Source organism: Triticum urartu, chromosome 5A (assembly GCF_056163025.1).
Source record: "Triticum urartu cultivar PI428250 chromosome 5A, HENAU_Tu73, whole genome shotgun sequence".
Taxonomy (NCBI): Eukaryota; Viridiplantae; Streptophyta; class Magnoliopsida; order Poales; family Poaceae; genus Triticum; species Triticum urartu.
The window spans coordinates 170,172,895-170,244,983 of record NC_141877.1 but is presented as its reverse complement, the minus strand read 5'-3'; the positions used below and the strand labels follow the sequence as shown (position 1 = coordinate 170,244,983).

Here is a 72,089-nt window from a genome sequence, read left to right as displayed (position 1 = left end):
CTAGGGTTTCCACCCTACATCACGGTTGCTCCTGAGGGCGCAATTGGCGACTATGGGAGGCAGCGACATTTTCTCCTAAGGGCAGGCCTTGTCGTCCTCGACAAGCCGCTATTCCTAAGGGAGCGTCGACAATTTCTCCTAGTGTCGATGGCCATGTACGTGAGGCGGAGGCGCGAGGGAGGCGATGGCAATAGGGGAGGTTGCGGCTCCGTCATCCTTCACAAGAGGCGGGGCTTGGTGGCACGGGATGCGGTGGCACATGCACCGCTAATGACCCACAAGTATAGGGGATCGCAACAGTTTTCGAGGGTAGAGTATTCAACCCAAATTTGTAGATTCGACACAAGGGGAGCCAAAGATTATTTGTAACTATTAGCAACCGAGTTGTCAATTCAGTCACACCTGGAGATTACTTATCTGCAGCAAAGTGATCAGTAGCATAGTAATATGGTAGTTTTGATAGTAGTGGCAATAGCAATAGCAACGGTAACAGTGATAGCAGTAATTTTGTAGCAAGTGCAACAGTAACGATAACAGTAGTAACTTAGCAGAAACAATATGATAGAAATTCGTAGGCATTGGATCGGTGATTCGTTGGATGATATTCATCATGCGACAGTCATAACCTAGGGCAATACGGCACTAGCTCCAGTTCATAAATATAATGTAGGCATGTATTCCATAAATAGTCATACGTGCTCATGGAAAGAACTTGCATGACATCTTTTGTCCTACCCTCCCGTGGTAGCGGGGTCCTATTGGATACTAAGGGATATTAAGGCCTCCTTTTAATACAGAACCGGAACAAAGCATTAACACACGGTGGATACATGAACTCCTCAAACTACGGTCATTACCAGGAGTGGTCCCGACTATTGTCACTCCGGGGTTGTCGGATCATGATACGTCTCCAACGTATCTATAATTTTGATCGCTCCATGCTATATTATCTACTGTTTTGGACATTATTGGGCTTTATTATCCACTTTCATATTATTTTTGGAACTAACCTATTAACCGGAGGCCCAGCCCAGAATTGCTGTTTTTGCCTGTTTTAGGGTTTCAAAGAAAAGGAATATCAAACGAAGTCCAAACGGAATGAAACCTTCAGGAACGTGGTTTTCTCAACGAACAAGACCCAGGAGACTTGGACCCTACGTCAAGAAAGAAAAGAGGAGGCCACGAGGTAGGGGGCGCGCCCACCCCCACCAGGCGCGCCCTCCACCCTCGTGGGCCCCCTGTTGCTCCACCGACGTACTCCTTCCTCCTATATATATATATATCCACGTACCCCCAAATGATCAAAAACGGAGCCAAAACCCTAATTCCACCGCCATAACTTTCTGTATCCACGAGATCCCATCTTGGGGCCTGTTTCGGAGCTCCATCGAAGGGGGCATCGATCACGGAGGGCTTCTACATCAAGACCATAGCCCCTCTGATGAAGTGGGAGTAGTTCACCTCAGACCTACGGGTCCATAGTTAGTAGCTAGATGGCTTCTTCTCTCTTTTTGGATCTCAATACAATGTTCTCCCCCTCTCTTGTGGAAAACTATTCGATGTAATCTTCTTTTAGCGGTGTGTTTGTTGAGACTAATGAATTGTGGGTTTATGATCAAGTCTATCTATGAAAAATATTTGAATCTTCTTTGAATTCTTTTATGTATGATTGGTTCTCTTTGCAAGTATCTTTGAATTATCAGTTTGGTTTGGCCTACTAGATTGATCTTTCTTGCAATGGGAGAAGTGCTTACCTTTGGGTTCAATCTTGTAGTGTTCTTTCCCAGTGACAGTAGGGGTAGCAAGGCACGTATTGTATTGTTGCCATCGAGGATAACAAGATGGGGTTTGCTTCATATTGCATGAGTTTATCCCTCTAAATCATGTCATCTTGCTTAAGGCGTTACTCTATTTCTAACTTAATACTCTAGATGCATGCTGGATAGTGGTCGATGAGTGGAGTAATAGTAGTAGATGCAGGTAGGAGTCGGTCTACTTGTCTCGGACGTGATGCCTGTATACATGATCATACCTAGATATTCTCATAAAAATACCAAAAATATTATCTTATCATATCTATCAGATCTCACTCTCGTAAGTGGCCTTATAGGGATAGACAACCCCTATTTGCGTTGGTTGCGATGATTTATTTGTTTTGTGCAGGTACGAGGGACTCGCGCATAGCCTCCTACTGGATTGATACCTTGGTTCTCAAAAACTGAGGAAAATACTTACACTACTTTAATGCATCATCCCTTCCTCTTCGGGGAAAACCAACGCAGTGCTCAAGAGGTAGCAAGAAGGATTTCTGGTGCCGTTGTCGAGGAGGTCTACGCAAAAGTCAACATACCAAGTACCCATCACATACCCTTATCTCCCGCATTACGTTATTTGCCATTTGCCTCTCGTTTTCCTCTCCCCCACTTCACCCTTGTCGTTTTATTCGCCCTCTCTCTCTATCCTCCCTCTCTTTCTCTATTTGCCTCTTTTTGCCCGCTTGCTTTTTGTTTGCTTGTGTGTTAGTTTGCTTGCTCGTCACGATGACTCAAGATAATACTAAATTGTGTGACTTCACCAATACCAATAAAAATGATTTTATTAGCACTCCGATTGCTCCTCTTACCGATGCTGAATCTTGTGAAATTAATACTGCTTTGCTGAATCTTGTCATGAAAGATCCGTTTTCCGGCCTTCCTAGTGAAGATGCCGCTACCCATCTAAATAGATTCGTTGATTTGTGTGACATGCAAATGAAGAAAGATGTGGATAATGATATTGTTAAATTGAAGCTATTTCCTTTTTCGCTTAGAGATCATGCTAAAGCTTGGTTTTCGTCTTTGCCTAAAAATAGTATTGATTCATGGAACAAGTGCAGAGATGCTTTTATCTCTAAGTATTTTCCTCCCACTAAGATCATCTCTCTTAGAAACGATACTATGAATTTTAAAAAACTTAATCATGAACATGTTGCACAAGCTTGGGAGAGAATGAAATTAATGATACGTAATTGCCCTACTCATGGTTTAAATTTGTGGATGATTATACAAAAATTTTATGCCGGATTGAATTTTGCTTCTAGAAATCTTTTAGATTCGGCCGCGAGAGGCACTTTTATGGAAATCACTTAAGGAGAAGCTACTAAACTCCTAGATAATATTATGGTTAATTATTCTCAACGGGACACTGAAAGATCTACTAGTAAAAAGGTGCATGCGATAGAAGAAATTAATGTTTTGAGTGGAAAGATGGATGAACTTATGAAATTATTTGCTAATAGAGTGTTTCTTCTGATCCTAATGATATTCCCTTGTCTACTTTGATTTAGAATAATAATGAATCTATGGATGTGAATTTTGTTGGTAGGAACAATTTTGGTAACAACGCATATAGAGGAAATTTTAATCCTAGGCCTTATCCTAGTAATTCCTCTAATAATTATGGTAATTCCTACAACAATTCTTATGGAAATTATAATAAGATTCCCTCTGATTTTTAATCTAATATTAAAGAATTTATTACTTCACAAAGAATTTTAATGCTATGATTGAAGAAAAATTGCTTAAGATTGATGATTTGGCTAGGAACGTTGATAGAATTTCTCTTGATGTTGATTCTTTGAAACATAGATCTATTCCACCTAAGCATGATATCAATGAGTCTCTCAAAGCCATGAGAATTTCCATTGATGAGTGCAAAGAAAGAACCGCTAGGATGCGTGCTAAGAAAGATGCCTTTATAAGAGCATGTTCTTCTAGTTCCTATGAAAATAAAAATAATGATGAAGATCTAAAAGTTATTGATGTGTCCCCTATTAAATCTTTGTTTTGCAATATGAATCTTGATAATGATGGGACTGAATATGATCCACCTTTACCTATAAGGCGTTCCAAGAATTCGGAATTTGTTGATCTTGATGCTAAATTTGATAAAAGTGGGATTGAAGAGATTAAAACCCTAGATGTTGCTAAACCCACCATTATGGATTCAGGGAATTTAACTATGAAAATTGCTCTTTGATTGACTGTATTTCCTTGTTGCAATCCGTGCTAAATTCTCCTCACGCTTATAGTCAAAATAAAGCGTTTACTAAACATATCGTTGATGCTTTGATGCAACCTTATGAAGAAAAACTTGAATTGGAAGTTTCTATCCCTAGAAAACTTTATGATGAGTGGGAACCAACTATTAAAATTAAAATTAAAGATCATGAATGCTATGTTTTATTTGATTTGGGTGCTAGTATTTCCACGATTCCAAAGACTTTGTGTGATTTGTTAGGTTTCCGTGATTTTGATGATTGCTCTCTAAACTTGCACCTTGCGGATTCCACTATTAATAAACCTATGGGAAGAATTAATTATGTTCTTATTGTTGCAAATAGAAATTATGTGCCCGTAGATTTTATTGTTCTTGACATAGATTGCAATCCTTCATGTCCTATTATTCTTGGTAGACCTTTCCTTAGAACGATTGGTGCAATTATTGATATGAAGGAAGGAAATATTAGATTCCAATTTCCATTAAGGAAAGGCATGGAACACTTCCTTAGGAAGAAAATTAAATTACATTATGAATCTATTATGAGAGCCACTTATGGATTGCCTACTAAAGATGGCAATACCTAGATCTATTCTTGCTTGTTATGCCTAGCTAGGGGCGTTAAACGATAGCGCTTGTTGGGAGGAAACCCAATTTTATTTTTATTCCTTGCTTTTTGCTCCTGTTTAGTAATAAATAATTTTTCAAGCCTCTGTTTTGGTTGTGTTTTTTGTGTTTAATTAGTGTTTGTGCCAAGTAGAACCGTTGGGAAGACTTGGGGAAAGTCTTGTTGAACTTGCTGTAAAAAAACAGAAACTTTAGCGCTCACGAGAACTACTGCCATTTTTATTTGGAAAGTGCTATTTAGTTAATTATTTTTTCAGGTGATTAACAGATAAATTCCCCACATCCAGCATTTTATTTTAGAATTTTTGGGGTTCCAGATCTTGCGCTAGCTACAGATTACTACAGACTATTCTGTTTTTGACAGATTCTATTTTTCGAGTGTTGTTTGCTTATTTTGATAAATCTATGGGTAGTAAAATAGTTTATAAACCATAGAGAAGTTGGAATACAGTAGGTATAACACTAATATAAACAAATAATGATTTTATTACAGTACCTTGAAGTGGTATTTTACTTTCTTTCGCTAACGGAGCTCACGAGATTTTCTACTTTAAGTTTTGTGTTGTGAAGTTTTCAAGTTTTGGGTAAAGATTTGATGGATTATGGAACAAGGAGTGGCAAGATCCTAAGCTTGGGGATGCCCATGGAACCCCCAAGATAATCTAAGGACACCTAAAAGCCAAAGCTTGTGGATGCCCCAGAAGGCATCCCCTCTTTCGTCTACTTCTATCGGTAACTTTACTTGGAGCTATATTTTTATTCGCCACATGATATGTGTTTTGCTTGGAGCGTCATGTATTATTTGAGTCTTTATTTGTTAGTTTACCACAATAATCCTTTCTGTACAAACCTTTTGAGAGAGCCATACATTATTTGGAATTTGTTAGAATACTCTATGTGCTTCCTTATATCTTTTGAATTATATAGTTTTGCTCTAGTACTTCACTTATATCTTTTAGAGCACGGTGGTGGATTTGTTTTATAGAAACTATTGATCTCTCATGCTTCACTTAGATTATTTTGAGAGTCTTAAATAGCATGGTAATTTGCTTAAAATCCTAATATGCTAGGTTTTCAAGATTAGTAAAAATTTCTTAAGAGTGTTTTGAATACTAAGAGAAGTTTGATGCTTGATGATTGTTTTGAGATATGGAGGAAATAATATCAAAGTCGTGCTAGTTGAGTAGTTGTGAACTTGAGAAATACTTGTGTTGAAGTTTGAAAGTCCCATAGCATGCACGTATGGTAAACGTTATGCAACAAATTTGAAACATGAGGTGTTATTTAATTGTCCTCATGAGTGGCGGTCGAGGACGAGCGATGGTCTTTTCCTACCAATCTACCCCCCTAGGAGCATGCACGTAGTACCGAGGTTTTTGATGACTTGTAGATTTTTGCAATAAGTATGCGAGTTCTTTATGACTAATTTTGAGTCCATGGATTATACGCACTCTCACCCTTCCACCCTTGCTAGCCTCTTCGGTACCATGCATTGCCCTTTCTCACATTGAGAGTTGGCGCAAACTTCGCCGATGCATCCAAACCCCGTGATATGATACGCTCTTTCACACATAAACCTCCTTATATCTTCCTCAAAACAGCCACCATACCTACCTATTATGGCATTTCCATAGCCATTCCGAGATATATTGCCATGCAACTTTCCATCATTCCGTTCATCATGACACATTCATTATTGACATGTTGCTTAGCATGATCATGTAGTTGACATAGTATTTGTGGCAAAGCCACCGTTCATAATTCTTTCATACATGTCACTCTTGGTCCATTGCATATCCCGGTACACCGCCGGAGGCATTCATATAGAGTCATCTTTTGTTCTAGTATTGAGTTGTAATCATTGAGTTGTAAATAAATAGAAGTGTGATGATCATCATTTTCTAGAGCATTGTCCCAAGTGAGGAATAAATAAAAAAAGAGAAAGGGCATAAAAAAGGAGAAGGCCAAAAAAATGAGAGAAAAAGAGAGAAGGGACAATGTTACTATCCTTTGCCACACTTGTGCTTCAAAAGTAGCACCTTAATCTTCATGTTAGAGAGTCTCTTGTTTTGTCACTTTCATATACTAGTGGGAATTTTTCATTATAGAACTTGGCTTGTATATTCCAACAATGGGCCTCCTCAAGTGCCCTAGGTCTTCGTGAGCAAGCAAGTTGGATGCACACCCACTAGTTTCTTTTGTTGAGCTTTCATACATGTATAGCTCTAGTGCATCCGTTGCATGGCAATCCCTACTCCATGCATTAACATCAATAGGTGGGCATCTCCATAGCCCATTGATTAGCCTCGTTGATGTGAGACTTTCTCATTTTTGTCTTCTCCACATAACCCCCTCATTATATTCTATTCCACCTATAGTGCTATGTCCATGGCTCGCGCTCATATATTGCGTGAAAGTTTATAGGTTTGAGATTACTAAAGTATGAAACAATTTCTTGGCTTGTCCTCGGGGTTGTGCGTGATGAGAGCATTCTTGTGTGACGAAAATGAAACATGACTAAACTATATGATTTTGTAGGGATGAACTTTCTTTGGCCATGTTATTTTGAGAAGACATAATTGCTTAGTTAGTATGCTTGAAGTATTATTATTTTTATGTCAATATGAACTTTTGTCTTGAATCTTTTGGATCTGAATATTCATACCACAATTAAGAAGAATTACATTAAAATTATGCCAAGTAGCACTCCGCATCAAAAATTCTGTTTTTATCATTTACCTACTCGAGGATGAGCAGGAATTAAGCTTGGGGATGCTTGATACGTCTCCAACGTATCTCTAATTTTTGATTGCTCCATGCTACATTATCTACTGTTTTGGACATTATTGGGCTTTATTATCCACTTTTATATTATTTTTGGGACTAACCTATTAACCGGAGGCCCAGCCCAGAATTGCTGTTTTTTGCCTATTTTAGGGTTTTGAAGAAAAGGAATATCAAACGGAGTCCAAACGGAATGAAACCTTCGGGAACGTGATTTTCTCAATGAACAAGACCCGGGAGACTTGGACCCTACGTCAAGAAAGAAAAGAGGAGGCCACGAGGTACGGGGGCACGCCCACCCCCACCAAGTGCGCCCTCCACCCTCGTGGGCCCCCTGTTGCTCCATCGACGTACTCCTTCCTCCTATATATATCCACGTACCCCCAAACGATCAGAAACGGAGACAAAACCCTAATTACACCGCCGTAACTTTCTGTATCCACGAGATCCCATCTTGGGGCCTGTTCCGGAGCTCCGCCGGAGGGGGCATCGATCATGGAGGGCTTCTACATCAACACCATAACCCCTCCGATGAAGTGTGAGTAGTTCACCTCAGACCTACGGGTCCATAGTTAGTAGCTAGATGGCTTCTTCTCTCTTTTTGGATCTCAATACAATGTTCTCCCCTCTCTTGTGGAGAACTATTCGATGTAATCTTCTTTTTGTGGTGTGTTTGTTGAGACTGATGAATTGTGGGTTTACGATCAAGTCTATCTATGAAGAATATTTGAATCTTCTCTGAATTCTTTTATGTATGATTGGTTATCTTTGCAAGTCTCTTAAAATTATCAGTTTGGTTTGGCCTACTAGATTGATCTTTCTTGCAATGGGAGAAGTGCTTAGCTTTGGGTTCAATCTTGCGGTGTCCTTTCCCAGTGACAGTAGGGGCAGCAAGGCACGTATTGTATTGTTGCCATCGAGGATAACAAGATGGGGTTTTCTTCATATTGCATGAGTTTATCCCTCTACATCATGTCATCTTGCTTAAGGCGTTACTCTGTTTCTAACTTAATACTCTAGATGTATGCTGGATAGCGGTCGATGAGTGGAGTAATAGTAGTAGATGTAGGCAGGAGTCGGTCTACTTGTCTCGGACGTGATGCCTATATACATGATCATACCTAGATATTCTCATAACTATTCTCAATTCTGTCAATTTGCTCAATAGTAATTTTGCAGCTCTTGAGAGAAGCCACTAGTGAAACCTATGGCCCCGGGTCTATCTTTATCATACTGATCTCCTACTACTTAGTTATTTCCTTTGTTATTTACTTTGCCTTTATTTTACTTTGCATCTTTATCATAAAAATACCAAAAATATTATCTTATCATATCTATCAGATCTCACTCTCGTAAGTGGCCTTATAGGGATTGACAACCCCTATTTGCGTTGGTTGCGAGGATTTTTTTTTGTTTTGTGCAGGTACGAGGGACTCGCGCGTAGCCTCCTACTGGATTGATACCTTGGTTCTCAAAAACTGAGGGAAATACTTATGCTACTTTGCTGCATCATCCCTTCCTCTTCGGGGAAAACCAACGCAGTGCTCAAGAGGTAGCAGATCATAACACGTAGTGGGTGACTATAACTTGCAAGATCAGATCTAGAACATGTACATAATGGTGATAACATAAACGGTTCAGATCTGAAATCATGGCACCTAGGCCCAAAGTGACAAGCATTAAGCATGGCAAAGTCATAGCAACATCAATCTCAGAACATAGTGGATACTATGGATCAAGCCCTAACAAAACTAACTAGATTACATGATGAATCTCATCCAACTCCTCACCGACCAACGAGCGTATGAAGGAATTACTCACTCCCAGTGGAGAGCATCATGGAATTGGCGATGGAGAAGGGTTGGTGATGATGAAGATCGAAGATCCCCCTCTCCGGAGCCCCAAACGAACTCCAAATCTGGCCTCCCAATGAGGAACATGAGGTGACGGTGGCTCCATCTTGTGGAACGCAATAATTCTTTCTCCCTCAATTTTTTATAGAAAAATAGGATTTTATAGAATCGGTTTCAAGGTCTGCGGGGCCACTAGGTGGGGACAACCCACCTGGGCGCGCCTGGGGGGGCGGGGGGGGGGGGGGGGCAGACGTGCCCTGGTGGGTTGTGCCCACCCAGGTGCCCCCCTTCGGTGGTTATTGACTCGAGAAATTCTTTTTTATTGTATAAAAATTCCTCGCAAAGTTTGGTTCCATTCCCAGAACTTATATTTCTGCACAAAAACAACACCATGGTAGTTCTACTGAAAATAACGTCAGTCTGGGATTAGTTTGATTCAAATCATGCAAATTAGAGTCCAAAACAAGAGGAAAAGCGTTAGGAAAAGTAGATACGTTGGAGACGTATCAACTCCCCCAAGATTAAACCTTTGCTTGTCCTCAAGCAATTCAGTTGAGAAACTGAAAGTGAAAAAGAAAAAATTACGAACTCTTTTGCTCTTGTTTGCATAAATAAGCTTAATCAGCACCCAGGTTTTCATCCAACATTACAACCAACCATGCCGACAATAACTCTTAAGAATTATATTAACTCATATCAATGACATAATCAGCTAGCGAACAATAATAAGATATCTCAAACAACAACACGTTGTCAAAATAACCATGATATAATATGACAATAGTGGTATCTCGCTAGCCCTTTCTAAGACTGCAAAACATAAATGCAGAGCACCTCCAAAGTTCAAGCAACGACTAAACATTGTAATTCATGGTAGAAAAGATCCAGTCATGATGCACCCAACATTAGCTACACACAATGCATCAGCGTGACAGCAGTGCTCTCAGGGTCTGGCACTTATTTTAGAAGGTGATGATACAACATAAAAGTAAATAGATAGTCCCTTCGCAGAGGGAAGCAGTGATTTGCAGAGGTGCCAGAGCTCAAGTTTTTAAAACAAAGGTAAATGATATTTTGAGACATGCACCCTTCTTGTTTACTTCACGACCATCAGTTATCAATATCTTCCATGCTAAGCACGCTAGTGGCGGTTCCCAAGCGATAAAAGTAAAGGTTTACTCCCCCTCCACCAACAATCACACTCCACGACTTCTCCGAAACAACGGGTGTCGTCCATACCAACAATAGTCCCGGGGGAGTTTTGTTTAATTATTTGCAATTTGAGTTCGGGACTGGGAATCCCTATTATATACCGCCTTTTTTCTCGTGCAGTGGCAAGTGAATAAACACTCGGTCCTAAGAATAACCCGCTTAGCATGGAAGATACCGACCACCTCCTGTCGTTCCATGAACAATCCAGGCACACAAAAAGGATATTTATTTGAAGTTCGTAGAGGTGGCACATGCAAATTTACTTAGGACGGCAGGGTAATACCGCATATAGGTAGGTATGGTGGACTCATCTGGAATTTTGCCATGAATGTGAAATAATACAAAAAATTTATCAAAATTTTGCTGATGAAGAACAGGAGGTGACGGAGGCTCTGTCTCGTGGAACGAGATAATTCTTTCTTCCTGATTTTTTCTGGAAATATGTGATTTTATAGCATCAGTTTCAGGGTCTGCGGGGCCACCAGGTGGGGACAACTCACCTGGGAGCGCCTGGGGGGCAGGCGCGCCCTAGTGGGTTGTGCCCAGCCAGGTGCCCCCTTCTGATGGTTTTTGGCTCCAGAAATTCTCTTTTATTGTAATAAAAATCCTCGCAAAGTTTCCTTCCATTCCGAGAACTCTTATTTCTGCACAAAAACAACACCATGGTAGTTCTGCTGAAGACATCGTCAGTCCATGGTTAGTTTCATTTAAATCATGCAAATTAGAGTCCAAAACAAGAGGAAAAACATTAGGAAAAGTAGATACGTTGGATGCGCATCAGCCGCCGGTTGCTGGCCCCGACCGCTGCTGTTACTTGGGTTGGTCGAGAAGATCCCGAGTCGATGCGCACAAGCAGGAGCTCCAGCGCCTCTTCCTCATGCCCGTTATCCCCACCGTTACGACAAGCATCGCCTCCATCTGTGGTGTCCTCCATGCAGGTCGCCTCCTGCACCCATGCTTTTTTTGCATAGGAGGGGAAATGCTTCATTAGCAACTAGCGGTAGGAACTCGTCGGGTTCACCCATGGATGCTCCCCCTGGATTTTTTGATGCATTTTACACATCACAATAACTTTTTTCCTACTGCAAATTATGCAATGTGATGCTAGCTTGACCCAAATTTGATGTATTTGTGCACATAGTTCATGGCAAACTAGTTCAGAACTAGTCAAGTGCGTTCTGTTCATGGAAAACTAGTCTAGAACTCCTTTGTTTTGATTGGATTTTTCTAGCTAGCTGATTATGCTTTGGTGTACTAATTAACTTTATAGACATGGCCATTTGATTTCACAGCCCATGGTAAATTTAATTTGTACTCCATGACAAATTAACTCTACAGCCCCACGATATTTTTTACCTTACATCCATGATATGTATAATATAAAAATCATGGCAATTTTTATTAATTAACCATGACAAATTGAACATGCATTTGCCATGGCAATTTTCATTCAATTTTTTGTATTATCTCACATTCATGGCAACATTCTTTTATAAAGCATGGCAATTTTGATAAAACATCCACGGAAAATTTGAATATGCATTTTTGCACGACAATTTTTGAGTATTTATTTGTGTTTTTCACATACATGGCAATTTTATTATGCAAAAGATGGCAACTTTGGTAAATATACCATTACAATTTTGAATGCATATTGCCATGGAAATTTTTGATAATTTTTTCGTATTATTTCACATTAATGGCAAAATTCTTTTATAAAGCATGGCACATTTGATAAAAATACCATGGAAAATTTGAATATTATTTTGCATGGCAATTTTGATCATTCGTTTGTGTTTTTCACATACATGGCAATTTTATTACGCAAAAGATGGCAACTTTGGTAAATATACCATGGCAAATTTGAATGCATTTTTCCATGGCAATTTTGATCATTTGTTTGTGTTTTTCCCATACACGACAATTTTTATTACAAAAAGATGGCAACTTTGGTAAATATACCATGGAAAATTTGAATGCATTTTGCCATGGCAATTTCTGATCAATGTTTTGTATTTCATTACATTCATGGCAAATTTCTTTTAAAAAGCATGGCAATTTTTCTTATACAAAGCATGACAATTATGACTAAAACACCATGGCAATTTCAAATATGCATATGCCATGGCATTTTGTTTTCATAAATTGTAATTTTTACACAACAAATTTATCATAAAGAACATGGAAATTTTAATTTATATATGATGGTAAATTTTACATTTTTAGAACATGGTAAATTTTACTATGTAGTATGGTATTTTGTACTTCTATAACCATGGAAAATTTTAAGCTAGTATTACATGACAAAAAAACTATTTCTCACATGGTAAATTTTATGTTTTTTTGCCATGGCAAATTTTACTCTTTCTTGCCATGGCAAATTTTCCACGCCGTGTCATTTTCATAGAGCATGGCAACTTAATTGTATGGAGTATACATCCATGTATGAATAGATTCATGTCAACTTAATTCTATATGGCAACTCTAGTTTATAGGTCATGGCATTGATAACCCACAAGTATAGGGGATCGCAATAGTTTTCGAGGGTAGAGTATTCAACCCAAATTTATTGATTCGACACAAGGGGAGCCAAAGAATATTCTCAAGTATTAGCAGCTGAGTTGTCAATTCAACCACACATGGAAACTTAATATCTGCAGCAAAGTGTTTAGTAGCGAAGTAATATGATATTAGTTGTAACGGTAGCAAAAGTAATATTTTTGGTATTTTGTAGTGATGATAACAATAGCAACGGAAAAGTAAATAAGCGAAGAACAATATATGGAAAGCTCGTAGGCATTGGATCGGTGATAGATAATTATGCCGGATGTGGTTCATCATGTAACAATCATAACATAGGGTGACACAGAACTAGCTCCAATTCATCAATGTAATGTAGGCATGTATTCCGAATATAGTCATACATGCTTATGGAAAAGAACTTGCATGACATCTTTTGTCCTACCCCCCCCCCCCCCCGCGTGGCAGCGGGGTCCTAATGGAAACTAATGGATATTAAGGCCTCCTTTTAATAGAGTACCGGACCAAAGCATTCACACATAGTGAATACATGAACTCCTCAAACTACGGTCATCACCGGGAGTGGTCCCGATTATTGTCACTTCGGGGTTGCCGGATCATAACACACAGTAGGTGACTATAGACTTGCAAGATAGGATCAAGAACTCACATATATTCATGAAAACATAATAGGTTCGGATCTGAAATCATGGCACTCGGGCCCTAGTGACAAGCATTAAGCATAGCAAAGTCATAGCAACATCAATCTCAGAACATAGTGGATACTAGGGATCAAACCCTAACAAAACTAACTTGATTACATGATAAACGTCATCCAACCCATCACCGTCCAGCAAGCCTACGATGGAATTACTCACGCACGGCGGTGAGCATCATGAAATTGGTGATGGAGGATGGTTGATGATGACGACGGCGACGGATTCCCCTCTTCGGAGTTCCGAATGAACTCCAGATCAGCCCTGCCGAGAGAGTTTAGGGCTTGGCGGCGGCCCCGTATCGTAAAACACGATGAATCGTTCTCCTCTATTTTTTCTCCCCTAACACGAATATATGGAGTTGGAGTTGAGGTCGGTGGAGCTCCAGGGGGGCCACGAGGCAGGGGGGCGCGCCCAGGGGGGTAGGCGCGCCCCCACCCTTGTGGCTAGGGTGTGGGCCCCCTGGCCTTGATTCTCTGACAGTATTTTTTATTATTTCCAAAAATAATCTCCGTGGAGTTTCAGGTCATTCCGAGAACTTTTGTTTCTGCACATAAATAACACCATGGCAATTCTGCTGAAAACAGCGTTAGTCCGGGGTAGTTCCATTCAAATCATGCAAGTTAGAGTCCAAAATGAGGGCAAAAGTGTTTGGAAAAGTAGATACGACGGAGACGTATACATTCCCCCAAGCTTAAACCTTTGCTTGTCCTCAAGCAATTCAGTTGACAAACTGAAAGTGATAAAGAAAAACTTTTACAAACTCTGTTTGCTCTTGTTGTTGTAAATATGTAAAGCCAGCATTCAAGTTTTCAGCAAAGGTTATGAACTAACCATATTCACAATAACTCTTAGGTCTCATGTTTACTCATATCAATGGCATAATTAACTAGCGAGCAATAATAATAAATCTCGGATGACAACACTTTCTCAAAACAATCATAATATGATATAACAAGATGGTATCTCGCTAGCCCTTTCTGAGACCGCAAAACATAAATGCAGAGCACCTTTAAAGATCAAGGACTGACTAGACATTGTAATTCATGGTAAAAGAGATCTAGTCAAGTCATACTCAATGTAAACTAACAATAATGAATGCAAATGACAGCGGTGCTCTCCAACTGGTGCTTTTTAATAAGAGGATGATGACTCAACATAAAAGTAAATAGATAGGCCCTTCGCAGAGGGAAGCAGGGATTTGTAGAGGTGCCAGAGCTCGATTTTGAAATAGAGGTGAATAATATTTTGAGCGGTATACTTTCATTATCAACATAACAACCAAGAGATGGCGATATCTTCCATGCTACACACATTATAGGCGGTTCCCAAATAGAATGGTAAAGTTTATACTCCCCCTCCACCAACAAGCATCAATCCATGGCTTGCTTGAAACAACGAGTGCCTCCAACTAACAATAGTCCCTGGGGAGTTTTGTTTGCAATTATTTTGATTTGATTTGCATAAAGCATGGGACTGGGCATCCCGGTGACCAGCCATTTTCTCGTGAGTGAGGAGCGGATTCCACTCCTCTTGAGAATAACCCGCCTAACATGGAAGATACGGACAGCCCTAGTTGATACATGAGCTATTCGAGCATACAAAATAGAATGTTTATTTGAAGGTTTAGAGTTTGGCACATACAAATTTACTTGGAACGGCAGCTAGATACCGTATATAGGTAGGTATGGTGGACTCATATGGAACAACTTTGGGGTTTATGGGATTGGATGCACAAGCAGTACTCCCGCTTAATACAGGTGAAGGCTACAAATAGACTGTCAAGCGACAACATTCATGAACATGCATTAAAATTAATCAGCACCGAATGCAAGCATGAGTAGGATATAATGCACCATGAACATAAATATCGTAGAGGCTATATTGATTTTATTTCAACTACATGCGTGAACATGTGCCAACTCAAGCCACTCGAATCGTTCAAAAGAGGATACCACCCTATCATACCACATCACAACCATTTTAATAGCATGTTGGCATGCAAGGTAAACCATTATAAGCTCCTAGCTAATTAAGCATGGCATAAGCAACTATAATCTCTAATTGTCATTGCAAACATGTTTATTCATAATAGGCTGAATCAGGAACGATGAATTAATCATATTTACAAAAACAAGAGAGGTCGAGTTCATACCAGCTTTTCTCATCTCAATAAGTTCATCATATAATCATCATTATTGCCTTTCACTTGCACGACGGAATAGTGTGGATAATAATAATAGTGCACGTGCATTGGACTAATCTGGAATCTGCAAGCATTCAATTCAAGAGAGAAGACAAGATAATATGGGCTCTTTGTTAGATCAATAATAATGCATATAAGAGCCACTTTAACATTTTCATTATGGTCTTCTCCTCTCGACCCCCAAAGGAAAGAAAGAAATAAACCTATTTACACGGGAAATCTCCCAACAAGCAAAAGAAGAGCGAGAAATCTTTTTGGGTTTTCTTTTTAATTACTACCACAAGCATGGAAAGTAAACTAATTAAAAGCTACAACTATTTTTTTGTTTTTCATAAGGTTTATTAAACAAACAAGAAGAAAGCAGAAAAAGGAAAATAAACTAGCATGGATGATACAATGAAAAAGTATGAGCACCGACAACTAGCAATGAGTGTGTGAACATGAATGTAATGTCGGTGAGAAATATGTACTCCCCCAACCTTAGGCTTTTGTCCTAAGTTGGTCTATGGCCACAGCTGGCCTGGCGGATATCCAAAGTTGTTACTGGGGTCGTACTGTGATGGGTACTCAGATTGCCACTGGCTGGCAATCACCTCCGGATCCCACTGGTAATCAGACTGTCGTGGAGGCTCAAATTGTGGTTCCGGCTCTGGCTCTGCAGCTGATGTAGGGTTCCGGTAGGCGTGAATGGCCTCCAACGGAACAAGGTACTTGCCTACAGATAAACCAAACAAGGAAGGAGCAGGCAGGGTAATATTCTCAGGATAATGTTTATCAAAGAACAATTTGTATTTAAGCTCATTTTCCCTATTCTTAACAATAAAATCATGTGCTACCATACTCTTATAATCTAAATAAACAATAGATAGGAATTTTTCTTCCTTTTCGTAGTGCCTAATAGGTATGTTGTAGTATGCAGAAAGGCGTGAAGCATAGACACCTCCAAAGATGGGGCCCTTTGTACGGTTCAGACTTAACCGTTTGGCAATAATACCGCCCATACTTACAGAGTCGTCATGGAATAAACTATGGAACAAAATAATAATATCAGGAATACTAAGGTTTCCATAGTTTCTGCGGCCAATTAAGCAACGACTAGCAAATATTGCAAAGTAGCGTAAAACAGGAAAATGTATGCTAGTGATTGTTGCATCGGAAACTTTCCTAATTTCCCCTACAGTGATAGTGTCAATAAACCCGTCCACATCTCTACGATGTGGTTCCTCTAAGCTACCCTCGAAAGGTATTTTGCAAACCCTGCAAAATTCATATAGTGACATCTTCTTAACCACATCATATAAATGAAACTCTATTGAAGGAGGTGATTCCCTAGGATAATACTAGAAGTTTTGCACAAAAGTATTGGTGAGTAAGAGATACTGTTCGCGTTGGTCGCAGAGGAAGTCGGTGAGGCCTGCATTCTTAGCCAATTCATAAAAATCATCATAAATCCCGACTGCTCTCAAGAAATCATCGGAAGGCCATTCACACGGCCGAACCTCCTCGGTGCGAGGCAGATTATATTTGGGCCTCTCTGCTTCTTCATTTCGCTTTTTCTTCGAGCTTCGGCTTGATGAGCCCCTCAAAAATCTCTTCACTATTTCCTGAAAAATTTTGAAATTTTTAGTAACTTCAAATAAAAGTAAACCAAACTCAACAAAATTGATAGCAACTACTCCTACAAGTGCCTAGGGCCTATATCATGCATTAGAACTACTTGGAACCATATAATTTTGACATGCAAGCTCAAGAACTTGGTCATCTAGGCAGCACAAATTTGCAATGAATAAAGCACTAGAACAAAAACTAATTGGACCAATGGAGGAGTCACATACCAAGGAACAATCCCCCAAAGCAGTTTTGTGAGAGGTGCTTTGAGCAAGGAGATCGAAAATCGCAGCAAAATGAGCTAGAACTCGTACTTGAGCTGGATGGTGATTTTTTTTGGGAGGAAGAAGAAGTGTGTGGGCGCAGGAATAAGTGGAGGGGAGCCACCGTGGGCCCACGGGGCAGGGGGCGCGCCTAGGGGGGTGGGCGCGCCGTGGACCCTCGTGGCCAGGTGCTTGCTCCCCCTGCTGTGTTCTCAGTGCCAGATATTCTCAAATATTCCAGAAAAAATCATATTAAATTGGCAGGGCATTTTGAGACCTTTTATTTTCGGGGTATTTTTATATTGCACGGATAATTCAGAAAACAGACAGAAATTACTATTTTTGCTTTATTTAATATAAATAACAGTAAGTAAAAAGAGGGTACAGAGAGTTGTGTTTTCTAAATTCATCCATCTCATGCTCATCAAAAGGAATCCACTAACAAGGTTGATCAAGTCTTGTTAACAAACTCATTCCGAGTAACATGGAACCGAAGAATTTTCAAATAACACTAGGTTACCTCAACGGGGATATGCACATCCCCAACAATAAGAATATCATATTTCTTCTTGACAGTAGGAAGAGGAAATTCAAAACCTCCAAAAAATAATCGATGGAATTTTTCCAATAGAGTTTATACTATGAACTTGAGGTTGTTTCCTCGGTAAGTGTACCGTATGCTCATTACCATTAACATGAAAAGTGACATTGCCCTTGTTGCAATCAATAACAGTCCCTGCAGTATTCAAAAAAGGTCTTCCAAGAATAATAGACATACTATCGTCCTTGGGAATATCAAGAATAACAAAGTTCGTTAAAATAGTAACATTCGCAACCACAACAGGCACATCCTCACAAATACCGACAGGTATAGCAGTTGATTTATCAGCCATTTGCAAAGATATTTCAGTAGGTGTCAACTTATTCAAATCAAGTCTACGATATAAAGAGAGAGGCATAACACTAACACCGGCTCCAAGATCACATAAAGCAGTTTTAACATAGTTTCTTTTAATGGAGCATGGTATAGTTGGTACTCCTAGATCTCCTAGATTCTTAGGTATTCCACCCTTAAAAGTATAATTAGCAAGCATGGTGGAAATTTCATCTTCCGGTATCTTTCTTTTATTAGTAACAATATCTTTCATGTACTTAGCATAAGGATTCATTTTAAGCATATCGGTCAAACGCATACGCAAAAAGATAGGTCTAGTCATTTCAGAAAAGCGCTCAAAATCCTCATCATCATTTTTCTTGGATGGCTTAGGAGGAAAAGGCATGGGTTTTTGAACCCATGGTTCTATTTCTTTACCATGTTTCCTAGCAACAAAGTCTCTCTTATCATAAAGTTGATTCTTTGATTGTGGGTTATCAAGATCAACAGCAGGTTCAATTTCTATATCATTATCATTACTAGGTTGAGCATCAACATGAACATCATTATTAACATTATCACTAGGTTCATGCTCATTACCAGATTGTGTTTCAGCATCAAAAATAGAGATATCATTGGGATTCTCAGGGGTGTCAATAACAGGTTCACTAGAAGCATGCAAAGTCCTATCATTTTTCTTTTTCTTCCTCTTAGAAGGACTAGGTGCATCAATATCATTTCTCTGAGAATCTTGCTCAATTCTCTTAGGATGGCCCTCAGGATACAAAGGTTCCTGGGTCATTTTACCACCTCTAGTCATCACTCTAATAGCATTATCATTTTTCTTACTATTTAATTCATTGAGCAAATCATTCTGAGCTTTAAGTACTTGTTCTACTTGAGTGGTAACCATAGAAGCATGTTTACTAATGAGTTTAAGTTCACCTTTAACTCTAGACATATAATCACCCAAGTGTTCAATCATATAAGCATTGTGTTTCAATTGTCTACCAAAATAAGCATTGAAGTCTTCTTGTTTAACCATAAAGTTATCAAACTCATCCAAACATTGGCTAGCGAACTTAGTAGGAGGGATTTCAGCTTTATCATATCTATAGAGAGAATTTACCTTTACTACATGTGTTGGGTTATCAAGACCATGAGTTTCTTCAATAGGTGATGGATTAAAACCATATATTTCTTCAACAGGCGGTAAATTAAGACCATGTATTTCTTCAATAGGAGGTAAATTCTTAACAGCTTCAGCTTTAATACCCTTTTCTTTCATGGATTTCTTTGCCTCTTGCATATCTTCAGGGCTGAGAAATAGAACACCCCTTTTCTTTGGAGTTGGTTTAGGAATAGGCTCAGGAGTTGGCTCAGGAGCTGGCTCGGGAAGTGTCCAATTATTTTCATTTGTCAACATATTATTCAATAGAATTTCAGCTTCATCCGGTGTTCTTTCCCTGAAAATAGAACCAGCACAACTATCCAGGTGGTCTCTGGAAGCATCGGTTAGTCCATTATAAAAGATATCAAGTATTTCATTTTTCTTAAGAGGATGATCAGGCAAACCATTAAGTAATTGGAGAAGCCTCCCCCAAGCTTGTGGGAGATTCTCTTCTTCAATTTGCACAAAATTATATATATCCCTTAAAGCAGCTTGTTTCTTATGGGCAGGGAAATATTTAGCAGAGAAGTAATAAATCATATCCTGGGGACTACGCACACAACCAGGATCAAGAGAATTAACCCATATCTTAGCATCACCCTTTAATGAGAACGGAAATATTTTAAGGATATAAAAGTAGCGAGTTCTCTCATCATTAGTAAACAAGGTGGCTATATCATTTAACTTAGTAAGATGTGCCACAATAGTTTCAGATTCATAGCCATAAAAAGGATCTGATTCAACCAAAGTAATTATATCAGGATCAATAGAGAATTAATAATCCTTATCAGTAACAAAGATACGTGAAGTAGCATAAGCAGGATCATATTTCATTCTAGCATTTAGAGTTTTTGTTTAAGCTTAGCTAATAATTTCTTAAGATCACTTCTATCATTGCATGCAAGAAAGTCTCTTTTAGTTTCTTCATCCATAACATAGCCCTCAGGCACAACAGGCAATTCATATTTATTAGGAGACCCTTCATCATCACTTTCATCAACATTATCAATTTCAATAATTTCATTCTCTATAGCCCTAGCAAGTTGTTCATCAAGAAATTAACCAAGTGGCATAGTAGTATCAAGCATAGAAGTAGTTTCATCATAAGTATCATGCATAGCAGAAGTGACATCATCAATAATATGTGACATATCAGAATTAATAGCAGAAGCAGGTTTAGGTGTCGCAAGCTTACTAAAAACAGAAGGTGAATCAAGTGCGTAACTAGATGGCAGTTCCTTACCTCCCCTCGTAGTTGAGGGATAAAATTTTGTTTTCTCGTCTTTCAAGTTCTTCATAGTGACCAGCAGATATAAATCCCAAGTGACTCAAAAAATAGAGCTATGCTCCCCGGCAACGGCGCCAGAAAATAGTCTTGATAACCCACAAGTATAGGTGAATGCAACAGTTTTTGAGGGTAGAGTATTCAACCCAAATTTATTGATTCGACACAAGGGGAGCCAAAGAATATTCTCAAGTATTAGTAGCTGAGTTGTCAATTCAACCACACCTGGAAACTTAATATCTGCAGCAAAGTGTTTAGTGGCAAAGTAATATGATAGTAGTGGTAACGGTAGCAAAAGGTAACGGTAGCAAAAGTAATATTTTTGGTATTTTGTAGTGATGATAACAATAGCAACGGAAAAGTAAATAAGCGAAGAACAATATATGGAAAGCTCGTAGGCATTGGATCGGTGATAGATAATTATGTCAGATGTGGTTCATCATGTAACAGTCATAACATAGGGTGAAACAGAACTAGCTCCAATTCATCAATGTAATGTAGGCATGTATTCCGAATATAGTCATACGTGCTTATGGAAAAGAACTTGCATGACATCTTTTGTCCTACCCTCCCGTCGCATCGGGGTCCTAATGGAAACTAAGGGATATTAGGCCTCCTTTTAATAGAGTATCGGACCAAAGCATTAACACATAGTGAATACATGAACTCCTCAAACTACAGTCATCATCGGGAGTGGTCCCGGTTATTGTCACTTCAGGGTTGCCGGATCATAACACATAGTAGGTGACTATAGACTTGAAAGATAGAATCAAGAACTCACATATATTCATGAAAACATAATAGGTTCAGATCTGAAATCATGGCACTCGGGCCCTAGTGACAAGCATTAAGCATAGCAAAGTCATAGCAACATCAATCTCAGAACATAGTGGATACTAGGGATCAAACCCTAACAAAACTAACTCGATTATATGATAAATCTCATTCAACCCATCACCGTCCAGCAAGCCTATGATGGAATTACTCACGCGCGGCGGTGAGCATCATGAAATTGGTGATGGAGGATGGTTGATGATGACGACGGCGACGGATTCCCCTCTTCGGAGCCCCGAACGGACTCCAGATCAGCCCTCCCGAGAGAGTTTAGGGCTTGGCGGCGGCTCTGTATCATAAAACGCGATGAATCCTTCTCCTTTATTTTTTCTCCCCGAACACGAATATATGGAGTTGGAGTTGAGGTCGGTGGAGCTCCAGGGGGCGCACGAGGCAGGGGTGCGCCCCCACCCTCGTGGCTAGGGTGTGGGCCCCCTGGCCTTGATTCTTTGCCAGTGTTTTTAATTATTTTCAAAAATAATCTCCGTGGAGTTTCAGGTCATTCCGAGAAGTTTTGTTTCTGCACATAAATAACACCATGGCAATTCTGCTGAAAACAGCGTTAGTATGGGTTAGTTCCATTCAAATCATGCAAGTTAGAGTCCAAAAAAGGGCGAAAGTGTTTGGAAAAGTAGATAGGACGGAGATGTATCAGGAATTTTTAGTTAATATTTGAATACATTCATGGCAAATTTTTGATTTTTTTAGTACTCGAAAACAATCTTTCTGGCATGATTTTTTGGAAAATGTTCACATGACAAGTTTTGCAACACCCACATGGAAATTCATGATTTTTCTCTCTATAACACACAACAATTCTTGGAACGCCCTACTATTTGTACACTATGGCAATTTTTGTGTGTGTGTGTATGTCCTAGGCCACCTCCACTCCATGGACCCCTTGGAGGTGTACCCACTCATGGAATCACTCGAACTTGTCTTCGTTCTTGCAGCAGTTGTCGGTACACTCGTAGAGCAGCACCATGCAGTCATTCTTCTACTCCTCCGGTGATGGCATCTGCGACAGGTTGGCGCGCTTGAGGGCCTGAAACTCTACACAGACAGGTTTGTTCAGCTGGGCTAGCGGCAACCGCTACATATTTTTGGCTTTTTCACTGGAGCCTCCTCCTCCTCATTTGGCGGCGCGTGAGCACTCCTCGACGGCGATAGCCTCCACTTTTCTCTTGCTAGAGCAGACTTTCAACCCTCATTGCACAGCTTCCTCCAGCGCCATCAGTTGATCTGATGGAGGGATTTTATCCGGCAAGAGAGATTAGGGACCTCCTATCAGGGGCAAGAAGATGGCAGAATTGATCTTTATATTTTGTTGGCTACCATGCTACCGAAGGATTTTAGGAGATGTACAATGCAAAAATTCAATTCAGTGTCCAGACACACCCGGTGAATAGTAAAATTTAAAAAATAGCAAAAAGATTCAAAAAATCAGATTTTTTTTTGTGGTGCAAGATGCTCAAGTGCATGATATTCGTGCAAAATTTTAACTTGTTTGGATATTCCAGGAGCTCGTGGCAACATTGTTTTTTGAATTTATTTTCTTTTTTATTTTATTTTACTGTTCACATCTCGGTATAGATGAGTCCGGGTGTAGAATAGCCGCTTCTGTGTACAATGGTGCTATATTAGAAGTGTCGCTTAGATTAAATGATGCGGAAATGAGAGAGAACGCACAAGAAAATTACATGACGGACTTAAGATAAGACTGTCTTATTAACCTTTGTACATCATGACAAAGGTTTTGAGAAGTTAGATTTAAAGCACATTGCCTTAGAATTTTATGTCATCATCATGCCTGTCTGCCAAAAGAGAGCAGTCCAACTAAAAGTTGTTGAAATATGGGATGGGCTTTAGGACCATATAGCAATTTCAGAAAATCTCTAAGGGCCCATGTGGGTTATATGGAACTAGGTGTAGTGGGAAGTTTAGTCCCACCTCGCTAGTGGAGAAGAAGTTGGACCTCTTTATAAGGGATTTTCTTCCACATGCTATTAGAGATTGAGAATAGAAGAGGCCCTCGTGCACTCCTCCTCCGCCGCCCGCCTCGTCACGCCGCATAGTGGGTTGCGGGAATGAGCCGAGCCGAACTCACACATACGCGCTTATTTTTGCCAGTCAGTAACAGAGAGTTTTTTGACAACTGGGTCACGATCTAAGACGTAGGATCATGGGTTGTCATGGACTCGGACATGGGTCAAGCCCACGTCTCTTGACATGGATTCACCTATATAAGTGTGAGGTGTCTCCTAACCCTAGCCACCACGAACAGATCACATCTACTCCAAGCGCACGCCCACTGTCGTTCCTTTGCTGCTGCTGCCGCCGGTGACTCCATCCTGTCCGCCGCGTGCACGGTCTATGGGAGAGAAGGTCTCCGAAACCCCGCCTCTTCGGATATTGTACGGGAGAGGGGCGAATAGGTTTTTGGGCAACGACCACGTGACCGCTCGCCTCCGATCCGCTACTTCTTCTACGTCCGCGTCGTCTTCATCATCACCATGTCACAGTCTGACGCCGACCGTCTCACCGCCGAGAAGCTCAAGGCCAACAAGAAGGCTGCCGAGGACGCTGCTTCCGCCACCGCCGCCGTGGCTTCTGCCTGGCCTACTGGAGGGTATAACATATTTATCCCGCTCCTGTTTATTTTCGTATGAGCAGTACTAGCAGTATGTGTAGATGTGTCTACTGTTTGCGTAGTACGTGCTTGCTTAGATCAGTATCAGTATGTTGTTAATTCAGTCAATGCCATGCTAGTGATTTATCTATGTATTAAATTAGTTGAAAAATTGCCTATTTACTCAGCAATCCAAAAACCTATTATGTGTAGGAATTTTTCAGCAAGTGGCTTTGCCGCTGCACTGAAACCAGATAAGTTTATGGTACGTACTTTAAGCGTTGTCAGACTAAGACCACTTTATGGCTCACGGCTATGAACGTATTCTAGGTCGTCGGTGTGCCCACGGGAACAATTGCTCCTGAACGGGAGAAGGCGTTCAAGGAGGCCACCGTCGTATTTCCCGGAGCAGTTCTTAGCGTGATCGGAGATAAACTGGTCGACGTATATTTATATGTGCATGTTGCCAAGGACTTGTGGGAGGCGCACGAGTCTAAGTTTGGGGCCACCGACACTAGGAGCAAAATGTATGTTATAGAGCAGTTCCACGATTACAAGATGGTTCAAAACCGTCCTGTACTGGAGAAGGCTCATGATATAATATGCATCATTAAGGAGCTTGAGCTTCTTAAGTGCGATTTACCGGGCAAGTTTGTCGCAGGCAGCATAATCGCTAAGCTCTCTAATTCCTGGAGGAACTTTGCCACCACTCTGAAACATCAGAGGCGTGAATTCTTAGTGGAGGATGTCATTGGCCATCTGAGTGTTGAGCAGAATTCGAGGGCAAAGGACTCGCACGGAAAAGGGGTCGAAGGGACTTCTATCACCAACATGGTGAACCATAGGAACTTCAAATCCCACAAGCCCAAGGGAAAGAATGGTGTCCAACACAATACCGACTTTAAGAAGAAGGGTAAGAAGACCTTCAAGAAGAACAAGAAGGATGAGGGCTGCTTTACTTGTGGTTCGGTTGAACATTGGGCCAACAAGTGCCCAAACAAGTTTAAGAAGTCAGGACAGGACTCCAAGTCTGTCAACATGATTATGGGCAACAATGAGAATGGTGCATCTGGGTACGGTAATTTCTTTACTGTTTTTTCAGTGTTTCAGCCTACCGATTGGTGGGTGGACACATGTGCAGGTGTTCATGTGTGTGCTGACATTTCATTGTTCACTTCTTATCAGGTCATAGGCCACGGGGTCCGTATTGATGGGGAATGGCGCGAGTGCTTCTATTCATGGTGTTGGCACGGTCGATCTGAAGTTTACTTTGGGAAGGATCATGCAACTGAAGAACGTGTGGCATGTCCTTGCCATCAAGAAGAACCTCGTTAGTGGCTCCCTTCTGTGTATACTAAATATGGACTATTTGTTGGAAAAGGTTATGAGAGCGGAGGGATGTTCCACCTTTCCCTCGTAGATTTTTGTAATAAAGTCATGAACCATATTCATTCGAATGTTAATGAATCTGAAGTTTGGCATTCACATCTTTGTCACTGCTACCTCTTGAGCACTGCGTTGGTTTTCCCTTGAAGAGGAAAGGGTGATGTAGCAAAGTAGCGTAAGTATTTCCCTCAGTTTTTGAGAACCAAGGTATCAATCCAGTAGGAGGCCACACATGAGTCTCTCGCACCTACACAAACAAATAAAATCCTCGCAACCAATGCAAAAAAGGGGTTGTCAATCCCTTCACGGTCACTTACGAAAGTGAGATCTGATAGATATGATAAGATAATATTTTTCGTATTTTTGTGATAAAGATGCAAAGTAAATTAAGAAGAATAAAAATGGTGCAAGAAATAGCTTGTTAATGGAAGATTAATATGATAGAAAATAGACCCTGGGGCCATAGGTTTCACTAGTGGCTTCTCTCGAGAGCATAAGTATTACGGCAGGTAAACAAATTACTGTTGAGCAATTGACAGAATTGAGCATGGTTATGAGAATATCTAGGTATGATCATGTATATAGGCATCACGTCCGAGACAAGTAGACCGACTCCTGCCTGCATCTACTACTATTACTCCACACATCGACCGCTATCCAGCATGCATCTAGAGTATTAAGTTCAAAAGAACAGAGTAACACTTTAAGCAAGATGACATGATGTAGAGGGATAAACTCATGCAATATGATATAAACCCCATCTTGTTATCCTTGATGGCAACAATACAATACGTGCCTTGCTACCCCTACTGTCACTGGGAAAGGACACCGCAAGATTGAACCCAAAGCTAAGCACTTCTCCCATTGCAAGAAAGATCAATCTAGTAGGCCAAACCAAACTGATAATTCGAAGAGACTTGCAAAGATAACCAATCATACATAAAAGAATTCAGAGAAGATTCAAATATTGTTCATAGATAAACTTGATCATAAACCCACAATTCATCGGTCTCAACAAACACACCGCAAAACAAGATTACATCAAATAGATCTCCACAAGAGAGGGGGAGAACATTGTATTGAGATCCAAAAGGAGAGAAGAAGCCATCTAGCTAATAACTATGGACCCGAAGGTCTGAGGTAAACTACTCACACATCATCGGAGAGGCTATCGTGTTGATGTAGAAGCCATCCGTAATCGATGCCCCCTCAGGCAGAGCTCCAGAAAAGGCCCCAAGATGGTATCTCACGGGTATAGAAGGTTGCGGCGGTGGAATTATGGTTTTGGCTCTGTATCTGGTAGTTTGGGGGTACGTCGGTGGAGCAACGTGGGCCCCACGAGGGTGGAGGGGCGCCTGGGGGGGTAGGCGCTCCCCCCTACCTCGTGCCTTCCTGGTTGCTTTCTTGACATAGGGTCCAAGTCCTCTGGATCACGTTCATTCCAAAAATCACGTTCCCAAAGGTTTCATTCCGTTTGGACTCAGTTTGATATTCTTTTTCTGCGAAACTCTGAAATAGGCAAAAAACAACAGTTCTAGGCTGGTCCTCCGGTTAATAGGTTAGTCCCAAAATAATATAAAAGTGTATAATAAAGCCCAATAATGTCCAAAACAGAATATAATATAGCATGTAACAATCAAAAATTATAGATATGTTGGAGACGTATCAATCACATTATTTCGGTGTTATGATGCGGCTAGCTAAGTTGGATTTAATCCCGAGTTTCACATTAGCCAAAGGTTCTAAGTGCCTTTCATGTGTGCAAGCTAAGCAACCTCGCAAGCCTCACAAGGCTGAGGAGGAGAGACACTTGGCACCATTAGAACTCATACATTCTGATCTTTGTGAGATGAATGGAGTGTTGACTAAAGGTGGAAAGAAATACTTCATGACATTGATAGATGATTCCACTAGATATTGCTATGTGTATCTGTTAAATACTAAAGATGAGGCTCTACACTATTTTAAAATCTACAAGGCAGAAGTTGAGAAACAACTTGAAAAAAATTAAACGAGCCCGATCAGATCATGGTGGAGAGTACTTCTTGAGTGAGTTTGATTCTTTTTGTGCGGAACATGGTATTATTCATGAGAGGACGCCTCCCTATTCACCCCAGTCAAATGGGGTTGCCGAGCAGAAAAACCATACTCTAACTGATTTGGTTAACACCATGTTAGATACATCGGGTTTATCGAAGGCATGGTGGGGGAGGCTATATTGACGGCATGTCATGTCCTAAATAAAGTTCTGACAAAGGATAATGAGATCACTCCCTATGAGAAATGGGCGAAGAGAAGGACAACACTATCGTACTTGCATACTTGGGGCTGTTTGGCGAAAGTCAATGTACCGATTCCCAAAAAGCGTAAGCTTGGACCCAAGACTGTGGACTGCGTTAATTTGGGCTACGCTAAGAACAACGTTGGCTATAGATTTCTAGTAGTGAAATCTGAGGTACCTGACCAGAAGGTCGGTACAATTATGGAGTCTAAGGATGCTACATTCTTCGAGGATATTTTTCCTATGAGAGATATGCAAAGCACTTCTAGACAGGAATCTGAGGAGACTCCTGAGCCTGCCATTCCTATGGAATATTATGAATGAACACATGATGAAAATCCCAAGGATGATGATGAGGAAACCCTTCGTAGGGGCAAGAGACAAAGGACTGCAAAGACCTTTGGTGATAATTTCTTCATGTGCCTCGTGGATGATACTCCCACTTCTATTTCAGAAGCATATGCCTCTCCAGAAGCTGACTACTGGAAGCATGCGGTCCGTAGCGAGATGGATTCCATCATGGCTAACAGGACATGGGAGATCACTAAGCGTCCCTATGGTTGCAAACCATTGGGATGTAAGTGGGTGTTTAAAAAGAATCTTAGGACCGATGATACGATTGAAAAGTACAAGGCTAGGCTTGTGGCCAAGGGCTATGACCACAAAGAAGAAGAAGATTTCTTTGATACTTATTCACCTATGGCCAGACTAACCACTATTCGAGTATTACTCTCATTGGCGGCCTCGCATGGTCTTCTCGTCCACTAGATGAATGTTAAGATGGCTTTTTTGAATGGAGAGCTAAACGAGGAAATCTACATGCAATAGCCAGATGGCTTTGTGATAGATGGTCGGGAAAGAAAGGTGTGTAGGTTGCTGAAATCTTTATATGGCCTAAAACAAGTACCTAAGCAATGGCATGACAAGTTTAATACAACTCTGACATCTGTTGGCTTCGTTGTTAATGAAAAAGCTGACAAATGTGTATACTATCGCCATAGTGGGAGCGAAGGAGTGATACGTCCATTTTTCATCATGATATTATATCGATATTTATTGCATTATGGGCTGTTATTACTGTAAGTGCATCTAGTGCCACCCCTAGTTGGTTTTGGAGTATTGACGACAAACCTAGTTGAGGGACTAATGTGTTTGTGAGAATTGCAGGATAACACAAGTAGAAGTCCCTCATTGATTCAGTTTTCCTACCAGAGATGACCCCTAAAAATGTATGAAGACATTGAAGTCAAAGGTGGTATATGAAGATATTCACATTGAAGACTATGACAAGAGAAGACACCACAGGAAGCCTATGGAACTCGAAGACTTAGATCTTTCGTAGTTCTTTTTCTTTTGTGTTGAGTCATAGAAACCACCGTACTGTTAAGTGGGGTCCAAGAGAACCATTCAGAATGACTGCAGTGATGCCTAACCAAAACCTATGTCTTCGAGTGAAGACTATGAGAGCAAATCTTGTCCAGAGTCGGACAAGTCAGCTTTGCTTGCAGCCCAAGTAAAGTTGTCGTGTGAGTTTGAAATCTGACCGTTGAAACACGTGTCAGTTCCTTAGTGACCCAGGGTCATTTCGGACAAATCAGGTCGGGTTGCCAAGTGGCTATAAATAGCCCACCCCCTACAACCATAAACGGTTGGCTGCTCAGATTGAGAGTACGGCTTTTGTCGTTTGAGAGCAACCCACCTCGAAGCCTTTGAGAGAGAATTCCTTGCGAGGATAAAGCCCTAACCACCCAGAGCCAAAGAGAATTAGGCATCACTTAAGTCTTCTTGTCTGTGTGATCTGAAGACTTATTACACTTGAGGACTGTGCATCCTCCAGCCGGTTAGGCGTCGCGTTCTGAGCATCCAAGAGACATTGTGGATTGCCGGTGAACGAAGTCTGTGAAGGTTTGGGAGTCTACCTTGAAGACTTACCAGAGTGATTGGGCGAGGTCTGTGTGACCTTAGCTCAAGGGGAATACGGTGAGGACTGGGTGTCCTGAGCTGCGTGTTCAGGACTGGGTGTCCGAGACTGTGTGTCCTAAGGTTTAAATACCTAGCCGTCCTAACCAGACATACAGTTGTCACAGCAACTGGAACTGGTCCAACAAATCATTGTCTTCAGCGAGTCACTGGTTCCATCTTCCCTTCCCTTTACTTACTGTTACTCCTTGTGAAGTCATTGTATGTTCGCACTATCTTTTGTCTTCACTGAGTGACTGCATGTTCTGTGTGGCTTCACAATATCTTCTTACCTGATCCTTACTACATTGCTGCTATTAGTCAATGTGCTTTCACTATTGAATACTTGACTATGGCTTGCCTGGTGTAGTCTACCTTCCGCTGCAGTGTAATAGGTTTATTTCTATCGTTTGTCTTCATAACTTCCACGTTTTGAAGACTTTCTTAAAAATCGCCTATTCACCCCCCTCTAGTCGATATAACGCACTTTCAATTGGTATCAGAGCAGGGTGCTCCCTTGTTCTGTGTGATTCGGTTTAACCACCTGGAGTTTTAGCTATGTCGACTGCAGGGATAATTAAAGTCTCCGCTGCGTGCCCCGTCTTTGATGGAACTGAATATCCCTACTGGAAGAATAAGATGCGCATGCATCTTGAAGCCATTGATGTCGACCTATGGTATGTCGTCGAGAACGGCGTTCCCAAGGCTGGAGAAGGTGTCACTGCTGCTGATGTCAAGAAATTCGTTCAACTGGACTCTACTGCCAAAAATATCATCTGTGGTCATCTGACCAAAGGACAGTATGGCCGTGTGAGTGCTTTGAAAACATCTAAGCTGGTCTGGGACTGGCTCTCCAAGGTCAATGAAGGTGTCTCAACCCAGAGAGATCGGAGAATCAGTGTCCTTCACAACCTCTTCAACCGCTTCAAGCGAAATGACAATGAGAATGTCCAGCTCACATTTGACCGACTCACTGACATCACAAATGAGCTTCAAGCCCTCGGCGCTACTGAGATCACCAAACATGAAGTCGTCAAGACACTACTGAGATCACTTGATAGTTCATTTGACACCCTAGCCCTGATGATTCAAGAACATCCTGATTTCAAGATACTCGATCCGTCTGACATACTTGAGAGGCTCAACACACATGAGTTTCAGCTTTCTGAGAAAAGAGATATCTACGGTCCAAACTATGGGCGAACTCGTGCCTTGAAGGCAAAAGGTGTATCCTCATCTGAAGAAGAATCTGACAGCAGTTCTGATGATCCTGAAGACATTGGAAGGGAACTTGCTATGCTTGTCAAGAAGTTCCAAAAATTTACCAAGAAGAAAGGCTTCAGAAAGTCTTCCCGATCAAGCTCAAGGAATGATGAAGCTTCTGCTCATGACTACAAGAAGAAAACATGTCACAAGTGCAAGAAACTTGGCCACTTCATTTCTGAGTGTCCACAGTGGGACAATGAGAACAAAAAGAAGAAGAAGAGCAAGGAATATGACTCTGACGACAAGAAGAAGAAGAAGAAATACTCAAAGTCTTCTTCCAAATCTTCCTCAAAGTCTTCATCACACAAGAAGAGCTCATCTGGCAAGGCACGTGCGTTTGTTGGCAAGGAAATGGATTCAGAGGAGGAGTCTGCTTCTGAGGAGGCGGAGGTGGAGTCTGAGGAGGAGTCCGATTCAGGCGTCGCAAGTCTGGCTACAGCATACGTTGCCATGTCCATCTTCAACACTGAAGACAATGACTTCATCACCAACACCGATGCAAATGACAAGGACTACTCCGCTTCTACTTACTGCTTCATGGCACGCGGTGCCAAGGTAAACACACGCACTACTCACTATCAAACATCTAGTGACGATGACTCTGATTGTGGTTCAAAACCCAGCTACAAAACACTTGCTAAAATTGCAACTGAACAACAGAAAGCTATGGAACATATTCAAAAATTGTTAGACAGAAGGGATGATCTGTTAGGTGCTGAAATGACTCGATCTGAATCCTTAATTGAAGACATAAAAAATCTTCACGTTAAGTATCAGGAACTTGAAATTCGTCATGAAACTCTCTCAACAACTCATGAAAAGCTTTCCTATGATTATCTTCAAAGGAAGCAAGATCTTGAGAAATTGAGAGCGGCTCATGAAGGTCTTCAAAAGGAAAGCGAGTCACTTCGCACCAAACAGATCAGTTCCGCTCAGGAAGGATTTGAACCACCATGTCTTAAATGCATTGAGCGTGATAATGCTACTTCTGTTGCTGAATGTTCTACTGCTACTGCTGTTGCAATATCTTCAACTGTTGATGTGGTAACTAACCCCTCTGCTGAGGATACCACCGCTATTGCTGATGAGAATGCTAGGTTGAAGACATTGCTTGAAATAGAGATGTACAAAAGTCTTAAAGGGCATCAGACACTACGCGATGTCCTCAAAAAGCAGATTCTGAACCGAAACCCAATGAAAGAGGGTGTTGGGTTCGTAAGGAAAATGAATGCTGATGGCTCTTACTGGAAACCTGAGCAATACCCCAAAACCATGTGGGTTGCTGCAAAGGAACCTTCAGCAGATCCATCCAATCTATCTGGCTTCACTTGTGCTAACCCCATTATCATTGATGAATCCTTTGATGCAAACTATATATTGTTTAAGAATCAGAATGGTGAAGTGTTTGCCAGGTACATTGGTACTAACTGCAGGAATGGACCGCCTGTGAAGAAGATCTGGGTTCCGAAAAGGTGTCTGGAGAATCTTCCTGTGAATGTCATCATGACACCTCACGTGAAGAAGACAAACCTCAGACCAAAGGCTTCATACGGTCCAAAGGCTTCATACAGACAGAGGACTCACCTGAGTCGCACTAACGCAAATGTTTTGCAGAGAAACCATACTCAGGCATATGAATATGAGAGCGGTTCGTCAAACCGTCATGTTCATAAGACCAAGAACTATTCTGCTTATTCTTATGAGTACTATTGTCCGCCTGCAAGACTGTTTGCTAGGGCTCCAAAGCCAAAATTCTCAGATGGTGCACTTAGACTTATTGCTTCTAAGCCACCCTTCAAGATGTGGGTGGCTAAGAAAGCTTAACTCTCTTTTGCAGGGAAATGTCTCCAGCAGAAAACCAAAATCATCTGACGCTATTGCTGGGGACCTTAAACATCTTGTAGGGCACAAGATCAAATGCCCGAATGGTCTTACTATGTACTTCGTTCCTGAATCGCTTGCTACTCTCCCTATTAGTCCTAATCTGGATCTAAGCTTTCATAACCCACTGGTTCGTCAAATGTTTTTGCTTCACAATGCTCTTGGTGAAGCCTATCCCCCTAACTGCACTGTAGGGTACGACACCAGCGTCTTCAGAATGGATTATTGATAGTGGGTGTACAAATCACATGACTGGCAAAAGAAGCCTTCTTATGGACTCAACCTTACGTCCATCCGACAAGAGCCACATCACATTTGCTGACACTGGTAAAAGTAAGGTATTGGGTCTAGGTAGAGTTGCAATCTCAAGGGATCAACACATGGATAATGTCATGCTTGTTGAATCCCTTGGCTTCAACTTAATGTCTGTCTCAATGCTTTGCGATTTGAACATGATCGTAATATTTGGAAAATATCGTTGCCTTGTACTAATGGAATCTGACAAGTCTCTAGTATTTGAAGGGTATCGAAAAGATGATTTGTATGTGGTAGATTTCTCAGCAGGACCACAGCTTGCCGTATGTCTTCTAGCAAAAGCTTCAGAATGCTGGCTCTGGCATCGGAGGCTAGGGCATGCTGGCATGAGGAACCTCCACACCCTTGCAAAGAAGAAGCATGTCATAGGCATCGAGGGCGTCAAGTTCAAGAAAGATCACTTATGCGGTGCCTGTGAAGCAGGGAAGATGAAGAGGGCCAAACATCCCTCGAAGACAATCATGACCACTACTCGACCCTTCGAACTGCTTCACATGGATCTTTTCGGTCCCACTCATTACTCAACTCTTACTACTACTGCTTGTCTCTATGGCTTTGTCATTGTTGATGATTATTCTAGATATACTTGGGTGCACATAATCCTTTACAAGACTGAAGTGCAGGATGTCTTCAGACGCTTTGCCAATCGAGCTATGAACAATTATGGCGCCAAGATAAAGCACATCAGAAGTGACAATGGCACTGAATTCAAGAACACTGGCCTTGATACATATCTTGATACCTTGGGCATCACACATGAATTCTCGGCTCCATACACGCCACAGCAGAATGGCGTCGTCGAATGCAAGAACAGAACACTCATTGAGATGGCCAGAACGATGCTAGATGAATACAAGACTCTAAGAAAATTCTGGCCTGAAGCCATTGATACTGCGTGCCATACAATCAATCGTGTTTATCTTCACAAGCTTCTGAACAAGACATCTTATGAGCTCCTTACTGGAAAGAAGCCAAATGTCAGTTACTTCAGAGTATTTGGAGCCAGGTGCTGGATCAAGGACCCACATCACACCTCAAAGTTTGCACCAAAAGCACATGAGGGTTTTATGCTTGGATATGGAAAGGATTCGCACTCCTACAGAGTCTTCAATCTCTTTCATTACAAAGTGGTTGAAACAGTGGATGTGCGGTTCGATGAGACCAATGGTTCACAAAGAGAGCAACTGCCAAATGTGCTAGATGAAGTTCCATCCAGTGAATCAATCAAGCTAATGGGAACTAGAGAAATTATACCTTCTGAAGCTCATCCTGAAGAAGAACTTATCATCTCAGCACCTGATCAACATGAAGACAATGCTCAGCCTGAAGACATTCCTTCTAACAACGACAATGATCAGCAAGAGCAAAATCTTCGCCCTGTACATCCTCGCGTTGCCAATGAAGTGCAGATTGAAAGAATAATTGATAGCATCAATGCACCCGGTCCACTCACTCGTTCAAGGGCAACTCTGCTAGAAAATTTCTGTGGGCACTTCGCATTTGTCTCAATAACAGAACCCAATAAAGTTGAAGAAGCCTTCATGGAACCTGAATGGATTCAAGCTATGCAAGAAGAGCTTCATCAGTTTGAGCTGAATAATGTATGGGAACTGGTTAAGCGTCCTGATCCACGGAAGCACAATATAATAGGCACCAAATGGATATACCGCAACAAGCAAGATGAGCATGGTCAAGTTGTCAGAAACAAAGCTCGTCTCGTTGCTCAAGGATATACTCAAGTGGAAGGCATTGACTTCGATGAAAAATTTGCTCCTGTGGCTAGACTTGAAGCCATACGCATACTGCTGGCCTATGCAAATCATCATAACATACTTCTATATCAAATGGATGTGAAGAGTGCTTTTCTTAATGGCAAGATTGAAGAAGAAGTGTATGTTGCACAACCGCCTGGCTTTGAAGATCCAAAACATCCTGACATGGTATACAAGCTCAACAAGGCACTGTATGGCCTCAAACAAGCCCCTCGGGCCTGGTATGACACACTCAAATACTTCCTGAAGAGCAAAGGCTTCATACCTGGTTCCCTAGACCCCACTCTCTTCACGAAGACATATGATGGTGAACTGTTTGTGTGCCAAATATATGTGGATGACATTATCTTCGGCTGCACCAATCAGAAGTACAGTGAAGAGTTTGGATATATGATGCAAGAGCAATATCAGATGTCTATGATGGGAGAGCTGAAGTTCTTCCTCGGTCTTCAAATACGACAGCAACGCAACGTCATCTTCATATCTCAAGAGAAGTATCTCAAAGCTTGCCTGAAGAAGTTCGGTATGCAAGGCTGCAAAGGCTTCACGACACCAATGCCAGCCAAACATCATCTGGGTCCCGACGACAATGGTAAAGAGTTCGATCAAAAGGTATACCGCTCCATGATTGGTTCTTTACTTTATCTATGTGCATCTAGGCCAGATATTATGCTTAGTGTTTGCATGTGTGCTCGATTTCAAGCGGCACCAAAGGAGTCGCATCACTTAGCTGTGAAGCGAATTCTTCTATATTTGGCTCACACCCCAACTCTAGGATTATGGCATCCAAAGGGCTCAGAGTTTGATCTGGTTGGATTCTCGGATGCTGATTATGCTGGTGACAAAGTTGATCGCAAGTCTACTTCAGGCACATGTCACTTTCTGGGACAATCACTTGTATGTTGGTCTTCAAATAAGCAGAACTGTGTATCTCTCTCCACTGCTGAATCTGAATACATTACTGCTGGATCTTGCTGCGCTCAGCTTCTGTGGATGAAGCAAACACTCAAGGACTATGGCATTCATCTGAAGCAAGTGCCACTTTACTGCAACAACGAAAGCGCCATCAAGATTGCAAACAACCCAGTTCAGCACTCGAAGACAAAGCACATTGAAATTCATCATCACTTTCTCAGAGATCATGTTGTGAAGGAAGATATTGATATCATACACGTCAACACTAAAGAGCAATTGGCAGATATCTTCACCAAGCCCTTGGATGAGAAGAGATTTTGCAAGTTACGGTGTGAGCTAAATATCCTGTAATCCTCAAATGTCCTGTGATCAGGCACACATCCTAACCCTTATGCATATTGATGACTTAGATGTGCAACACACGAAGTAAAGTATATCTTCAATCAATGAAGACATACATTCTAAGTGTGAATACATTAATGTGGAATTTGACTTCGGAGTGCCACGATAATTGTGCGCCGCGTCTGGGTCTAATACTTCCTATACGGTGGGTAAAGCCACCACCAAATGTTATATTTTGAAGTGTTTCACTCATGGCGTTACATTTGCTATGTCTTCACATTTAGCTTGGCTTCAATCTCAACATATCTTCATAATTATCTTCACTATGTTGATTATATAGATATATATATATATATCTACTAGTGTTCTGTCCTCTACAGCATTCACTTATAGCTATGTCTTCTTGTTGAATCTTTTGAACTAAGTGAATGTGATCGGACTCTAACCTCTCTATGCTTTCTATCTCAAATTCTATCTCTCCAAATCATATGCATTCTATTGAAACTGTCGAATGTCTTCTCTACGTCCTTGTCAGCAGAAGATACAGAGACAACCATTAAGTCCGTTTTCAATGCTCATTCCTCCACATGAAACCCGGAGAAGTAGGAATGACCACCTGACAATCCAGGCATGCGTGGGACGTGGAACAAACCCCAAAATTCTGCATAATGGCCACGTGTTCCTCAGATGCGAATCGCCAGGGGCACCTGTGTATTAACACAGTGCCGCCCCTGTGCCTATAAATACACACTTCATAGCGGTCATTATCTCTTCTTCCACTCTCACATGAACCCTAGCGCCACCGCTAGCCCTCGACGACGCCGGCAACGAAGCGCTTCGCTGCCGCAACCTCTCCGACGCCGTCTTCACGCCGACCGCGGACATTGTCCTCTCCGCCGTCGCCGTAGGTGTCCTCCGTCGCCAAGTTAGGGAACGGAAGATTGAACTACTCGGCCTCATCTCCCACTCCGTCTAGCAGTTCTTAGTGTGGTAAATAAAACTTCCTTTTTATGGCACCGTTGATTCTATGGCTTTGTCACTTTCTACCACAAGCAGTTTCTATTCACTCGAGTTAGATCTCTCTCATACTACATCTCATAACATGCCTAGTATATTCACTTATGCTTAACAAAGTAGTTAGATTCCTCACTTGTACTGATCTATGGATTCGTACAAATCTGGAACCAACTCCTTATCTATGAGTGAATGTCTTCGCACGATGAGGTCAATGTCTTCTAAACTGATTTATCTTCAAAATCTTCTGAGAATGCATATGACCTCTTCCCCTTCCCTCGCACCTTAATGCTGTCACGGGTACATGTCCGTGGGAGAATCCTTTGGTTCTCATAGTCTGCATTCATTTGCAGAATTCTTACAGCATCACATAAATTCTCCGGAAGCCAGTTCCTATTTGTCCAGCAAGCGAAAACCTTTGAAGCCTTTGAACGTGTTGAAGCCTTTCAGTTTAAAGTGTATGGCTTCAGAGAAATCAGCAAGGAAGGGTGGCAGAAAGCGTCATGGAGAAACATCTAGAGATCTCCCAGATGACCTCTCAGAACTGTACAAGACAGATCCTGAAGAGGATTACAATCAGTGCAAGACCCGAATCCAATGGATTCGAAGATATTGGGCAGAACAATGGTTCAAATACCGATTTGTAACCCAGGAATATGCTGAGAAAAATGTCATCAAGAGACCGTGGGGAGACATCCTATAAAAGAATCTTCTACCCAGGTCCAGAGATGAAGCCATTGAACAAGGCTTCTATCCCTGCATGGTCCGTGGGCCACAGCCTGCTGATGCACACCCATCGTCACTACTATGGTGTCGTGATGACAATCTGTTCAAGCGCAACTTCCAGTTTGCCCAGAACTCAGCGAAGCAAAACAAGAAGACATTGGGACTAGACTTCAACCCTGGTCCCTCAGCTCCAAGGCTGATGGCACACGAGATGCAGAACCCAATGTCATCGGTCCTTTCTACAACCTTGAAGGCCTCATCACCCACATCTTGGTTCAAGGGACTGCAGTGAATGAGCCTACAGCTGACGCTGAATCAGATGAAGCGCCTGCAGCGCCGAAGACAAAGAAGCTGCAGAAGCCTAAAGCTTCTAAGCCTGCCCCTTCACCAAAAATCTCACGGGCGAAGCCACTGGCAACTGCACCTCCTGAAGACAGTGTGCAGTCCGAAGACTTATCACTCATCTCCAATCCCCAGAAGGTCAAGATGCCTCTGCCTCACACCGGCCAAGAGCTAACAGCTGCTGCCATTCTACGCAATGATGCCATCGATCTGTCAAGTGATGAAGATCTTGCAGATGACGCTCTTGAGAAACTCATCAAGAGCAAAGAAGAAGAAGAAATCTTCAATGATCTGCCTCTCTTTGATGTAACCATCATCCACAACTTCATTGACGAGTGGTTTGACACGCCAAACATCAGCTTTGAAGATCTGCAACTACCCATTGGCCTCAGTGTCGCCTTCCAAGGCGTCATTGCTTCAGAGCTAGCTGTTGCCCAGCGCATTGTTGAACTGAAGCAAAAGATTGACTATGAAAAGGCTCAGTTCAAGAAGCATATGGCCAAGCTCAGCGTGCAAGAAGTGAAAAACTTCAAGACAATGATGCACGAGCTCAAGGAAGCCTTTGTAAAGAAACGTGCAGAAGCTCAGGGTTCGCGTGAGCGCATGAAGGCTCTGGCTGACAGATGTGTGCAAGCCTACAATGAGGCTGAGAAGCGCAAGGCCCTTGGGCGTCCTGGCATCGACCCCAGGATGGCCGCAAAGAAGAAGAAGAAGCTTCCTACGGCTGAACCCAACGCACCAAGGCAGGAAGCAGTTCCCATTGTCTTCCCAACTAGACTGACTGGCTCGAAGCCAAAAAGCCGGTCAACCGCTTCAGAGCTCAAGAAGACGCGGATTGCTGAGGCTGAAGCCAGGAAGAGGAAACATCCTGAAGCCTCTCCTACTGCCCCCTCCAAGAAGAAGAGGAAGACCAAGAAAGATTGGGCTGCTCCCACAGAGCCTTTGATCGTTCAACCTATTTCTATGGTTTATCCTGCCGCTGAACGTCAACTGACAATCCATGAGCCTGCTTCCACAGAGGCTCATGAAGCTGAAGACTTTCCAGCAGCTGATCCCATCGCTGCTGAAGACATTGGTCAACATGACCATGTAGAAGATGGTGCAGTCCTTCCTCAGCTCGAGAACAGCGAAGTCATCAGCATTGGTCGTCCACTGACGCCAATTGCACAGAATGCTTCATGGGCAGATCGCCCACAAGAGGAAGAAGACCTTGAGGCCCAGCCAACTCCAACTCCACAGGCGTCGCCTACGTTGCGCAGGCTTCGCAAAGGTCCAAGGCCTCAAGTCTCTGCTGAAGACAATCCGGCTGCATCAGCCGCGGAAGAAGAAGTCCCACAAGTTGCCACTCCCCTGTCCCACCAAGAAGCAGTTCTCAAGGAGAACGTGATTGAAAATCTTGCGGCTTCCACCACCACCAATGAAGCTAATGTGGAGCCCTCCCCAACAAAAGCATCAGAAGACAGCGAAGCCACTGATCCCGACACTTCTGTTCCTGAGGCTGCTGCCGGTCCCCAGTTCGACTATCATGTTGAGCACAGGCCTCAGGTACAGAAGCCAATCCCAAGATTGCCAAGGTTCCCAGGTCCTGCATCAGCACCTGGCTCCTTCAATATCAATGGCTTCAGAGCAGATAACACATTCTTCAATAGCTCCAGGAACCCCTACTCAAGGGAAAGGATATCATCTGATCGGTTCTGGAGCTATCCGCAGTGAAGCTATTACTCATGTATTCTTTACAACCAAGGTCGCATCTTCCCACACAAGCGCCTTGACATTGAAGCTATAGCTGGTCTGCCCTGTCTGGAAGAAGCTCTGGATTGATTCAAGGAAGTTGGACTGTTGTCGTTCATTACTGACCAAGAGCATTGAAATGAAGAGTTGTTGCTCCAATTCTCTGCCACACTTCACATCCACGGATATAGCAGAGATCCGAAGACTTGGGTCCTGGAGTGGATGACAGGAAACGTTCATCACGAAGCCAATGACTTTGACATCATTGAGCTCACTGGTTTGCCCACTCCTGGCGATCTCTACGAGCATGGCTGTCAGCTTCATAGTGAAGCTATTGAGAGCATCCTTCAGAAGCCTGAACCTGATATGAGTCAGATGCTCAGCATGATGAAGCCATTGCCCCAAGATGCTGCTTATCCCACGGAGTTCTTCGTTGAAGACCTTGAGTATCTGCCAAGAACCATTTATCACATCATCAGGCGAACTCTCTGGCCCATCAAAGGGCACTCTCCACATGCCAAGCTTGAGGGTGCAATGAAGACTTTGGTCTTCTATATTCTTCATGGAAAATGCTTCAATGCACAGGACTTCTTCATTCGCCAACTTGCTGCATCAGGCTCTGATCTGTTTGGCTTGAAGTTCTATGCCCCATGGGTAATGCGGCTGATCAAACTTCACTCCGCTATCTCATATCAGCCATCTGCTCGCAATCATCGAATTTTTCTGCCTGATGTGGATATGTCTATTGAAGCCATCTATCCTGAGCCTGCCAAAGAACCTCTAAGTCTTCAGAATGCAGAGCATCAGAGTTTCTCTCAGAACATTGAAGGAGTCGAAGCAGTCACTCGTGTGTATCCTTTGGCTGGCACTACATGTGCACCACATCCTGCTTCCACTGAAGCCACTAATAGTACAACTGCTCCACGACCCAAGAAGCGCACTCGTGTTCTCAACAACCGAGAGCTTCTTGTGGCTCTTCATCAAAAACAGGATAGGCATCATGACTGGCTGAAGCGTCAGATGAAAAGCCTCTTGGTGGATGTTAATCGCGTTCGCAATCTTGCCACCAAGAATGCCTTTGTTGCCCATAAAACCTCTCGCCGCACATGGAAAGGGCTAACGCTGATGTGTTCTGAAGATGATCTTCAAGAGGATGGCTTCACTGAGCGTTTCAAGTTTGACTCCACACCTCCTCGAAGGGCTGTGCTGCTACGAACTCCATCCCTTGAAGACTCTGAGCTCTCTTCCTCTGCTGCAACTGTGACTGCCAGAGTTATCGAGGATGAAGACGATGCTACTTCACCGCCACCTCCTTCAGCACGCTTCGACTCTGCTCCAAGCTCTTCAGCACCGCCAAACACCACCAACGACCCTGCCACTTCACCTACTCCTCATGGAAACGAGTAGATGCTCTATGTCTTCAAACCTTTTTGGTCCTTACTGACAAAAGGGGGAGAAGCATATGAGGTTGATAGTCTTCAAGCGGGTCCATATGGGCGGGTGCTTTATATTTTGCTTCGTGATTACAACTCTCGTTTTGCTACATTTGGTTTTTTGAGTTGTAACACTTAAACTCGATGGTCGTCTGCTACTTATCTGCCACCTTGTTTTGCGATGATAAATTCCACATGTGCGACGATAAATTCCGCACTTAGATCATTCTGCAGACGTCCATTTTCCATTATGCATGTCATTATCTTCATATACCTTCACATGCATAGTGGATTGTCATCATAAGTTGAAGTGGATCTCCACAAGGACAACCTGCCATGTGCATTTGCATTCCAAAAGCAAATTACTTATATGCACATCTTCAAGGGGAGCCCTTGCAACTTATGAAGACTATTCCTTATCCTTTACAAGTTCACAGATTATATTCCCCGTTGAAAACTTCAACTAGTTTGTCATCAATCACCAAAAAGGGGGAGATTGTAAGTGCATCTAGTGCCACCCCTAGTTGGTTTTGGAGTATTGACGACAAACCTAGTTGAGGGACTAATGTGTTTGTGAGAATTGCAGGATAACACAGGTAGAAGTCCCTCATTGATTCGGTTTTCCTACCAGAGATGACCCCTAAAAATGTATGAAGACATTGAAGTCAAAGGTGGGGTCCAGACAATGAAGGTATTCACATTGAAGACTATGACAAGAGAAGACACCACAGGAAGCCTATGGAACTCGAAGACTTAGATCTTTCGTAGTTCTTTTTCTTTTGTGTTGAGTCATAGAAACCACCGTACTGTTAAGTGGGGTCCAAGAGAACCATTCAGAATGACTGCAGTGATGCCTAACCAAAACCTATGTCTTCGAGTGAAGACTATGAGAGCAAATCTTGTCCAGAGTCGGACAAGTCAGCTTTGCTTGCAGCCCAAGTAAAGTTGTCGTGTGAGTTTGAAATCTGACCGTTGAAACACGTGTCAGTTCCTTAGTGACCCAGGGTCATTTCGGACAAATCAGGTCGGGTTGCCAAGTGGCTATAAATAGCCCACCCCCTACAACCATAAACGGTTGGCTGCTCAGATTGAGAGTACGGCTTTTGTCGTTTGAGAGCAACCCACCTCGAAGCCTTTGAGAGAGAATTCCTTGCGAGGATAAAGCCCTAACCACCCAGAGCCAAAGAGAATTAGGCATCACTTAAGTCTTCTTGTCTGTGTGATCTGAAGACTTATTACACTTGAGGACTGTGCATCCTCCAGCCGGTTAGGCGTCACGTTCTGAGCATCCAAGAGACATTGTGGATTGCCGGTGAACGAAGTCTGTGAAGGTTTGGGAGTCTACCTTGAAGACTTACCAGAGTGATTGGGCGAGGTCTGTGTGACCTTAGCTCAAGGGGAATACGGTGAGGACTGGGTGTCCTGAGCTGCGTGTTCAGGACTGGGTGTCCGAGACTGTGTGTCCTAAGGTTTAAATACCTAGCCGTCCTAACCAGACATACAGTTGTCACAGCAACTGGAACTGGTCCAACAAATCATTGTCTTCAGCGAGTCACTGGTTCCATCTTCCCTTCCCTTTACTTACTGTTACTCCTTGTGAAGTCATTGTATGTTCGCACTATCTTTTGTCTTCACTGAGTGACTGCATGTTCTGTGTGGCTTCACAATATCTTCCTACCTGATCCTTACTACATTGCTGCTATTAGTCAATGTGCTTTCACTATTGAATACTTGACTATGGCTTGCCTGGTGTAGTCTACCTTCCGCTGCAGTGTAATAGGTTTATTTCTACCGTTTGTCTTCATAACTTCCACGTTTTGAAGACTTTCTTAAAAATCGCCTATTCACCCCCCTCTAGTCGATATAACGCACTTTCAATTACACATTATGTCACAATACTTATGCCTATTCTCTCTTATTTTACAAGGTTTACATAAAGAGGGAGAATGCCGGCAGCTGGGATTCTGGGCTGGAAAAGGAGCAAATATTAGAGACCTATTCTGCACAGCTCCAAAAGACCTGAAACTTCACGGAAGACGTTTTCAGAATATATAAAAAATACTGAGCGCAAGAAGTTCACCAGGGGAGCCACACCCTGCCCACGAGGGTGGGGGCGCGCCCTACCCCCTGGGCGCGCCCCCCACCTCGTGGGCCCCCTGGTGGCCCTCCGATGGCCATCTTCTGCTATATGAAGTCTTTCGATGATAAAAAAATCATAAGCCATCTTTCTGGACGAGACTCTGCCGCCACGAGGCGGAACCTTGGCGGAACCAATCTAGGGCTCTGGCGGAGCTGTTCTGCCAGGGAAACTTCCCTCCGGGAGGGGGAAATCATCGCCATCGTCATCACCAATGCTTCTCTCATCGGGAGAGGGCAATCTCCATCAACATCTTCACCAGCACCATCTCCTCTCAAAACCCTAGTTCATCTCTTGTATCCAATTCTTGTCTCTAAGTCCGGGATTGGTACCTGTGGGTTGCTAGTAGTGTTAATTACTCCTTGTAGTTGATGCTAGTTCGTTTATTTGGTGGAAGATCATATGTTCAGATCCTTTATACATATTAATACCCCTCCGATTATGAACATGAATATGCTTTGTGAGTAGTTACGTTTGTTCCTGAGGACATGGGAGAAGTCTTGCTATTAGTAGTCATGTGAATTTGGTATTCGTTCGACATTTTGATGACATGTATGTTGTCTCTCCTCTAGTGGTGTTATGTCAATGTCGACTACATGACACTTCACCATTATTTGGGCCTAGAGGAAGGCATTGGGAAGTAATAAGTAGATGATGGGTTGCTAGAGTGATAGAAACTTAAACCCTAGTTTATATGTTGCTTCGTAAGGGGCTGATTTGGATCCATATGCTTCATGCTATGGTTAGGTTTACCTTAATACTTTTGTTGTAGTTGCGGATGCTTGCAATAGAGGTTAATCATAAGTGGGATGCTTGTCCAAGTAAGGACAGCACCCAAGCACCGGTCCACCAACATACCAAATTATCAAAGTACCGAACGTGAATCATATGAACGTGATGAAAACTAGCTTGACGATATTCCCATGTGTCCTTGGGAGCGCTTTACATCATATAAGAGTTTGTCCAGGCTTGTCCTTTGCTACAAAAAGGATTGGGCCACCTTGCTGCACTTTATTTACTTTTGTTACTTGTTACTCGTTACAAATTATCCTATCACAAAACTATCTGTTACCTATCATTTCAGTGCTTGTAGAGAATACCTTACTAAAAACCGCTTATTATTTCCTTCTGCTCCTCGTTGGGTTCGACACTCTTACTTATCGAAAGGACTATAATAGATCCCCTATACTTGTGGGTCATCAAGGAGTTATACTGTGCATGTATGTTGATGACATACTGATATTCGGAACCAACCTCAAAGTCATTGAGGAGGTGAAGTCGTTTCTGTCTCAGAACTTTGAGATGAAAGACCTTGGTGTGGTAGATGTCATCTTGAACATCAAGCTTTTGAGAGATAATGACGGTGGGATTACACTTCTGCAATCCCATTATGTTGAGAAGGTGTTGAGTCATTTTGGATATTCGGACTACACACCATCTCACACACCATATGATCCTAGCATGTTGACTCGAAAATCCAAAGGCACGGCTAAAGATCAATTGAGATACTCTCAAATCATTGGTTCACTGATGTACCTAGTGAACGCAACGAGGCCTGACATCGCGTTTACTGTGAGCAAACTGAGTCGGTTTGTTTCCAAACCGGGTGATGTACATTGGCATGCTATTGAAAGAGTTATGTGCTGTCTAAAAGGTACTATGAACTATGGACTTCACTATACCAGAGACCTGCCGGTACTTGAAGGGTATAGTGATGCGAATTGGATCTCTGATGCTGATGAGATGAAGGCCACAACTGAGTATATGTTTACTCTTGGAGGTGGCGCTGTTTCCTGGAAGTCTTGCAAGCAAACGATCTTAACAAGATCGACAATGAAAGCAGAATTAACAGCATTAAACACATCTGATGTCGAAGCAGGATGGCTTTGAGATCTTTTGATGGACTTGTCATTGGTTGAGAAGCCAGTTCCAGCTATCCTTATGAACTGTGATAATCAGAGTGTTATCACCAAGGTGAAGAGTTCAAAGGACAACATGAAGTCCAACAAACACATAAGAATGAGATTAAAAGCTGTCAGAAAACTAAGAAACTCTGGAGTGATAGTGTTGGACTATGTCCATACGGCTAAGAATCTGGCAGATCCCTTTACAAAAGGGCTATCACGTGTTGTGACAGATAATGCATCGGGGGAGATGGGTATGAGACCCACATGAGTTGCCATGGTGGTAACCCGACCTATGTGATCGGAGATCCCGTGAAGTAGGACCTGAGAAAACAAGCCAGTGGTGAACTGAGGAGAGTAACTATACTAACCCACTCCGTTGGAGATGCAATACTCTCGATACTGTATGGTAGGATGACTACTATCTTAATGTGTTCCAAAGCTTATGTAAGCAAGATGCTATCCTACAGAGCGATCTTTGGAGGAACACACCTATATGAGCGCGACTGCTGGTCACAGTCTATGAGATCGGGGTAATCTCTAGTAAGCTCATGAATAGGCCAGGAGTGTGACTTATATGCTCCACCCGAGGGGCCAGCCTTCGGCAGCCTAGTACTAGTAAGACATGTGGTGAAGCTTCTTTACGCCAAACTGACAATTCAAGGCATAGTCCATTGTTCAGTTGTGAAGGAGGGTAGCTACTTGCTCTAGGTGAAGCTCAACCTTAACAGGTCTTCACTGAAACACTAGTATATCGAAACAACAATTGGAACAAAGGACACAATGGGCCCTCGAGATCTGGTGGGGGATTGTTGAAATATGGGATGGACTTTAGGCCCATCTAGTAATTTCAGACTTAATATGTAATCATGGACGCTCGTTTCTCCTTTGGCCTTCCCTTCTGACATTTCCTCCTTTGGCCAGCTAGTTCTATGTGAGCAGGACGATAAAATTAAATCAGGAAAAAATAATAATTCTATGTGAGCAGGACAATAGAATGGTGGGCGGTGACTACGGCGGAAGACATCGGGATGCATTATCTGCGGGTGAAAATTTAGGATCTTGCCTTATGGTATGATCAGTCAACATCGACGTACGTGCATCATTACCTTGTTGATGGTGTCAGTTTGGAGGCATGCTTCGGGTTCATAGCTATTGGTCTGACATCTAGTTAGACCAGCCAACATCGACATGGGCAGTTTCCTTCTTGAATGCATTGTCTTGGAGCGTTGCTCCCTTTATCTGCCAATATGTCGTTGTAGGTTTGGTGGTACAATTGGGCGATGCTGTCATGAGGTATATCCTATGGATGGCCTCATTCCCCCCCCCCCCTCCATGTAAGCTAATTTATTTGGCATTTTAAATAATTAATATGGCTGTGTGCATCACTCGATGCAGAGGCTGAAGGTCTTTCCCCCTTTTTGAATAAAAAGGTCAACTTATATCCCAAAAGGGAAGAAGAGCCATACAACTATCAAATTGACATGTACATAATGTATATGGAGTTATGGACAAAGGAGCAGAGCAACTAGAGAACAATAAAAGGGAGGAACTAGATTGTGCATCCTCTGTTCCTAAATACAAGATGTTTTGGTAGTTTAAATTGAACTACCAAAATGTCCTATACTTAGGAATGGAGGGAGTATAATGCAAAAATACCATTGCATCACATCTTCTACAATCTGCAGGAATCCCATATTGTTGACTTGTTTTTTTCTTTTATTTTCTTTCAGCTATCTTTACTTTGGTTCTCAAGAACCGACTATGGAGGTACAATCTCATCTAATCAAACAATTGGGAAACATGTATAATCCCATCTATTCAAACAGCAGGGCCAACCAGTGTCACATTACATCGCCACAAAATAATCAAGATAAAAACAAGTATCACGGTACATGTCATGCAGGATAGCTGTGGCCTATGCCACCTGATCATGGAGCCAAATGAGGCCTAAGGTTTAGGAGGATTATAGTATTATTTTTGCAGCACGCTATCCTGTTCACGAATGGAATGTTAATTTCTATAGAACCTTGAAGTTTATTTCATTAGTAACAGGATCAAATATTGTGTTGTCTTTTCCTTTCACATGGAATCAAACATAATAATTTGGTATGAATTTGAAATCTGAAGACTAAAATATTATGCTACCTCTTTAGTTGGCAGGATTTAAATAGAAGTAGGAATAGGAAAAGCAAATGGCATCTTGAATCATATAATAATTGAAAACACAAAAATATTTGATAGAAGTTTGTTTGGTTGCACACAAACTAAAGTTTCCATGAGGTTGGACAAATTGGGATTTTGCAATACAAAATGGATTCTAGAAAGTATTTCTATGATTTCAATCCTACATTCTTTTATAAGAGATAGAATCCTCCAAAATTTCTTTCAACCAAGGAGGCACTGAAACGTTTCCCCTTGTTTGGGGTTATGTACAGCCACACCTGGCAACTCCATTCAGACGAAAACATCGCAGATAGGATTCACTTTGTCATGGCATGGACTGCTTCCCGAGTCAACGACTTGCCTTCCCATCTTACTTCATCATCCTACGCCTTGTGACAGGACTAGGAGGAGTTGCGAGCTAGAAGAACAGATGAAAGGGTGGGGCAACCCATCACTTTGTGCGTTGCGCCTTTGACCAGATGAAGCCATAAGCATGGCTACAGTCGGCGACCAACATGAGCAGAAGTTCTCCTTGACGACTTCCGGTACCGTCGAATAGCAAGATGGCCCAGAATGTGGCAATGGATCACTTTGTGCTCCTGTGACCAGCTGAAGCCATGAGCGTTGCTACAGCTGCGATGAACATCAGCAGCATGAACACCAGCAGAGTGTACATTTTCTTTGACGACTTCCGGTACTCCCCGAATAGCACGATGCCCCAGAATGTGCTCCCAAGTGGCAAAGCCTGATAAACAGCAATGCAGAAGCAGTTAGAATCATAGGTGTAGAGAAGTTTCCTCTTCAATCTGAAAATTATATCTAGGGTTAATTTGATAAATGCCACTCCAAATCTGGCGATTCTGAGAAATGCCACTGCAATTTTCAAACTTTGAAAATTGCCATTTCATGCCATTTCCAGTGGCATTCTTCGAAGTCTGGAGTGGCGTTTTAAACTTTGCAAAAATTGCAGTGGCATTTTTCCAAGTTTGGAAATTGCAGTGGCATTTTTATGAATCGCCATAATTGGAGTGGCATTTATCAAATTAACCCTTATATCTACCACAGGATATGTTTTGGCGATTCAATATTATTTTAACATCTTGATTGAATCACACAGAATGCAAACATGGTGCATTTCTCTTCAGAGTGAAGATGTCTTTTTACGGTGCTGGATGCAAACATATAAGAACCACGAGACATTGGTTCAACCAACCTCAACAGCATCAGCAACAGCATAACCAGCAACCTGACCACCCATGAACTGGAAGCCACTGCCCAAACCACAAAGGAGACCGGCAAGAAGAGCCCATTGTGTGCCTTCCCAGTCATTCAGATAGGCCTTGAAGGATGACTTTGGCACGCCGGTCATTGGGCGGTAGAGGAACAAGATGTTCAACCCGATACCAATGACAAAACACGAGATGGAGAAGTAGAAGAAGGCATTGTATACATCCAGATGTGGGACACCGTCTTTCAGGGTGTGCCACTGGTCATTGGTGGCCAGATTGAGTGCTGGAGAGAAGAGCGAGAGGCAGACACCAGCAAAGAAAACTTGCCCAAGCCCCTTGAGAGTACTCGATCCAAATACCTGGAAAATGGAGAAGTTTGGCTAGATCAGTTCATTGATGTTGCGATAATAATTATGCTTCTCGCTTTTGAAAACGAGGTTCAGAACAAACATCCAGTACTATCTGAATTATTCTATAATGACTAGTGACAGAATTATGAGTTTACCTTAATTGAACGCCGCCCTTCGAGCTCAATTAGGTATTCTGCAGTTCCTGCCTTAGCTCTGGTGGCATCTTCTGCAGAAGCTCCATTCTCTATGTCCTCTAGTGCATCTGAAATAGGCAAAGTTAGGAACTAGAATCTGCAACTGCGATACATCAATAATACCAGTAGTCATGCACCATATATAACTTGTGTGCTTGGCTCCATACCTCCATTTGTCTTGTTAAATTAGACATTACAGTGATCAGAGCAGCAACAATAAGACGTAAAATGGTTTACAAAGATTGACATCTAATGCACCTAGCCGATGTAAGTGAACCAGTGGGTAATGTGACTCCGTGTGACGTAAAAATGTGCAAGAAAGTGAGACCATGTTACCCAAGGTTGTAGCCATTTGTAGATTCACTTAGTTTTTCTTCATTATCCGCTGCATTAGAAGCATGTACAACAGTCCTGAGGATGACTGCAACAAGGAAGCATGCCACTCCAGTGAAAAGAATGTCTGCCCTGTTGATGCGGTTGTCCAGGAAATAATTCAGTGTTGTGCCTGAAAATACAACACACGACTTAACAGAAGAAATATTAAAAAATAAATAAAGAGGCAGCTAAAAATCCAACTTGTAATTTGGTGCATCGGTTCTTTCAGTTCAGATATCAGCTATACTTGTATCATCAAAGCTGTTCATATCTTGAGATGTTTTTAAACCTAGACAATAATACCTTGCTAAATGATTCACCTAAGATTGACACACACTTTTTTGAAGCAACTAGAACTGTCAGATAACCAGTGTTATTGGGCAAAAGACTGACTTAAACCAACTAGTGCTAACCTAGTAATTCAGTCCCTATTGTAATCATTAATAAAGGAGCATTGGGATCAATAATGAGCTGTACGTGACATGTATCATCAGAAGCATAACCAGAAAAAATAATAAGAATGTTTACTACATTCAGTTTGCAGGGATCAACTTACCTATTACAACAACCATACTTGCACAGATAACCTCAGTAACTAAGAGACCCACATATGTCCAAGCATACTGTGTAGAAAGGTTCCCAATACTGAGCACAAGACCCCCTGCCATTGCAAACAGCACCGAAGGCCAGTTATCCTTCATCAAACAATTCACTCTGAATCAGCAAACCAGATGAATCAGCGATTGTCTCATCAGGAAGTTGTTGTATAAATAAATGAATGCTTAGTTAGACAGCTAACTTGACTGAGCTGGGTGAAGAAATTGGGCATGTTTTTCTTGCTCTCCCCAAGCTGGCCCAAGGTGAGCGCAATGAGGACTGCGGCGAGGAGGTTGTTGATTGAGTAATCAAGGTACGTGTGCTGCGGTAGCCGTCCCCTGCGCTCCAGGAGGGTGAGCAATGTTGGCCATGTGCCCAAGAAGAGAAGGGCGGCACACATGAGAGCAATGGCACTGCCTTTGTCTTCTACGATGAATATGTTGAGGCCTTGTTTGATGGAGACCACACAATTCAGTCAGGAGGCCTTCAACCACCTGCAGGCATCAATTGAGAGTTTTCAAGTTAGGAATCTGGAATTAATTCTGAATAGAGATGATCAATGAACACAATGATTTCTTCATCATCAAACCAATTGAGGGTTTCCAAGTTAGGAATCTGGAATTAATTATGTAAAGCTACAAATCCGCAATTAATACTGGATACACATGATCAATGAACACACTGATTTCTTCATCATCAAATCAATTCAGAGTTTTCAAGTTAGGAATCTGGAATTAGTTGTGGATACAAATGATCAATGAAGAGACTTATTTCTTCATCTTCACAAAGCTTGCATGAAACTGAATGATTTGGAGCACTCATTGCAGATCATATATCAGAACAAAACGTAAAAGAAAAATCAGTCCAACAACCACAAAAAAATAACCAAACATCATGGTCCAGTTTGTTCTAAACCCAAACAAAATTACTAGCGCATATCAGATACTCAAAAGTCCGACTCGATCCGCAGGAGTTTGAGTCTCACAGGCATAGTTAGCTGCCACAAAACTCGTGTGTGCTTGGAGACCAGAGCACCAATGGAATTGGGGCTTTATAGGCAGGAAGGAAGGAAAAAGAAGTTGCATCCCGAGATGGGTCATTGGAAACCGCGGAGGTGGAAAACCTCTCAATACCCTAGCACACCCACCCACCGGCGGGCGAGCGCGCCTCCCCACCTCTACTACCGTGGACCGCGCCCGGGAGCAGCGGCCGTGTCACGGCGCCGCCGGGTTGGATGCTCTCTCTGCTCGGCCTCGGATTTATCGGCGAAACTAGGAAGGGATACGCACCGACACCGGAGTTGGACAAGACGAGAGGATCGATCCTGATGAAGTTTTGTGTTTGTTCCTCCCCTCGGTTTGGTTGCATTGCGTCGCTAGCTATATATGTATGTTGAGACGGGAGGCGCTTGTCTTCCATGGTGATTACGGTAATGCGAGGCGGGTTTGTGTTCCTCCCTGTTCCCGGCCAGTTTGCGAGGGAGAGCTGTTGCCCATGCTCGCGGCAGCGCCATGCTACCTCCTCCTCCGTCCTTTGCCTGGACCAACAACGGCCTAGAGGCCCATACCTATCGGGCTACAACAATTCAGTACTAGTAATACTCTTTTTTAGCTGAATTAGGACAATCCCTATTAGACGCTTGCCTCTTTTTTCTGTTTTTGTTTCTACTTCTTTTCTTTTCTTTTTTTCTTTTTTCCATTTTCTTTCTTTATTTTTATTTCCTTTTTCATGCATTATACAAAGTTCATTGTGTGTTTAAACACAAAAAACCTTCATATATTTACGAAAATTTTCACCCTATATTACGAAAATGTTCAACGTATATTTTTTAAATGTTCATTGAGTATTTTAAAATTGTTCAGCACATATCACAAAAATGTTTGATGTGTATTTAAATATTTGTTCAGCGTGTATCACAAAAATGTTCAGTTTGTATTTAAAATTTGTTCAGCGTCTATTACAAAAGATTTAAATATATGTTTTTAAAAATTGTTCATCGTATAAAATTTCCTATAAAGGTTAGAAATTTCAAAAGTTTGCTCACTCTATGTAAAAAATGTTCATTGTGTATAGGGAAATTGTTTAGTGTGCATTTGAAAAATGTTCGCCACATATTAAAAAAAAATGTCTAGTGGGTATTTGAAAACATTTCACCTATAATAAAAAGAGTTCAAAGTGTATTTTAAAATTATTTTTTTAAAAAATTGTTCACATCTTTAAAAAAATTGTTCGAAATTTCCAATTTAGTTACTTTTCACTACTTTTTATAGCACAGTGCTGCTATTTTGTTATTAAAGACCAACATGCCATGGGGTTATCCATTCGCGCAGGGAACCGGGAAGCCCCGTGATCGATCCGGGTGCGTCTATTCCTCGTGTTCAGGTAGTCGCACATGGGCCAGCCCAAGTTCGCTGGAGGGCACATTCCTAGTTTTTTTATGTTTTCTTTTTGCCTTTCTTTTATTATTTTTATACTTTAAAATGTTCTAGATATATATTACAAAAAACACTCTTCAAAGAAGTTTTGAATTTTTTTGAACGGGTATTTTAAAAATGTTGAAGAAGTATTTGAAAATGGTGAACATATATTTGAAACATATTGTACAAGTATTTGAAAAATATTGATCATGTATATAAAAAAGTTTTTTTGCGGATGTATATAAACATGTTGAACAAGTATTTCAAATTTTCCAAACAGGTATTTAAACATTATTGAACAAGTATTTGAAAAATGCCGATTATGTATATAAAAATGTTGAAAATGTATTTGTAAAATGTTGAATATGTATTTGAAAAAATGTTGGCAATTATTTGAGAAAATGTTGATCATGTACATAAAAATGTTAAATGAGTATTTTAAAAATATTGAACAAGTATTTAAAACAAATGTTGAACAAGTATTTGAATGAAAAACCCAAAAAGGAACAAAAATCCGGAGAAAAAACAAAAGAAAGCAAAAAATGTAAAACTAAAGGAAAACTAAACAAAAAGTGGAGATGAAAAAATAAAAAATAAAACGAAAAGAAAAAACAGAAAGAAAACGTGAAAACAAATGGAAAACAGGCTTTACTCGCCTCATCTACAAAACGTGTCTCATACTTATAAGTTATCACAAACGAGACTTTGGTGGAGTGGCTAGCAGCATTAGCTCTCATCCTCTCCCTCGCGCGCCTACTTTTTAGGATTTTCTTCACATTTCGAAATGTAATGGCCGGTCCAGTCGGGCTGCTTGTGCGCAAAAGCTTGACTATTGTACGCACGTGCATCCAATAGGAGCTCTCCTGAATTTGGTACTAGTACTGCTTGCTTGCAATGTTGGAGAGGGTGCGGTCACGCGCAGCGACTATATCTCGCATTCACGGTAGAAAACCCACGCTGGAGCGTCTATGACAGTTGAGCCGACCCATCCGCACACATTAAAGGAAAAAGCGATTGGAAAGAGGAGAATGCGGGATCAATACCTAGTCTCCAACGAGATAGCCGGCGCTGCTAGCTACTGTGTCCATTTCCCGTCAGTAGTTAGTAGTAGGAGCGCGACCTACTTGAGGTGATTTAACCAGGTCTTCACCATTTTTTCTTTTTTCTTTTTTCTTTTCGTTTGGTTTCTTTTCATTTTTCTTCTATGACCTTTTTCATTAATTATGCATTTGTTTCATTATTTTTTAGTTTATTTTGTTTCTTTTTTTGTTTTCTTTGTTTATTTTGATTTTCATTCTAAATTTTTTGTATATGTTAACAACATTTTTCTAATACAAATATAATATTTTTAATACATGGTCAACATTTTTCTATCACATTTTTAAATGCTTGATTAACATTTTAAAAATACAAGATGAATATTTTTAATACGTGTTAAACATATTTTCTATACATACTTTAAAACATTTTCAAATTATTGATTCACATTTTTCAAATAAAACATTAACATTTAATAATACATGGTCAACATTTTTTCTAGGCACATTTAACATTTTCCAAATGCTTGACTAACATTTTTTAATTTCAATATTAATATTTTTCTAACACATGGTCAACATTTTTTCTAAACACTACATTTTTCAAATACTTGATTAATATTTTTCATATACTTGTTCAATATTTTTTTAAATGCTCAATTAACATTTTCATATACATGATAAAAAATTTCCATCATTTTTTAATACACGGTCAACATTTTTTCTATACACATTTAACATTTTTCAAATACTTGTTCAGCATTTTTTAAATGCTTGACTAACATTTTTATATATGGTCAAATTTTAACAATTATTTTTTTAATACATGGTCAACATTGTTTCTATACAAATTTAACATTTTTCAAATTCTTGATTAACATATGTCAAACACTTGTTCATTTTTTTTCAAAATGCTTGATCAACATTTTTTAAATACATGATCACATTATTTCAAACACATTTTTTGTATACATTTTTCATATACGTGATAAACATGTTCTCTATAGGCTTTTAAAAAATTTCAAAAGCTTGGTCAACATTTTCCGAATCTTTTTATGTAGTGCGATTTTGTAATAATTTATTTATAATATTTTGGATGTATAAACAGAAGTAAAAGATGAAAAAGATAAAAATGAAAAAAAACAAACAAGAAACGAGGTTTTTGTTCCCGCGCGCCCGAGCAGGCCCAACTCGCGCCACCCCTAGCGAGGATTCTTGGTTCTCTCATGAGCGCGCTTAAAGCGGCTATGGTTTAACATGAGATATAGATGCGCCACCGGTCGCGGCTACTTTTTTTGAACACAAGAAAGGCGCCATCAAGGGCCAAAATTTCATTCAACTCATATGCAGAGTACATCATGAATTACAAAGCCCTCAATTTGGAGATTTTGAATCTAGAGCATAGTATGACAAGGGCTATTGCTACGAGCTGAATGAGTACAACAATGATAGGTTCTAGCCTAGAGTTGAGAACCCGATGAGCTGCGTTGTGAGCAATACCATTGATATTCCTATGAATATGATAAACAACATGATGTTATGGATGAGTGTCCTGGAGAAAGCTACTAATTGGTGTTCGACATCTCCATGGAGTGTTGTTGCTGCTTAAGTTCCTGGAAGCGGCCATCTTTGCAAGAGAAAGATTATCCGTGAGAAAAGAGACTCGCTGAAGTTGGAGAACTCAAGCAATCTTGGCTGCTAGTTGCAAAGCTAAAGCTTCTCCCACAAGTGGAGAGTGAGTATCGTCAGCCGAAGCCTGAATCATAATATTCCTATCATGTTGGTCCACTGATTGGTCAATGTAGATTCCAATCCCTGTAGCTGGAGAATAACCTCTTCCAGGAATGTTTTTTTGCCAAGAGGCATCGGAGTAAACTTTGGTACCTGCAATGAGCAAATCAGATCTTATAGTTGAGCCTTGCACAATCTGGTTCTCTAGTTGGCCCTGAGAGGTATGCTTTGAATTCTGCTGCCCTTCTATGGCCGAGTCCTGCAAAATTTGTGAAGAGGAAATGGCAAGAGAAGCATATTGCATTTGGTGAGGAAAAGAGTATTTCTTGCAAAATAGAGCATCACTTCTTGCCTTCCAGAGACACCACAGGAAGGTGAAAATGCTTTCTACAGTTGCATGTGGGTGATTCATAGTTAAAAGGGTGTGAATGACATCATGAATGGAACAATTTTGTTGCACCAGAGAATCAGTCCTAATAAACCAGGGGGATGCAAACCAAGCAACTCTAGCAAATGGGCAGAGAAAGAAGAGATGAAGATCATCTTCATCAAGGCTGCACCTAGAGCAATGAGAACTAATATGAACAGAAAACTTACCTGCCCTGACGCCAGTGGGAAAAGCACGCCTAAGAAGTCGCCAAGCAAAATTTTGGATCCTAGGGGCATGTGCTTTTGCTTCCAAACCTGTTTGTAGAATATCCTTGATGATTAGGGCTACCTATCTTGGGGCATTGGCATGGTGAGAGTGAATCTATTTGAGACATAGTTTGTATGTGCTTTTGGAGCTACATTTTCCTGATGGAGTCAAGTCCCAACAGAGAGAATCTCTGCAGTCATCATAGACAATAGGTATAGCAAGAATAGTTGAAGCAGTTGGTTGCTCAAAGAGATCGTTAATTAGCTGCACATTCTAGGTTTTTGTCCAGGAAGCCAAAGATCAGAGATCTTAGTAGGGTAAATGTAATTTCTATGCTGAATTATGAGATGATCATAAATATCTTCCCAGGAAGCACACCAAGGAGTACTCCAAATAGAACTATTCCCCTGTGAAATCTGAATAAAAGCATGAGATTTAAGCAGAGGCATCACTTTAAGAATGGAGGACCAAAAAGCAGATTTTGGGATGTTAGCAGAAGCTCTCCAAATGGAAGAATCGGGAAAACATTTAGACTTAAGAATTTTATGGAGATGCCCTTCAGGGTTTTCAGCAAGCCTCCAAGCCGAGGCAAGAAGTAGGCCTTGATTCACAGCAAGCATGTTTTTAATACCAAGGCCACCCTCCTTCTTAGGAGTACAAAGATCCTTCCAAGCCCTAAGACACATAGCTCTAGCACCTGGCTCCTCTCTAATTCCAACCCACCAGAAGTTTCTGATGATGGAAGTGAGCTTTGCTAGGAATTTTTTAGTGAAAAGGATATTGGACATGTAATAGACAGGGATGGAGGCAAACACAGAATTAATAAGCCCGAGCCTCGCTGCATGGGATAACTTGTTCACTTTGTAGGTGGTGAGGGAGTCCTGGATTAGGGGGTCTCCGGACAGCTGGACTATATCCTTTGGCCGGACTATTGGACTATGAAGATACAAGATTGAAGACTTCGTCTCGTGTCCGGATGGGACTCTCCTTGGCGTGGAAGGCTGTAGCACCCACGATGCGGCTATATCTCACACGTGTCGGAGCACGACTTAGAGGCATAACCGCATTGTAGGCATGTCGCAAGAGGGGTAATCTTTACCCATCCCATGTTCTGAATAAGAAAAGAGGTACATAGTTGGCTTACAAATCACCACTTCACACAATACATAAGAATAGCATTACATCATCCAGATACAAACAAGGTCCGACTATGGAACCAAAATAAAAGAAGACTACCCCTAATGCAAAAGATCCCCGATCGCCCCAATTGGGCTCCACTACTGATCGTCTGGAAAGGAAACGTAGTATCGTCCTGAGTCCTCATCGAACTCCCACTTGAGCTCAGTCGCATCTCCTGGAATGGTATCATCGGTCCCGGCATCTGGTTTTGGAAGTAATCTGTGAGTCACGGGGACTCAGCAATCTCACCCCCTCGCGATCAAGACTATTTAAGCTTATGGGTAGGGAAAAGGTATGAGGTGGAGCTGCAGCAAGCACTAGCATATATGGTGGCTACCTTACGCAAATGAGAGCGAGAAGAGAAGGCAAAGCACGGTCGTGAACTAGAAGTGATCAAGAAGTGATCCTGAAACTACTTACGTTCAAGCATAACTCCAACACCGTGTTCACTTCCCGGACCCCGCCGAGAAGAGACCATCATGACTACACATGCGGTTGATGCATTTTAATTAAGTTAAGTGTCAAGTTCTCTACAACCGGACATTAACAAATTCCCATCTGCCCATAACCGCGGGCACTATCGTGGATCTAAGACTGATAGTAGAATGGGGGGTAGGTATGAGGAGGCAAGATCCTAGCTATGGAGTAGTTGTACACACGAGTTTTACGAGTTCAGGCCCTTCTCGGAGGAAGTAACAGCCCTACGTCTCGGTGCCCTGAGGCGGTCGACTGGATTATATGTGTGTGTGTGTGTGTTTACAAAAGTGCGAACCCTTGTCCCAGAGGAGGGGGTGGCTTATATAGAGTGCGCCAGGACCCCAGCTCCCCTCCGTTACACAGGGTTCAATGTTCATAAAGGTGGGGCGTTACTAGTAACATCTACAATAAAGTGTTATAAAATCCCATAATGCTATGGTTTAAGTCACGACCGTTGCAGAGTGGAGGGCTTCTCGTCTTCTGTTGGTCGAGTGTCTTCAAGGTGGTCGAGTGTCTTCAAGGAAGTCGAGTGAGCACATCTTCATGGTCGAGTGGTCCTTGGGAGGGTATGCTGGACAGGTCCATGACCCTACCCTAGGTACATAGCTTCATCATTAGCCCCCGAATGGATCAGGGTTCGAGTGAGGAAGGGGTTGAGAACACTTCCGACCCACTCTTTGTGCTATGAATATGCCTTGTCCTGAAACAATGAGTTGAGGAGATGACGTCGACTCCTTTCTCAGTCGCCTTGGTCCATTCTTGGTTGTTGTCGAGTGAACTTTCATGGTTGAATTCTGAATGACGATGTAGAGGGTGTTTGTCTTCAGTCTGACAGGTTGTTCCGCTCTCCGCGGATCTCACAGGATTCGAATTTTGGGAAGCGCGCCAGACGGGAGGAAACGAGGTTATCGGGACGGATTAGGTAAGTCTCCTCGATCCCAGCGCCACCTTTTTCACCACGTACTGCGCGCGCGACTGTTGCAGGATTTGTTTAGATCGCTTGGGTCCACTAGTCAGCCACTCGGCGAAAGGTTTTATAAAAGGTCTCGGGCCAGGCCTCTGCTCCGCACGCCCCCATTCTCTCTTCTCTCTCTCCCGATCTCTCCGCCACTCTCGCTTTCGCCTCGTCGCCGGACCTCCGCTCGAGCTTGATCTGCCACCATGGGGAAGGATAAGACGGCGGGGCTGGAACGCGCGAGGAAGGCGACCGTGAAGGCGAAGGGTAAGCGGACCAGCCGGGGCGGATCCTCGTCGAGGTCCGGCCTGCCGGTGGGCTGGATCCAGGGCGACTAGATCCGCTCGGCAATCACGCAGGACGACCTCGACGACCTGGTGGAGGGGGGATTGATCCCCCACAAGTCGGCTCGGCTCCCGAGGGACGAAACCGAGCCGCAGCCTAGAGAGGGCGAGTGTGTCCTCCTAGCAACCCACGTAGATCGCGGATTCTCGCTGCCTCCCCACCCTTTCTTTCGGGGTTTTTTGAACTTCTTTGGGGCTCAGCTCCACCATTTCACTCCGAACAACATAGTCTATCTGGCCGCTTTCGTGTCCATGTGCGAAAACTTCTTGGGCTGTCGACCGCACTGTGGGCTTTTCAAACACATCTTCACTTGCCGTTCCCAGTCGGTCAAAAAGGCCAAGTCGAGTGACGAGAGGATGTGTGTGATCCAGATGTGCGGTGGTCTGGGGATCCATATGAGGAGCAAGAGTACTTTCCCAGCGATGATCCTTCCTGACTCGGTCCGGGGCTGGCAGTCGACTTGGTTTTACTGCAAGGATCAGCCAACCCCTGGCCAGTCGACTGGACTTCCTCCTTTCTCCTTGGCTCGAGTGGAGAAGCCTGCTCCCCTGAAGGTAGTTCCAGAAGAGAAGGCGCAAGTCAAGGAGCTGGTTGAACGGGTCGTCCAGCTTGTCCGCGACGGAGTGACCGGGATGGATCTGCTGGAGGTCTTTCTCGGTCGACGCATCCAACCTCTTCAGGCACGTGATCATCCGATGTGGATGTACTCTGGGCTCGAAGATACCACTCGGATCCACCCGGAGGAGGTCAGCGAGGATATCTTGGAGAACTGGTTGAGGGGAATCACTGGCAACAAAGACAACCCTCGGGGATCCAGGAGGGTGATTCCATTCGACAACTCGCGCCAGCCAGAGCAGGTATATTTCTGTTTCATCAAGTATCTTTCCGATTCACCACGTGATGTCCCGTTTGTGGTCGATTGAATGTCTTTTGATTGTTATCCTTTCAGGCCCTCATTGAAATGTACTCGATGCCCAACGGAGTGCAGGACCCCGGCGCTGAAGAAGAAGGGGGCGGGGGCGAGAGCGGCGAGGAGCATTCGGAAGCCGAGGAGGACGAGGAGAGCGATGAATCGACCGATGAGGAAGAAGTCGACTCGCCTCCTCGCAGGGAGAGGAGGTCCAAGCACACTCATGACCCGGCACGCACTCCGGACATGGTGGCTGCGCCGATCGGGCAATCCTCAAAGCGCCCCAGGACGTCTTCCTCGACACCGACTGAGAAGCCTCCAAAGCAATCCAAGGTCGCGCCGCTTCCAGCGCCGAAAGTGCCGAAAGCCATCTCTTCCAAACCGCCCAAAGCTTTGCCTCGGATCAAAGTGACCGTTCCTACTATCTCCGGGTAACCATCTGACTTGTCCTTTATGTGGATTCAATTAACTGGGTGTTACCAATTGAATGCGGGACTTTGTAGTGCTGCTACGTCAGGGACCTCTTCATACCAGTACCGGGACGAGGAAATGGAGGATGCGGCAACCTCTAACCCAGGTATGAACTCTTGCGATTTCGATTCTTGATCCTTTTAGGGTCGAGTGGTTCACTTGGGGTCGAATGTTCTGTCTTACAGCTCCACCCAACATCATTGACCTTCCGGACGACGACGAAGATGTGGCTCCTAAGCCTAGGAAGAGCAAGAAGGTAACAGCTGGCAGGGTGGCTCGGCAGGAACCAACTGCAACGCCTCCCGTCTGTCATGCTGAAGATGCGGGCAGGGCCGCTGTGACGTTCGCTGCACCCTTGCCGAGTGGGCATCCCACGCGGTCGACCGCGCCTGTGGTTCCTTCAACTATCCAACTCCACACCACGGAGCCTCAAGCAGCTGCGCCTGGGTCGTCTGCACATTTTTTCACCAGCTACCCCGTCCCAGACAACCAGTCGGAAGCGGCTGCGGAAGCCATCCGACAGGCTGATATGATGATGGAGTGGGTGAAGATAGTGCACGAGAGCAGTCAGGCTGCCTAAGATGCTAGTGCCGCTCTTCGGGCCAACGTCCAGGTGAGTAGACTTTCCGACTATTTTTGTTCTCGAAAAATCTTCTTCTGCGCAATCTCCTGTTGTTCGCGTTGAATTAGAGCACCCACTGGGTGTTGCTATTGTTTTTGGTAGTTTCGCTTTTCCACTCGGTCTGGGCGAGTGGGATCAGAACCGGTGGGGGCACGCCAAGTGCATCCACTGGGTGTAGTCCCCGAGACCGCGGTCGACTGCTGGCAGTTGACTGTGGTTTGAGTTCTTATTCTCTTGACGGTGCAATTGTTCTTTCTCTCTCTTTTTTTACTCCTTGCACTCGACTCCGGCAGGCCTGGCGAGTGGGATCAGAACCGGTGGGGGCACGCCAAGTGCACCCAGTGGGTGTAGTCCCCGAGACCGCGGTCGACTGCTGGCAGTCGACTGGGGTCTGAACAGCTTGTTGTCCACTTCTTTAGGTTTTATTCACTCGAAAATGAACTGCTTTCGAACCTATCGATTGACCTGTCTCTTGCCTCCTGCAGAAGTCTTGTACTCTTATCTCCAAGTTTGCCGAACTTGAAGAGAAGCAGAGGCAACTCAACTTAGACTTGGAATTGGCTCAGCAAAATCTGAAAAAAGCTCAAGATGAGGCCGCTGGTATGGAAGGTAACTGATTGCCGACTGAATTTCAATATATCTCTTTGATCTCTTTTTTGATTCGATTATTTATTTTGCAGAGAAAATGAAGTTGGCTCTGGACAAGAAGGACTCGGACCTCGCCGCCGCGCAAAAAGCAGCCCATGACAAAACCGCTCTCGCAGACAAGAAGCTTGCTTCAGTCGGAATGCTTGAAGGAGAGGTGACTAGACTGACATCTTGTCTTAATGAAGCTAACCGTGAAGTGACTAGCCTAAAGAAGGATAAGGTCGCCCTGAACGAAAAGTTGGAGTCTGCGATCAGCAAGAGGAACGACACAGAAGCTTATCTGAGGACCCTCGCCAAGAAGCTTTATCTCGTGTTGGGAGGTATTTCTTTTAATCCGACTGTGTTGATGCTTGCCATCGGATTTTTCTTAGTTGATTGAACTGATTTTTGGCTGCAGAACTTTGTCAAGGCTTTGACGAAGAAACTGGAAGGGTCGAGACGGGTCTGGACCCTATTGCTTCCCCGGTCTGCGACGAAACTGCAATGAACATGCTCCGACTGGAGTCCCGTATCGCCAGCGCCACAAGCTACCTCGCACGCCTGAAGGAGGTTGTCTCTCGAATCGATTCGACGCTTTGGCCAAAGGCGACGCTTCAGAATGATCTGGAATCTCGGATGACTCGACGGAACGAGATCCCTGACCGAGTGCAAGAATGGAAGAAATCCTCCGCCTGGTGTGGTGCTGATGTGGCGCTGTCCCTGGTGCGAGTCCATTGCAAGGAGGTTCGTGAAGACAAGCTGGCTGCGATCAAAGTCGCTAACACTAAAAAGCACGACTTCCAGTCCTTCATGGAGACTTTCATTGCTACCGCCACTCGGATCGCTGATGGGATCGATCTGGACTCATTCGTGGAGCCTGCCAGTCCTCCTCCGGCTGAGTGAACAATCTTATGAAACTTGGATACGCTTTAAATTTGCCTCGGAATGCCTAGTGGTTTCTGTAACTGTTAAACTCCTTCGGGCTTGGTGCCCGAGGACCTTTGATTCGCTGCTTGGAACCTTTTAGTATTTATCTGAATTTGGTTTATCTCCGAATGTGCTCGTGTTTGCCTTCAGATGGACTTTGCTTGCTGCACCTCTTCGTCCTTGCGGATAGGGATGGAGCGGACGTTGTATTTGTGCCGCAGCTCCGAAGGAGAAGGTGGCAGTCGACCTGCACCTCATCGTCCTTGCGGATAAGGATGGAGCGGACATTGTATTTGTGGCGCAGCTCCGAAGGAGAAGGTTGCAGTCGACCTGCACCTCGATGTCCTTGCGGATAGGATGGAGCGGACGTTGTATTTGTGCCGCAGCTCCGAAGGAGAAGGTTGCAGTCGACCTGCACCTCATCGTCCTTGCGGATAGGGATGGAACGGACGTTGTATTTGTGCCGCAGCTCCGAAGAAGAAGGTTGCAGTCGACCTGCACCTCGTCGTCCTTGTGGATAGGGATGGAGCGGACGTTGTATTTGTGCCGCAGCTCCGAAGAAGAAGGTTGCAGTCGAGCTGCACCTCGTCGTCCTTGCGGATAGGGATGGAGCGGACGTTGTATTTGTGCCGCAGCTCCGAAGAAGAAGGTTGCAGTCGACCTGCACCTCGTCGTCCTTGTGGATAGGGATGGGTCTCAAACTTAGGCGAGTACTGGACTGCAGCTAAGCCCCTGAGTGGGAGGATTGCTCTCCACTCGGTAGGATTTTTCCAAACTTAGGCGAGTGCTGGACTGCCGCTAAGCCTCTTAGTGAGAGAACTTAGGCGAGTGCTCGACTGCAGCTAAGCCTCCGAGTGGGAGGATTGCTCTCCACTCGGTAGGATTCTTTCAAACTTAGGCGAGTGCTGGACTGCCGTTAAGCCTCTTAGTGAGAGAACTTAGGCGAGTGCTCGACTGCAGCTAAGCCCCTGAGTGGGAGGATTGCTCTCCACTCGGTAGGATTTTTCCGAACTTAGGTGAGTGCTGTACTGCCGTTAAGCCTCTTAGTGAGAGAACTTAGGCGAGTACTCGACTACAGCTAAGCCTCTGAGTGGGAGGATTGCTCTCCACTCGGTAGGACTTTTTGAAACTTAGGCGAGTGCTGGACTGCCGTTAAGCCTCTTAGTGAGAGAACTTAGGCGAGTGCTCGACTACAGCTAAGCCCCCGAGTGGGAGGACTGCTCTCCACTCGGTAGGATTTTTTCAAACTTAGATGAGTGCTGGATTGCCGTTAAGTCTCTCAGCGAGAGAACTTAGGCAAGTGCTCAGCTGTAGCTAAGCCCCCGAGTGGGAGGATTGCTCTTCACTCGGTAGGATTTTTTCAAACTTAGGCGAGTGCTGGACTGCCGTTAAGCCTCTTAGTGAGAGAACTCAGGAAGTGCTCGACTGCAGCTAAGCCCCCGAGTGGGATGACTGCTCTCCACTCGGTAGGATTTTTTCAAACATAGGCGAGTGCTGGACTGCCGTTAAGCCTCTTAGTGAGAGAACTTAGGCGAGTGCTCGACTGCAGCTAAGCCCCCGAGTAGGAGGACTGCTCTCCACTTGGTAGGATTTTTCCAAACTTAGGCGAGTGCTGGACTGCCGTTAAGCCTCTTAGTGAGAGACCTTAGGCGAGTGCCTGACTGCAGCTAAGCCCCCGAGTGGGAGGACTGCTCTCCACTCGGTAGGATTATTTCAAACTTAGGCGAGTGCTGGACTGCCGTGAAGCCTCTTAGTGAGAGAGCTTAGGCGAGTGCTCGACTGCAGCTAAGCCCCCGAGTGGAAGGATTGCTTTTCACTCGGTAGGATTTTTTCGAACTTAGGCGGAACGGATTCGTGACTAAGCCCACCCACCGGGGGATTTCAGGAGTAAATAAGAACAACACGATCGAATGAGAGAACCGTAAGCTCTTGTCTTTGATAAACGAATTACAAAAGGTGTTGCTTATTACATTTTATTCGAACGAGTGTTTAAGTATAAAAGGGGCGGAGCAGCTCCGCGTTCTTAGCCCGTGGCTCGTCTTTCTGATGCTCGATACTGTAAAGATGGTATGCTCCGTTGTGGAGAACTTTGGTGACGATGAAGGGGCCTTCCCAAGTTGGAGCGAGCTCGTGTGGTTTCTGCTGATCCACTCGAAGAACCAAGTCTCCTTCTTGAAAGGCCCGACCCCTCACATTCCTGCTGTGGAATCGACGCAAATCTTGCTGATAAATGGTCGAGCGGATCAAGGCCATCTCTCTTTCCTCCTCTAAGAGATCGACTGAATCTTGCCGGGCCTGCTCTGCTTTTGCTTCGGAGAAGAGTTCAACTCGGGGTGCGTTGTGGAGCAAGTCACTTGGCAGAACAGCTTCGGCTCCATAGACTAAGAAGAAAGGAGTTCTTCCAGTGGACCGATTAGGAGTTTTCCTTAAACCCCACAGAACTGACGGAAGTTCATCAACCCAAGCACCTGCTGCGTGTTTGAGATCACGCATCAGTCGGGGCTTCAGTCCTTTGAGAATTAGGCCATTGGCTCTTTCTACTTGTCCGTTCGACTACGGGTGAGCAACAGAAGCATAGTCGACTCGAGTGCCCTGAGAGGCGCAGAAAATTCTGAACTCATCGGAATCGAAGTTCGATCCGTTGTCCGTGATGATGCTGTGTGGGACTCCATATCTGAACATCAATTCTCTGATAAAACTAACAGCGGTGCTAGCGTCAAGGTTCTTGATGGGTTTGGCTTCGATCCATTTGGTAAACTTGTCGACTGCAACGAGCACGTGAGTGAAGCCGCTTCTGCCGGTCCTCAGCGGTCCAACCATATCCAGTCCCCAAACAGCGAAGGGCCAGACAAGGGGAGTGGTCTTCAGGGCTGGCGCTGGCTTGTGAGACATATCAGAGTAAAATTGACAGCCTTCACATCTGTCAACTATATCTTTCGCCATCTCATTTGCTCATGGCCAATAGAATCCAGCTTCGTATGCTTTAGCCACGATGGCCCGAGAGGACGCATGGTGGCCACAGGTCCCTGAGTGGATGTCATTGAGGATCATTCGACCTTCTTCTGGTGTTATGCACTTCTGACCGACTCCAGTCACACTTTCTCTGAACAGCTGCCCTCTTATCACAGTAAAAGCTTTAGATCGGCAGACGATCTGTCGAGCTTCTTCTTCATCCTCTGGGAGCTCTTTCCTGAGGATGTACGCAATGTAGGGCACCGTCCAATCGGGAGTAATGGCCAGAACCTCCATGATTAGGTCGACCACAGCTGGGACCTCGACTTCAGTCGGATCCATGGCGCTCTTGGGTTGTGGGGGCTCTTCAGTGAAAGGGTCTTCCTGAACTGTCGGTGTGTGAATATGCTCTAAGAACACATTGCTGGGAATGGCTTCTCTCTTGGAACCAATCTTTGCCAATTCATCGGCTGCTTGATTTTTCAATCGGGGGATGTGGTGGAGTTCTAACCCCTCGGACTTCTTCTCAAGCTTTCTCACCCGTTGCAGTAACCAGTCATGGCTGGGCTTCTGACGTGCCACTCCTTCATCACTTGATTAACTACCAAATCTGAGTCGCCGTAGACCATGAGGCAACGGACGCCGAGTGAGATGGCCATGCGCAACCCATACAGGAGTGCTTCATATTCTGCTTCATTGTTGGAGGAATCAAAGTGAATCTGGAGGACATATCTGAGCTTGTCTCCTCGGGGGGATACCAGAACTACTCCGGCACCAAAACCGCTCAACATCTTGGATCCGTCAAAGAACATGGTCCAGTGCTCAGAGTGAACTTGAGTCGGCAGTTGCTGTTCGATCCACTCGGCGAGGAAATCTGCTATTGCTTGGGACTTGATAGCTTTCTTTGCCTCAAACTTGATATCCAAGGGAAGGAGTTCAATCGCCCATTTTGCCACTCGACCAGTTGCATCCCTGTTGTGCAGAATCTCTGACAGTGGAGCGTCGCTGACGACTGTAACAGAGTGATCTGAGAAGTAGTGTGCAACCTTCTTCGTTGTCATGTAAATTCCATAGACAAGCTTCTGATAGTGAGGATATCTCTGCTTTGACGGGGTCAGGACTTCAGAAATATAATAAACTAGGCGTTGAACCTTGTACGCTTTTCCTTCTTCTTCCCGCTCGACCGTAAGTACTGTACTGACGACTTGTCCAGTGGCTGCTATATAAAGCAAAAGAGGCTCTTTGCTGATTGGAGCAGCAAGCACCGGCTGGGTGGAAAGCAGGGCTTTTAGCTCTACAAATGATGTATCAGCTTCTAGAGTCCACTCGAACGTATCTGATTTCTTCATCAGTCGGTAAAGGGGCAGCGCCTTTTCACCAAGGCGAGAAATGAATCGACTTAGGGCAGCCAAGCAACCAGTAAGCTTCTGGACATCATGCACATGCACAGGGCGTTTCATTCGGAGTATAGCGCCTACTTTCTCTGGGTTAGCATCGATTCGTCGTTCAGAAACAAGAAAACCGAGTAACTTTCCGCCTAGAACTCCAAACGTACACTTTTCTGGATTGATCTTGATACCATACCTTCTGAGGTTGGCAAAGGTTTCAGCAAGGTCGGTCAGCAGGTCGAAACCTTTGCGTGACTTAACCACAATGTCATCCATGTATGCTTCCACATTCCGACTGATCTGAGTGAGCAGGCACTTCTGAATCATTCGCATAAACGTGGCTCTGGCGTTCTTCAAGCCGAATGGCATTGTGACATAATAGAAGCACCCAAACGGGGTGATAAAAGCTGTCTTTATTTCGTCGGGTCCGTACAGACAGATCTGGTGGTACCCGGAGTAGGCATCCAAAAAGGACAAACGCTCGCACCCAGCAGTCGAGTCGACTATCTGATCGATGTGAGGGAGAGGGAAGTGATCTTTTGGGCAGGCCCAATTGATATGCTTGAAATCGATGCACATGCGGAGTGAGTCATCTTTCTTTGGGACCATGACAACATTGGCTAACCACTCGGAGTGGTAAATCTCTCGGATAAACTCAGCTGCCAAAAGCCGAGCCACCTCTTCGCCGATTGCTTTTCTTTTCTGGACGGCGGACCGTCGAAGATGCTCTTTGACTGGTTTCACTTTCGGGTTGACTCGCAAACGATGCTCAGCCAGTCCCCTGGGAACACCTGGCATGTCAGAAGGCTTCCATGCAAAGATGTCCCAGTTCTCACGGAGGAACTGGATGAGCGCTTCTTCCTATTTGGAGTCGAGTGTGGTAGAAATGTGGGTCGAAGCTGCATTGGGGTCCGTCGGGTGAATGTGAATAGACTTCGTCTCGCCAGACGACTGGAATGCTGAATCCGTGGCTGGCTTTTTGGCTCGCAACAAGTCACTTGGGTCTGCATTTTTCTGGTATTCTTGCAATTCTGCCATGGCCATCTGGGCATCGGCGATCTTTGAGCCCTTCTGGAAACACTCTTCCGCCTTTTTCCGATTACCAGAGATAGTGATCACTCCTCTGGGACCAGGCATCTTCAGTTTGAGGTACACGTAACAAGGTCGATCCATGAATCATGCATAAGCTGGCCTACCCAGAATTGCATGATACGCACTCTGAAAATCCACGACTTCAAACGTCAACTTTTCTTTGCGGTAATTTTTGGCATCACCGAAAACAACGTCGAGTGCAATCTGACCGAGGGACGCAGCCTTCTTGCCTCGGATGACCCCATGGAAACTCATATGGCTTTCACTGAGTCTGGACATCGGAATGCCCATTCCTTTCAACGTTTCTACGTACAGAATGTTCAGGCCACTGCCACTGTCCATCAGGACCTTTGTCAGTCGAGTGCCTTCAACCACCGGGTCGACCACCAGCGCTTGCCTCCTAGGGGTGGCGATGTGCGCTGGGTGATCAGACTGGTCAAACGTAATGGCAGTCTGCGACCATTTCAAGTAATGGGGTGTCGCCGGAGCGACCATGTTCACTTCTCTGTTGATGACTTTCAATCGACTCTTGTTTTCAACATTAGCAAAAATCATCAGAGTGGAATTCACGTGAGGATAACCATCATCATCTTCCCCTTCACTCTCAGCCTTGTCTGCCTCCTTCTCCTTTTCCTTGGGTTGTTTCTCTCGGAACTGCTGGATCAGGAGCCGACAATGTCGAGTGGTATGCTTCGGGTAAATGAAATTACCTTCTTCATCTTTTTTGGTGTGGATATGGCACGACAGATCCAACACGTCATTTCCATCTTGATCTTTTACCTTCTTGGGGTTCCACGGCCCTTTGGGCTTCCCCTTGAACTTTCCTTGAACCACAGCCAAGGCCTCACCCGGAGCAGCTGGTTCGGCCTTGCGTTTTTGTTTCCGACTGGAGTTTCCTCCTCCGGCTTCGTGGGCGACTGCTTTGTGCTTGCCGCTCCGCAGTCGCTCCTCCTCTTCACCATTGGCATACTTGTTGGCGATTTCCATCATCCGAGTCAAAGTCATGTTCCCTGTCTGACCGAATTTCAGATTCAACTCCCAGTACCTGACGCCTTCCTTGAAAGCACAAATTACCTGATGATCAGACACATCTTCCACCATGTGGTGCAGGGTGATCTACCTCTGGATATAATCTCTCAAAGTTTCATTCGGTTTCTGGACGCAACACTGTAATTCTGTCAAACCTGCTGGCCGCTTGCAAGTACCCTCAAACGTTCTGACAAACACTCGGGCGAGATCTTCCCAACTATAGATGCTGCCCGGCGCCAACTGATTCAGCCACGCCCTAGCCGAGCCCTCCAACATCAGAGGAAGGTATTTCATGGCCACCTCATCATTGCCGCCACCAATCTGGACAGCCACTCGGTAGTCTTCGAGCCAGGTGTCAGGCTTGGACTCTCTGGTGAACTTACTGACTCCAGTCGCCAACCTGAAGTTGGGGGGAATCACTGCAGCTCTGATAGCTCTGCTGAAGCACTCTGGGCCAGAGACATGTACCCTGTTGCTGGTTTGCGGGCCTCTGTCATGGCCATCTCGGTGAGCTCTGTTTTTGTCGACCAAGCCTTGTACGAGAATAGATCTCGCATCAAAGCCTGGCTCCCTAGGGTCGACTGGAATACCTCTTCCGACGCTGTTAGGGCGCCTGTCCTCATGTGGTCGCGACACATACGACCCACTCCTTGGAGGAGGCGTGGGCACTCGACGGCGACCATCGCGATCGGCTCGACGATCATACTGCTCCTGGTTTCTGTACTGATCACGCCGCTCTCCACGTCCCTCACGCCTCAGGGGTGATCTCGGGCTATGGGCCGACTGGACTATATCTGCGACCACAGGTCTGCTATGGATCCTATCCATGACTGAGACACGGCCGTATTCTGCTCTCCTGCCGCCCGGTGCAGGGCCCTGATCTGCGCCAGACCTCGGCCAGCTTCTGACTGGGAAGGTTGAATCGACTCTGCTATCCAGGCAGCAGCTGCTAGGTTTTGGATCGGTGTCCGGTATACCTGAGCCGGAGGTGGAAAAAGTTGGCGTCGGCTGGACTCAGGAGCACGTTGACGAGCGCGATCGTCGAGTGCGCGTTGTAGGTTCTCCAGCCGAGTGCGCTCAGCCAGATTGGCCAAGCGAGCCTGTTCCAAGTCCTGGGCCTCGGTCGTTTCTCCAACTATAGGAGTATGCAGGGCATCCATGTTTCGGCGACGAAGTTCTTCTCTGTGCTGCGAGGAGAGAGGCTCGGGGCGGTACTCCTTGTGAACGCGCGACGGATCGCCATTCCCGTCACCTCCATCTTCACGATCGAAGCCAGGAGGACTGCGTGGTCCATTAACCATCAGGACTTCCGCTGCCGAGTCATTGCTGCCGCACTCGGATGCAGTCTCTACGGAGCCAGTCAACAGATCGAACAGGCCGTAGAGAGACTTGTCGGGCTTGAGCGTCGCGACTTGAGGGGTGGCCGACTGGCGGGCCACCGCATGCCTCACCCACCGTTGAACCCTCGATCGGCCGGTGCGCTTGTTCCGGCGGGTCATAGGGAGGGGGAGAGCCGTAGGAGTCGACTGGTACTGGGTCGACGGTTGCCGCAGGAGGACGCCGCGGACGCACGCGTGAAAGTGCGTCTCCCCACGGGCGGGGAGCGCATCAACGTCGAGTGGTGCCTCCTGAAGCCAAGCGGAGTCGTGGGCGACAAACACGAGCGCGCCGAGACGGATCTCACGGCCCTCAGCCAAACCTTTGCCTGGAACCATGATGATGGGGATCGGAAAAATTGCAACTTCTCCAATAAGTCGCTAAGACACCTGCCCCACGGTGGGCGCCAACTGTCGTGGATCTAAGACTGGCAGTAGAATGGGGGTAGGTATGAGGAGGCAAGATCCTAGCTATGGAGTAGTTGTACACACGAGTTTTACGAGTTTAGGCCCTTCTCGGAGGAAGTAACAACCCTACGTCTCGGTGCCCTGAGGCGGTCGACTGGATTATATGTGTGTGTGTTTACAAAAGTGCGAACCCTTGTCCCAGAGGAGGGGGGTGGCTTATATAGAGTGCGCCAGGACCCCAGCTCCCCTCAGTTACACAGGGTTCAATGTTCATAAAGGTGGGGCATTACTGGTAATGTCTACAATAAAGTGTTATAAATGCCCATAATGCTATGGTTTAAGTCACGGCCGTTGCAGAGTGGAGGGCTTCTCGTCTTCTGGTGGTCGAGTGTCTTCAAGGTGGTCGAGTGTCTTCAAGGAAGTCGAGTGAGCACATCTTCATGGTCGAGTGGATGATATTTTCTCTTCGACTGCTTCTGATTCTTTGTAAAGATGTCCTTGGGGAGGGTATGCTGGACAGGTCCATGACCCTACCCTAGGTACATAGCTTCATCAGGCACGGCTTTCGAAAGTT

The 72,089-nt window shown here is 43.7% G+C and overlaps 1 protein-coding gene and 1 pseudogene across 1 annotated transcript; both read right to left on the bottom strand.

Annotated features, from left to right (window-relative positions):
* Window positions 1-48,325: 48,325 nt before the first annotated feature.
* Window positions 48,326-49,772, bottom strand: LOC147970703 (ureide permease 1-like). The gene is made up of 2 exons (XM_087522693.1): window positions 49,404-49,772; window positions 48,326-48,935 (listed from the first exon to the last, which is right to left on the bottom strand). Exons 1-2 carry the CDS (start codon window positions 49,557-49,559, stop codon window positions 48,777-48,779), a joined length of 315 nt encoding a protein of 104 aa, XP_087378819.1. The 5' UTR covers window positions 49,560-49,772; the 3' UTR covers window positions 48,326-48,776.
* Window positions 49,773-50,295: 523 nt separating this feature from the next.
* Window positions 50,296-51,404, bottom strand: LOC125528336 (ureide permease 1 pseudogene; annotated as a pseudogene).
* Between the last annotated feature and the right edge of the window lie 20,685 nt (window positions 51,405-72,089).

What these genes read in the sequence shown, in the direction of transcription:
- LOC147970703 (XM_087522693.1), bottom strand. Translation starts at nt 49,559, where the DNA reads ATGACCGGCGTGCCAAAGTCATCCTTCAAGGCCTATCTGAATGACTGG. An exon ending in CTGTTGCTGATGCTGTTGAG is followed by an intron (nt 48,936 to 49,403) that starts GTTGGTTGAACC and finishes GCTGTTTATCAG; the next exon opens with GCTTTGCCACTTGGGAGCAC.